This window comes from Phaenicophaeus curvirostris, chromosome 15 (genome assembly GCF_032191515.1).
Source record: "Phaenicophaeus curvirostris isolate KB17595 chromosome 15, BPBGC_Pcur_1.0, whole genome shotgun sequence".
Classification (NCBI taxonomy): Eukaryota; Metazoa; Chordata; class Aves; order Cuculiformes; family Cuculidae; genus Phaenicophaeus; species Phaenicophaeus curvirostris.
The window spans coordinates 3,730,464-3,802,260 of NC_091406.1; the positions used below are offsets into that span (position 1 = coordinate 3,730,464).

Consider the following 71,797-nt stretch of genomic DNA (forward strand, 5'->3'; position numbering starts at 1 on the left):
GAATGTTAACTGAACACAGTGAATGTCTGAGATAACTTACAATAAATGCTGGGGGAGTTGAAATTGCTGCACTGAAGGAAAAACATTACAAGATACTCCATTTTTTTGTGCATTGCTGAGCTCTTGAAGGTTAAGCTCAAGCATTATTCTAGGCTTTAGGAAGGTGGAGATCCTCTTATTCATTTCAATGACTTGTGGCCAAGTGACACGAGCTCTTCATGCCACTGTTTTCACAGCAAGATGTTGCATAGTTTTGATACTCGCAATTTCAGCACACTTGCAACGATTTTGTCTTATAGAGTAGAATGAAGCAGCCATGTCTGTGGCCTCTTATAAAAGGATCTACAAGCAGCAAGGTGGTTTGCAGCGGGCTTCCCAAAACACACACTTTTTAATGAATATCTGAGAGTCTACAGCCAGAAAGTCTGGGACCATAGAGTGAGGACACGGAGGTCTATGTGACCCCTGTTTGGTTTTTCTCATGATTTATGAGGTTGAATACTGTTGTATTCAACAGACTTCTCAGGGATTTCCTAACTGTTTCCTTGGTAGTCCTTACCCCAGCTTAATCTCTAAATTTTCAGGGTGTGCTTTTCTTCTTCCTGTTGCTCATTCCCTGGGAGCTTGGCTATGTAGAACAAGCCCACTCTGTGCTCTGCACCCCCAAACAAAAGAGGTCTCACGCAAGCTGGGGGCACCCCAGGGCACCCAAAGTCTTGTCAGCCACGAGCGCCCTTGCTCAGCAGCCGGCTGAGCCCCAGCTCCGCGGCCGTGCATTCCTGCTTGTAATCCAGGGTGAGACCAACCACCAGATGTCTGACCTTCTCACCCTCCTGGCAACACTAAATGTCCTTTCCTGTAAACTTCTGTGCCGTTTTATTTTCCTTTCTTTCCCCAGTCTCCAACTGCTGGAGCATAAATGGCCCCTTTCACACTCTGCAAGGCGAGTGCTCCTATGAATAAAGCCTAAATACTGTGAAAGGGTTTGCATGACGATACAGTGATTCAGAGAGCATCTTGCAACTAAATTAATAAGAGAAAGGAACATTATGAACTCATCTCACTTTGGAGGCAAAGGGATATTTCCATATGCACTTGGATCAAGAATGCAACCTGTATTTTACTTCTGCAAAGAAAAAAAGACCAGAACAAAGATTTTTTTTTTTTTTTTCCTTGGGGTAAGGAAACTATCAGGAGCAAAGATCGGAAGATTATTTTAAAAACTGAGTGGTAGGAAAGTATTAAGACAGCAGTTCAACTCATTGTCGAAATGAGTAGTTCTTTTCCAGTGGTGAGTGCAATTGCCTAAAAAGAAACCTGGCAAAGGGCACCACCTGATGAGGAAAAAAAAAAAAAAAATATTTGACATGGAACAGATAGGCATTGCCCTTATACTGTACTTTTAATTTATCACCCAGCACATCTATGCACTAAGGGCAATCTGAATGCAAATGATCCTGCTATTTGCATGGAGGGCTGAAAATAGCTGAATGCAGGTTACAGTTACGGGCATGTAGATATCAAAAAGCCTCTAACCGCATCCTGTTACAATTAATGGTCTGTGTTCATGCCACTTCATGCTGCGATGCCCTCAAATATCACACACTAAGCAGAGTCGAGCAGGATCGTAACGAGGAAAGGAGAGCTCGGAAGAATCCTCTTGTGTTGGCAGCACAGGTTTCCCTGAGCTGGCACTGGCGGTGTCCCAGCACAGCTGTGGGACAGGCTGCTGTACAGGGACACTCTAGAAAATACACGACCTGAGACTGAAATAGAGCAATCTGAGGTGTATTTATATTTATTTTATTTTATTTCTTATAGATGGGAAGGAATTTCTGTCTGTTGCCTTAATGATGGTTTGATGCACGGTTCCTGCATCCTGGTATTTCCCCAAAAAAGGTCAGGCTGATACAGTATTGCACCAAAATCCTGAGTTCCTCCCTGCTGTGGAACTCCCACCTTGCTCCTCTCTAGAGGGAGCTCCTTCTCAACCATCTCTTCCTCCTTCTGTTGAGGTGGGAGCTGGGACACCCACAGGTGAAGGGCAAGGAGCATGTAGTACAGCATGAGGAAGAAAGCAATGATGTGCAACCGTTTTTCCAAGAGGAATTGTGACTTTAAGTCCTGTTTTGGAAAATGCATCGCACAGAAATGTCAAATACAGCGTGTAATAATCAGGAGGAGGTTTAATACAGCATCAGAGATCTTTAACACACACAAAATTCATACCTAGAAAGGCAAGGGTGACCATGCCCCCAGCTCGAGCGGTGTATGTGTTACTGAGTACGTGCAATTTACTGTGGTTGCTAAAAGTCCTGGTTTCTGCATGTGTTATTCCCGTGCTTCAAAGCAGTTTTGCAGAGGTATCAGCGTATCTCAAATACTTAAAAAAACCCATGAATATGGTGGCCATTTAGAAAGATTCCCCGCTTCCTTGTGTCAGAGCAGAATGAGGCTGGATGGACTCTTGTTTACAGTCTCTTACAGGGGGCTCTTTTACTGCAAACGCCGCAAGTGATGTCATTTGTTTAGCAGGAGACTATTAGAAATGCCAAATGTAATTAGGATCTTTACTTTCAATTGCCTTTCACAAACACTGGTGGCGAGAAATGGTTCCCACCTTCTGAACTTTCAGACCAGCCTTCTCCTCAAAGAGCTGTTGTGGTAAAGGTTTCAACCCAGGGCGAGAAGAGGTTTCGCACAGTATTTGCAATTCTCCTCTGAATTTGGGAAGTTCATAAGCTTTCAACCAGGAGAGCGGTGACGTCACTGAAAATAACTCCTCTTCTGGGTGAAAGAAAACATCATTAACCCCTGGAGACTATGGAGTGGAGGCTCTGCCTGTTTCAGGTCCTCCAAGGCTGGGAGAAACGGGGCTGAGCCTGGCTAGAGGCTGCCAGCTGGTTTGGAGCCAGCGTACTGGGATCCTACTCCACCCATGACACTTAGAGAGAAACAAAGGGTGTAAAGGGTGTGTTAGGGACAGGAAGAGGCGTGATACTTGTGACTGTACTCAGGCTATTCTCCACTGTCAGAAGCCCCCTGAGGGAGGAGGTGGGAGGAGGCGAGGGGAGGAAGGCCAGTAGCAGATGGCATTAATTTAGCACTGCCCAAGGCTGCTGCACAATATGCCGAAGCTTGGTCCTTGCTTAGAACCAGCCTTAAAACCTACAGTCCTGTGCTTGCAGGCTGCCCTTTTACCTATCCTGGAAGGAGAGGAAACTTGGGCTTCCAAGCTAGTCCTGAAATTCACCCAGCGAAGCTCCAGCTGACAACAGTCAAGATGATGTTAGCATGCAGCGAAGCTCTGGGGGCCCATCCCAGTGCTTGCTGACGTCAATGGAAACCTTTCTGTTGACTTCAATAGACTCTGGATCAGGCCCCTGTTTCTAATTGCAAGCATACATGGTTGTTGTTCTTCCTTCTGACCAGAGATGGTAAAAATGTGTATGAGATATCTGCCCTTCAACAGTTCTGGGTGTTCAAGCACCTTTCTTACCCCAATGAAGGGTCACAGTCAGAGTGAAGTGTACACAGACACTATTAGACTTATGGTATCTGTTTTACTTTGATTTAGATTGAGTATATTTGGCATTAAGAATGCAAGTGTTCCCAGCAGCTGGCATGCTGGTTATGCTTCTGGCAAGGCACAAGCCACTCAACTCTACGATCTCTGTATTTCATGACCCTGCTTTTTATGGCTATTGGCTACCGGCGTCCTGGTATTGTGGATGTTGCGTGAAATGAAGGACCTTGCACAGAGTGCTTGAACCTGGCTGGGTCTGGATTTGCCAAGTAGACCCTGGCATGGGCTCCTTGGCCCAGTGCTCCTGATGCTACTACCAGGAGAAGCAAGTGGTCTCAGCAGGGTAGCTCTGAAGGTCAGCAGGAACTGGTGGGGCCGTGTGTGCACTGAACTCCTTTCATTTGCAAGAGGTTAGCCAGAGATGCTGTGGTGTGACCAGCCTTTGTTCAAGGCAGAAAGCTGGTGTAGGACCCAGGTCCTGGAGGCAGGGAGGAAGGAAATCCTAAGGAAGGAAGATTAACAACATTCTGAGTCATGACCTAAGTCTCAGCCTGCCTCTGGGCAGCACACGTGGTGCTCACCATGAGTGGGGTTTAGAGCAAAGTGATGACAGATGCTCCTGATTTAAGTATTGAGAAGAAATTGCTCATAGATTTTCAACCTAACATTCTAGAACTTAGTGTCTAGACTGTATTTTTTTTTTTTAATTTACAAAATGTTAGTGATGAGTACAGGCTGTACTGCTGCTAATGCATTGTCCCAGTTTGATGTACCAGGGGCTTTGGCTAATCCTTGAGACATTCCAAAAACAAACCCAAAAGGGAGTTGGAAGGATACTATCAGGCTGCGATGACTTTGCAGACCTTTTGTGACTTGACTTCATTTTGTGAGTAGACAAAATGCTTCCATTGTTGACGTACTTGTTTTAAAGAGCTGAGGAAGAATCAAGAATACTCAGTAACATCTGGCTTGAACTGCACTGTGAGGAGCTTTGAGAAAAGAAAAATGCCCTTTTCTCTTCTCCCTTTGCTGATGCTCCATGCTTTACCTGTGTCACAGTCCCTTCCAGGCAGGGCTACTTGCTAAGGCTAAATAACCTTCACATATCTGATGTTTCTGGTGTTTCATGAAAATGGACTCATCAGAGATGTCTATTAACCAAAGGCTTGGTGCAGTCTTTTAGCTGAATGTGCTAATGAGATGAGTTCTAGTAACATAGTAAAAATGGCAAATCTGACATTTTCTGTCGGAAACAGGATTTGTTGACAAGAATTTCAAGATTATCAGTAAAAAGGTGCCAATGGGGTTTTGACACTGGTTTGCCCTTTGCTCTGCCCATGTAAATTCGCACACATTCAGTCTTCAAAGAGATCTCAGATAGACAAAAGTTCTCAAACTCTGAGATGAAATCAATACCCAGGTGAAAACAAATGCAAATTTTTGAAAACAAGGGCAGCAAAATATAGAAGAAAAGTAAAAACTCCTTGGTAACATTTGGCTCTCCAGCCTCAGATCTCTGGAAAGAAGTTGATAACTTAATACAGAGATGATGATGTTTGTTGCTTCTCTCCAATCTTTCACAGTCATTTGAAAGTTAAAACAGATCCTCCTCCTCCAGACAGTCTAGTACAGTGAAAGCAGCTTGTTACAATACATGGTTAAGAATGTTTAAATAAAAATATGTAGAATAAAGAAGGAACTATTCATGATGCATCACTCCTCTGACAGGCTGTGAAGTTATTTCACCCTTCAACACAAGCACTAAAACATAATGGAATCCCTACTGTGTGTTTTCATGCCTACCAGAACATAAAAAAAGCCATAACAAAATGCCCAGTGTGCCCCTAACTATTAGCTTGGATGAGTAAGGAGGCCAAGAGAAAACTGTGGCACTGTGGGAAATATTTGTGGCGAGGGAAGGAAACAATAACTGAAAGTGATAAAAATGGATGATTCTCGCGCAATCAAGCATTGGCCAGGGAAGCACATTGTGCCCCTTGCAAGGGGGGACAATCTGCAAGCAGAACGTCCGTATAGACTATGTTTGTTTTTTTTTTTTTCCTTCTCTGCTACCATAAAGAATTTTAAAAGCCGGATTTAAACAAGTTGGGAAAGGAGGCTGTTTCTGGTCCTTTCGGTTACAAAAAGGGCCATTCAGCTTAAGAGCAAGGCTGTGTGAGAGGTACTTGGAGTGCACCATTTTAATCTATTCTTTTTTTGCTTCTAATTTAACTGAGAACATAAAATGGGCACGGATGTAGCATTGCAGTGTGGAAAAGTGGGGCGCTAAATGGTGCATTAACATAGAGCTGAATTCTGCTGTCGTCAATCAGGCCCTATTCAGAAAGGAAGCAGCAAGGGTTTTGCCTGCATAAAAACCTCATAAGACTTGGCCTTTAATACACAATAATTCATTTAGATTTTACTGAATTCACTGAGCTTTATGAACTTAGAGGGATTGCTCAGGTACACGTTAATGGTGAGCTGGCTGTAAATGATAATTTGTTCCAAAGAAGCTATTAACTCTTACTGCTTTATTTTTTTTCCCCCTGAGTTGCGGCACAGATTGAAAGCTCTTCTGAAGCCTTGCATCTTATTTGATGTTTAAAGGCACAGAACCTATGAAGAGCTGTCCTGAATTATTGTCATTTGCAACAAGGAAGTGAACTTTTATGGAGGTCCAAAAGCCCTTCTGCACTCAGAAGCTGGGATGATTTGACTTTGTTCTCCCTTCGCATGGGTGTAGCTTCATAACCACCCGATGGGAAGCGATGGTTATAGTGTTGTAAAACTGGTGGAAATAACAGGATTATCTTAGACTAACCACAGGGTTTTCTGTGTCAGGAATCCGAACAGCCTGAAATCATTCTGCCTCCAGACTTTTTTTTTTCTTTCTCCTTTAGAAGAAAGGACTAAATAATATATTCAGGGCTTACATATGGCATCACACTCTTCTTAGTGCAAAGCCTGCAAAAGCATATGGAAAGGGCAAAAGGTAGGTAGGGGAAGAAATCAGCCACAAAATGACCTCTGCAAAGCAAACCTCATATTTCTTCAAGTTAGAAAAATGTATTTGTCAGTCAGGTGAAGGGTAGGACCTGGGAGAGCCATCCTACTCAGAATTTTTGTTGTCCATACCTTTTGGAGCCACCCGCATTGGTACCAATATGTTGCAATTTGAGACAAAACCTTGAGTGCTCACTGCAAGTTTCTCATAATCTGCTTCACTATCATTCATCTTGGTTACCTCCAGCAAACGGTGTCCTTCAAGAAGGAAAATGTGCTGTTCTGTAAACTCTTAACAGCGTTAGAAAATTCTGAAGATCTTTTCTTTTACATTAATTGAAGTAACTATGACAATGTAACTCAATCTATTCCCTTTAAAATTGAATTGTGGTAAAAATTGTCATTATTTTATATCAGTTCTCAATTTGCATCAGTCTTCTCGCCAGTGTTGTAAGCTGGTTTGTGTTTATTTTTTTTCAGTTATTCTTTTACTTCTTTTCAAAATAGCCACTTCTCTGCTGAATGGATCAAATGTTAATGGAGTTTGAAAGGGTTTTTTTGAGCCACATAAGACTTAATAAAACCATAATTTTGCATTTTACTGCTTCAGTGGGGGAATGCTACTAATTAGGAGTACCATGCTAAAGAAAACTGCTTTTTGGCTCTGCCTACCAACTGGTTTATTCTTTGTATAAACTATTGGTCCCACTCAATGACCAGCCTATACTGTATTTACTAGCTACCGTCAAGCATTCCCAGACCTCATAGTTTTATGTCTGTGAAACACTTGCATATTATGATCTCACCTCATGATACAGAATCTCTCTATTCAAGTTTATACATGACGTGGAAAGTCTCCGAGATGTACTCTGAGGTATAAAATCAGTGTAATTCGCCTGGAATGAGAGAGACGTGCCAATTTATATCAAATAAAGCTATGGCCCCCAATGTCTCAAAGATATTGCTTTTGTCTAGCAAACAAGCAAACAAATGTTGTTCATGTCAGGGGGAAACAACACTTATGTCTGTCCTTGCTCATGTACAGAAGGAGATCAAAGGTGGCCCAATCTCTTCTTGCAAGGCAGCGTTTCACTACCAGACAATTAATATGATAGTATCAGGGAAATGAAAACCTACTCCATGCTTAGGTGTTTCCCCTCATAGACTGGAAAGCTACTTGGTTTATCATTTTCTGTCTTTAGGCAAAAAGGTAACTCTTATTTGCATGTTTGTCAGTTTGTACTTGAGAGTATGAGATTTACTTAAAAACAAGCTCAGCCAGCTAAATGAAATGCCAATGGCCTTAATATGCTGAGAGGGCAGAGCACTTAAGCCCATGATTAAAATGAAGTTAATTGAATTTAAGTATGCGCTTAAAGTAAAGCGTAGCCATAAATGGTGTGCTGAATAGACAAGAGCTTATTCTCATGCTTATATGTATGCAGGTATTTTCCTAAAACTGAGTTTTATAGCCTTCTATCAGCGGTTCCAACTATCCCACTAAGAAAAACTAGCACCAAAATTGGAGGGTTTTTTAAGAAATCTGTTTGACAGAATGAAGATCAAAGTGTTGCTTATATAATAAATTGGCAGAGTAGGTTTGAAACAAGAATACAAATATTAAAATCTGGGTGTGATGAGTTATGCACAAGAAAGGCAGGAAAGAGCTTATTTCAAGTTGAATTGTGTGGCTTTCTCAGAAACACATCCGTGGTAATCTGGCATGAGAACTCCTCCTTATTCCACGAAATCCCCAAACGTCAGGATTCAGGGACCAGTGGGAACTGCAGTGCAAGTACAATTGCTCTGTGTTTTTACACCCATGATCCTCTGTATCAGATTAGACTTTGAAATCCAAAATTGAGGTTGAATTGAAAATTTCAGCTCTGAAATTGCCACTGGTGTAGCAGACTGATTTTGGACATGTGGCACTTTCTAGCTGAGCTTAACTTTTCTTTGTATCTGTAATAGGAATGAAAGTGCCTTTCTCTTAGAAAGTGTAATTAAATATTTACCAAGTATTTTGCCATCTGTTTAAGCTGGACTAAAGAAACTCTGGCCTAAATCAGTCCCACTCACTCATAAATTTGTGAAAACACCTTGTGAAACACAGTGCATTTTACTCCAAATTTAGGGAAGGAGGATAATAGACAAACGGAAAAGTTCTCTGCAATCCCATCTTATTGCTGTCAAAACCCCAGGTTTTGGAAATAGCTTTTCCATTAGACATTCCCCATTTGCATTACTGTTTTGAAAGGCAATTTTTTCTATCAAAACACAAGTTTTCAAAGGCCAACTGAACCTCCTCACTGCTACCCTTTTCCCTGCACAGAAAATGTAAAAAAGGCAGTTTTTTTCCTGTTCAGCATGAATGTAAGTTTCCCATTATTGCATGGCCCTGGCATTACTGGAAGAGACCAGATGCACCTTTCAAAACATATAATTCTTTGTTGTACAAAATGATAGAAAAATATGGATGAAAAGATATTATATGTTCAGTTCAGCTAGTGCCTGCACCAGGCTCTGTAGAGCTGTGCTCCACCACACTGAACTTTCACTAAGTTGAAGCTTCTATTTAAATTGCCTTTAATGTGGAGTTCTTAGTAATGGTTTCTTAATGTAGATTAGAGGAATTAATGCATTTTTGAGTTATATAGTGTAAACTCATTACTGTCTTTTTGGAAGCTTTTCTCCTGAACATATTGAGAAAGCCAAGGTGCTAGAGCAAAAAAAGATTCCACAGTTTTTGAGCAGAAGAGTTTTATTCTTCTTAATAGAAGCACTTATATGTGTAATTTATAAATATGTAGTGGTATTTGTGTAATGATGGAGAGGTAGAACTGGAGTTATCACACAATTTATGATAAAAATTTGTGAAAAAACAGAATTTGTGATATTTTAGACAAGAAAAATACGACTGCAGTGAGAGATGAGCTTCAGGATGAAAAGCCGTTCTCCTAACAGCGCGTGAAGAAGATGAGTGTGACCCTGCTGGGTGGGATCACAAGTCTGTCTAGCTCAGTGTCCTGTCCAACAACCCGCAACAGAGGATGCCTGGAGGAAGAATGTTAAGTGCGAGGCAAACAGTCATGGCACCGAGTACTCGCCCAGCAATTTGCAACCAAGGGACTTCCGGAGACAGGTCAGTGTTTTATATTTAGTGCCCTTTAATGAGTTTTTTCTTTTGTGAATTTGCTCTGTCACCAGTTTTGATTTTTGAACTCCTGTAAACTTTCAGTACCCTCAGTGTTCAGTAGCAGAGGTTTGAATCCCTTATTACATTTCATGTCGAGAACCAACTTTTTCTTCTCAAAAGCCTGCACCTAAGGTTCCTTTCACCTCTGCCACTACTGGAAGACAGATCTTCTTAAACCATCCCTGTTTCACTTGGGCTTTTTGCCTGTAATATCCCCTCTCAGCTGTTTCTTTCCCTCATGGAAGAGACTGTTTAGACATTCCTTGCATGGGACCTGTTTGATGCTTCACATCACTCTTTGCGGCCTTGTTTGCATCTCAGCCACATGTAGCATTTATTTTTGAGTTGGAGAACCAGCCTTCTGCATGGAACCTGGAGAGGCAGGTGCACCAAGAATTCACAGTGTCAGAACCGTCTACTTTGCTTTGTTTGCCATCCCTTTTGTAGCAATTACTGACATTCAGTGCACTCCTTGGTGATAAAAAAAAAATGAATTCAACACCTGCATTGAACAACTATAAAATCTTGCTTCTGAGTAATAATGTGTTAGAGTACATTATCTTGGATATGATTTCACTCTTACATGTGCAAGTTTACATTTATATTTATGACAAATTTTATCTACCTTTTATTTCCCACACAGTATGGAAAATTTCTTCAGTGTTTCACATTTAAGCCTCATCTTCACTTTCCTAGATGGCTTTGTTGTCCACAGATTGTCTTACTGCCTTCTCCAGCTCACTCAGCAATATGTTGAGCAGCACCAATGTGCACACGCTTGCCTGTGAAATTCCACTTCCCTCTGCTGTGAAAAGTAATCGGATATTGACACTGTTTGCTCCCTTTCTTCCGAGTAGTTATATCTCTTAGGAGACCATTACCTCTTTCACCTGAGAGATTATCTTCCTGGAGAAAGGTGGGAGACATTGCCAAGAGTCTTTTAAAAATCTAGGTAGAATACATCAAGAAGAATATTATCTTTCTTACTGCTGACTGAATCCCTCAAAGAAACCCAGTAGTGATCTGCAGTCTGACTTTTCTTTGACAAGCTGTGCTCACCCTTCCTCACTGTACACATCACAAGGGAGGTGCCTGAACCTTCCTTTCTACGGCTGGCTCAAATCTTGCCAGATAATTGGAGCTCTAGAAGAGAACTCAGCTTGCAGTGTGAGGAGACACAAGGTTTCTCACAAACGAGGGTTTGAGAGGGTTGAGCTGATCATTGAGACACAACCCCAGTCATCTTTTAGGCTGGACATTAGGAAAAAATTTTTCACAGAAAGGGTGATTGGGCACTGGAACAGGCTGCCCAGGGAGGGGGTTGAGTCACCTTCCCTGGAGGTGTTTAAGGCACAGGTGGACGAGGTGCTGAGGGACATGGTTTAGTGTTTGATAGGAATGGTTGGACTCGATGATCCAGTGGGTCTCTTCCAACCTGGTTATTCTATGATTCTATGATTCATGAAGACCAGTGGCTAATGATTAGACATAATCATAATAATCTCATTATTTTAGTAAGAGATACTTTGATTCTGCAAATACCCAATTGCATGAATTTCAGTTTCTGTTTGAAGTGGCTCTAGAGTGTGCAGCTCTCAGACTGTTCCTATTAAGTGGGCTTTGAAACCTCTATGAGCTCTGCTGTCAACAAGACTAATTAGCTTTCATTGTGTTTAGATCAGTAGATTCAGAGAATGATCCGTCTTTTGAAGACTTACACACTCATTTATAACTGTTACTCTCTACTTTTGCTATCTTTGTATATACACACAGAGTGGTAAAATGTAAATGTAGAAGGGCTGGTATAAAGGTCATTCATCCTTTATAATTGTATTTTTTCATGAAAAGTGCCTTTATCCAAATTAAACTGACCTATTTTAAGGTGTGTGCATACATGTGTGCATAGACGTATCATCTGAATGCTTTAAATGTGCACGTATATATTTATACGTGTATATATATCTATTTATGCATCTTATGTATCTATATATGCACTTATATCTATTAAATGTATTCAGATTGAGAGTATTCTTTCTGTGCTGAGAAACCTAATGCAAAGAGTCAATACACTGATTGTAATTGCTCCCATTTGGAAAACTAGATAAATTATTCACCCAAAGGGATCAGCCAGTTCTGGCAAAGCCAGGATTTATATCGGCAAAGGGCTTTTGATGTACAGATTGTACAAAACACACGGCACAAAAGATGGCTGCGTTGCATCGGAGCAAAGAGCATTATTACGGGATGAAGGAAGGAAGCAAAAATAGACTTGACACACAAGTATTGCAGAAAGTTTCTAAAGTGGGAATTTGGATTCTCTGCAGTCAGGCTGGGTGTGCTGCCGGGTGTGTTACCTGATCCCATCCCTGCTCCCAGCTGGCTGGGGACCCTCCACTGGGCTCCTCCCCAGCCGCCCCGCCGCCAGCATGAACGAGAGGGTGAGAGAAATAGAAATCACTTGGAAGGCAGCTAGTGAAAAAATAAAGGGTCAGAACATGGAGCTGCAGTAATTTGCTGGAAGGTAAAGCTGTATTCATTGTTATTGCTCTCTCTTTTTGTGTAACAGCCTGCCTGACACTGAGTTTGTTAAACTTTCAAGTACGTTTTGCAGCAGGGGAAGGAGATTCGCGGCGATGGCGTCACTTCATAAAAGTTTCCAGATTTTACTGAGCTGCTTGTTTGTTTTCTTTTTATTTTTAAGGGGGGGTGGTGGTGGGGGTTTGTACTATTCGTAATGCAAGTGGGCGAATGTGGCTGAGATCTAAATATATGCCTGTGAAAACAGAACCCCTGAGATAGCGACACCGATAGCAGAGGCTATTGTTAACTTTTGGGATTCCAATTAAATCCTGCAATGTTAAATATTTATTTAATTACTGGACAGAGAGAGGAGTTCTCTCTGACTAGAGTAATGGAGTCAGAACAACGCAGTAAAGGGAAGGTTTTTTTTTCCTACCCCTGCTTCTAAATCTAAATAGCTATAGGCAAGCACAGGCTGGAATATGAACATTAAAGGACAAAAAGTTTCAGCTTTGTGTTAGGAGTTATATTTCAGCTGGGTAAGCAAACTACATTGCATGTATTTTTCCGTATCTTCAGCTCAATCCAAACATAACATTCCAAAGGATAAAATCTGTTACAAAATAAAACCTCCTTCGTGACAGCTGGGCTTCTACGCAGAGTCTAAAAATTATCTGAAAGTGCCTCAAGAATCCTAAATGTCATTCCCAAGATGTGGTAAATTGTAATTAGGGTTGTGAACTAATTTAGTGACAGTGCCTTACAAGGGGCCCATCTAAGCAGCTGGTGCAAAAAAGTTTATGAACCTTCTATATTTCCTTTACTGTGTGAAATATGAAGGTGTTGAGACAATAGCAGTAATCCTAATTTATTTCAGATCAGCCAAAACACGTTGTTTGCCTTTTGATTTTCCTTCCTATATTTCCTTTTGAAATATATGTCATAGGGCAATGCTTAAAGAGTGAAGAAACCTCATCAATGATAAAATAGTGAATGAAAAATAACATTATTTTCTTATTATCATAAGAAAAACTATTTTGCGAAACTCATCCCAGTGGCTTCTCCAAATAGTTTTAAATTTTACTTTAGAAAATAATCCATTTCCCTGTTTTTCTAACAAAAGATAAAAAGGAAAATAAAATTTCTCTGGCAATTTTGTGAAGAGAAGGAGATAGCTTGCAACATGTTGTCCAAAACCTGCACTACAGTATACCCAAATGCACTTTAATCCTATAATAACCATTATTATGCCTGCACATGCAGATCTTGATTCTGTAGAGGAAATTATTAAACCCAACTGTTTGGTCATGAGGGTGGGGAAAAAAGTTTGTGTCCCCAAGCGTGCCACAAAATTTAAATACAAGTTGTAAAGGCCCAATGTCCTGTAACTTTGGGACTCTAGCAGAAATACACCCAGAAGGAGAAAGTCAGGTCATGTTGGTTCCTACCTGAGAAAGCATTAGCAGTGCCATCACTAATGGTTTTGTGTTGTGAAATCCCGAAGTGATAAAATTGCTGTTAGGAAGTTGGCTTGTGTGTAATTAAGTGTAGGTCTAGCTATTAAACCCTGATTTGTTACTCACAGGCTACACTCATCTGCCACGTCTTCTCTCAAGATAGAGATAAACTCAGCGTCCTTTTCACTGGTCTAAGCCAAAAGAATCTGCATAATGAATGGAGAGAGATTTTAGTTACAGGTATTGTTCACACACATATAGGGGAGTGAATTACCTTTATCGTAATAGGTTCCATTATCGTAACAAACTGCTTCTATTTCTAGCTGTTCTTTTTTCCTTTTATTTATTTCCAGAAGAAATGCTGGAGGATTTCTTCATTTTAAGTTTAAAATACTGGTTTTATTCCTAAGCAAAAGTTTCCTTGTTTTTTTTTTTTTTGTTAGTTGGTTGGTGTTTGTTGGTTTGGGTTTTTTTTTTTTAATATCTGTTTCAGAGTGTTTCTGTTTATTACTCTCAAGCTCCTCCATAGAGTGGGTGTAACCAGGAGAAGAATTTGGCCCATGATGCGAGCTAAATTTTCAGTGCTTCCACTATTTCGAGCTCTGTTGTGCTAAAAATAGTTTTCCTGTGGTTTTGGCTATGAAGCCACAAATACAAGTTTTCAGTGCACAGTTATTGTGGATGCTAGTCCCAGCTATTGCTACAAGAAATGGAATTCTAGCTCATGACTGCCAGCAGATGATTATGTTGAGTGTGAGGCTGCAGGTTAGATCTCACTGTCCCACAGCAAGAATGCAGCCCACCCAAACATCAGTCTCTTCCTAAGGGGACCATGCTCAGAAGGCAGCGCTCGGGCTGGGGAGTGAACAGCCCTAGGAAAAAATTGGGTCTATGCAGACAATAACATTGAAGAATGCACCCAGGAGGCTTCATGCTTGGCTAAGTGTGCAGGGCATAAAGACAAGTAGGAAGGAAGGCAGTAAATCTTTAAGAAAATACAACACAATCTTTTTCATGGCTAATTTTAAGCAGAGTTTTCATACAAGAAAAAAAGCTCATAGTGACCACGTGGTTATAGAAGGTGGAAAGAAGTCAATGGTGATGTTAGATTCATTCCCTTTCTGTACTACCTTTTCTGTCCCAGTGCTGTGGTCCAGCTTTTCTGCCATCCACGGGTATTTAATCTGGTTCTTGAAGACAGTTTTTAGGAGGCAGGGGCTATCTCTCTTCTGAGCTTAGCAGTGGGTCTCCGACTACGGAAAGTGCTCTTATAATATGAGTTTATGTTCTGCAAATAGTTGAAAATCACTGATTTAGAAGAATGAGAGTACTACATGTTTCTGTACTGGTGATACACTTGTGAGGGCAAGCTGCGCGATGGTCTAGGGAAACAGCAGCACTGGAGGAACACTCAAAGCAACCGTGCCATTTCAAATTCTTTTCTTTATCATTTTCTCCATAAGAGCAGTGTATTGTGTTAATCAGCTGGGACATTTTTTTCCATTCCTCTGGGAAGGTTTCTACTCCCTGGTCCAAGAAGCAGATCTGATTCAGCAGTACACTGCCCTGACCAGACTCTATCCACAGGTGTCAGTGGAAGAGGATGCACGCTCACGTGGCTTTGTGATGGTTCTCAGGCAAAGGGTTATCTTATTCATTATTTCTGATACATCTTAACTCTTGCTGCAGTGTTCTGGTTTTTTTTTTCCTTCGTAGGATTTTGCCTTTTTTGTATGTATTTTAGACATCTATTTCTTGAACTGTGTGTTCAGTTTTGCATACTTAGTTGACCCTTAATCTGTCAAACTGGATGTCCCATCCCCAATACATTCACGTTCTTAGAGTGAGAAAAGACATAGTTGAACTGAACTTACACAAACTTTACCAAATACCTTTGTTTCAAACTTCTTCATAGATGTACCAGTATTCAGTTATGTGTTTGATCTCATTTATCATTCCAGCCTAGGAAGGAAAGTTTGCAGCTTTAAACTTGCAGCTTGCTCAGAATTAAACCTTTGGCTTGCCTTTCCCTCCCCTGCTCTACAACTTCATGTTCATGTGTTATATCTGTACCTTCAGGAAACAAGACTAATTCTCTCCCTTTCTTTGTACTGCTGTGAGAGTTGAGTCATGCAAGGTACCCAGAAGTGTGGCTCTAACAATAACAGGGTTCATAAGTTATTCTCCTAGGATTCAAAGGCTGTAAGCCAGGGAGTGCAACTTCACAGAAGTGCACACCACCACGGGCCTTGCAGATAAAACACTTTTAATGTATTTCCTCCAGACACTAAACAATTTTCTTTTTCATTTTCTTACATACATACATGATGTGATGCACACACGTTTGTATTGCCTTCTTGTTGTGAGGGAGCCACTTTCCACCCACTGTGCTTGTTCTCAGCGTGCTCTAAACTGCAGGGTTATTTAAGAGGACCAAATGCCCAGAGCGAATGCCACCTCCCTTTCCACTTGCTGAACTCTGCTCAAACATAACACTGTTTTTCTGCCTCAAAAATATACATAAAGGTATGTATAGTATGTTAGCCCCTCCTTAGCCTTTCCCACCCTGAAACTTTTCAAACAGGGATGGCATGTTCCTCTCTTCACTGCCAAAAAAAAAAATAAATAAAAAAATTCCTTTCTCAGCATTTCCCCCTTCCCCCATTTCTTCTCAGCTGACAGCTGTGAGAGTGGAACTTTCTTAGGCTATTCTATCCATTGCCCTCAATACTGTTTTTAAGCTAGATTTGGTTTCAATATCCAAGCCATCTTCTAAACTACAAGAACTTTTTAATACGGTTAAAAATAGTGCCTTTGCAAATGTTTAATAGGGGTAGAGACACGGAAACTGCTTTTTTATTGTTTTATTTTCTTTTAGATTTCCCCCAGCAATTTAAAAAGTTGATAGGGAATTAAGTTGAACAATGCTGTCATTTTAGAAGTCACAGGAAGGACAAAATTTCATAATAAAGCAACTCTTTTTTCCAAACTATTTCCTTATAATTCAAACAATCTATTTGATTTTCAAACTATTCATTTCTAAACAAACAAAAATCTTGTGGAGAAATATAGGGATCATATTCAAAATCTAGAGAGAAAAATCAAAATAATCTAATTATGATACTTGTTGAACTTCATGGTTGCTCCTGATGGAAACTAGTGGTAGTTTTTCTGTTGATTGCTTTGTACTTTGATCAGACTGTAAGGTTATTGCTCGCTCCAACACAAACACATACAATAATGTAGGTTTATGAGAAAGCAGTTCTCAGTCTTCATGGCCATTAGACTGTGCACAAAGGAATGTGAGACAGGTACTTGTACTTTAGTTGACTTTACAAGGCAGGACCAAATGTATAAACACGTGCAGTTGTCTCTGCAGAATCTGAACATAATTAATGATTAAAACATTCAGGTAAGTAGAACGTTAGCTAGTCATTTTTCCTTGGATTATCACAGCTGCATGTCTTTGTGTTGGAAAATTGAGGTTTGCCAATGCTAAAAGAAGATTGAAGGTTCCATGAATTGTGAAATTAGTGAATTAATGAAATCACGTGTTTGCTGGGAACTGTGTTCAGGATGCCTGGAGTCTCCTTGTTGCAAGCCTTTTGTTGAACTCGATACGTTATTAGAATGGATGCGCTGAAGCATTCACTAGAGATTTATGTGATAGCAACCACATATGAAGTAGACAGTGCTGAAAGTGGTGTTGATTTTATTGTGACCTCGAGGGTAAACAGACTTGAACCACGAGATAGTGAATGTCATTCACTTTGTCCTTTACTCTCTCATTGACTTTAAACATTTGGGGGTTGTCCATTCAACATTAGTCTGGGACAAAATGGCAAAAATGAGGAAAACTATTTTTCAGCTAGTCAATCATATTCATTATTACCATCCTCCAAAACAGTCTGTATATTGTGCTTAAGATTCGTTAACTTTCTGAGGGGTGATGTGCTGCAAGCAAGCATGCTAATCTTGCCTGCGGTTTTTAATTGAGAACATTTTTGAATACTTACTTTTGGAAAACTTAGTTTTCCTTGTCTTCTCCAATATACTTGCCTGCACACCTTCAGCTTTCCTCATCACTGGAACTCTCAAACCTCTGCAGCAGAAAGCCCATTGGAACTCCGCACCATAGCTTCATCTGACAACATACAACTGTTTTGTAACTTCTCAATAACAGAACATTTTGTTTTGCAGACACAAGATGGCTGGCACATGAACAACACCTCAAATGCCTGCTGCCAATTTGTTGTTTTTTACTTGGTTTATTAATTAAGTTACACAAAAGATTTGGAAAAAGACCAACAGGTTTTTTTTTTGTCCCATATTTTGGACTGCCTGGCCAAAGCAGAACAATTGCTGGTGCAGAGATACAGAGGAGTCCCCAAAGACTAGCCCTGTTCTGTGACTAAATTACACCAAAGCCTTATTCCCTCACTGCTGAACTTTAGTAGAGATATCCTGTTGGGATATTAATTGACCTCTGAATAAATCTGATCAGAGCACATGTGCTAAAAAACTTCTGTTTACATAATAAAAGTCAAACGCCATGTAGTTTTGTATCAGAAAAAATGTCTTCAAAGGTCAAATATACTTGAAATAGAAACCAGTTTGGATATTTTCCTGTTTCTACAAACTTTACATTGCTTTTTTTTTTGCTTTTTTGGTTTTTGTAGATGATTTACCCTTAATTTACATAAGCAAAACATGGGGCTTCATGTGGTTTCTTTTTAGCTCAATTACATATGTATTCGTGTGTGTGTATATATATATACACACACGTATATATAAAATCACTTCTTACTACATTTGCTCATTTCTAATATTTTTTTCCAAAAGGAATTTGTTTGATAGCAAGGTTCAGTTGGTATCCCAGCTGCAACTGAAATGCTGGATTTTTAAATGCTGTAAGATGGTGTAGTTACATAGTGTCCTGAAATCAGGATAAATTTAAATACAAATGATGGTATTCCCTTGTATGTCTGTTCTGATATAACTTTTTCTTTTCCAGAGGAAGAAACTCTTCTGTAGGTACTTCTGTCATGGACCAAACTAGAATTCAGTTTATTACAGCAGTGAGTCTGAAACAGGCTCTGATCAGACTCCCCCAGTGAAGGCAGCATTTGGATTATGAAGTTTTTTTTTAAGTTTTCCTCTTAAAATCACTTTGTGGGCTGAAGCACGAAATACTTTTCCCTAGTTGTGGATGTTCCCACTGCCCATATAAAGCTAAATTTCTCAATGGCATCACAGTTTGGGCCTCAACAGTACTTTGTGGTGAGCAATTCCACCTGCAAGTTAAGCAAGTGAAGGTGAGCAGAGCTGGATATGGTGCCACCTTCCATGCGTTGCTCTAAGATATCTCATCTCTTGTAAGGGAAACAGGACATTGCCAGTCTGCTCCTACAATGAGAGGCCTTTGAATGGACAAGTCATTTTTATTATTGATTTTGATGGAAGTGTGTTCTTCAGATCTAGTGGAAAATTAGGTGTTTGGAGTTCCAAAAGTCAGTTGTGTATTGAAGGCAGTTTAAAAACAATGAAAACATTCAGACATGAAATCATGGTGTGGAATCTAATTCTTCTTTAACTTACCTTTCTAGCAATCAATTTGCTTAGTTGCTTAGTTAAATTTGTCAAGAAATAATTAATGCCTGCAGTATGCTTAATCGAGGTGGAGCGTTGTTGTGGCACATTGGAGGTTGTTTTGGGCTGGCACCTCTCTGAAACTTTCTTCTGCGCTGTCCACAAAACAGCATTGAGGAACACGGAGGTCATTTTCATGTCACGCGATAAGGAGATCTGTGAGAAAAGGAGTTTGTCCCACACAGGCATTATATACAGTATGAAACACCTCACCTATACAGTCCTTTTGACTCATCCATAACACAACTGACACATTTCTTGAAGCTTTACCATGTGGTTTTACTAAGTTACTGTGAGATGTAGCCAACGTAAGGACCTCAGCATTGCAGATAAAACCCAACCACCCTCAAGTGCAAGGGCTGTGGGCTCGTGTCAGCTGCTGGGAAGGTGACCCATGGCACTGAGCAGGAGGGATCTCAGCCCCAGCAGTGTAACCTTGCTCATCAGGGCCTCGGAAGGCCACAAAGTACTCCAGTTCCTTATGAGGTGGGTCTTGTAGGACCTCACTGAGTTTGAGGGATCATTTTTATTCTTCTGTCAAGGTGGGGTTGTTCAGCCTGGAGAAAAGAATGCTCTGCGGAGACATTGTAGCAGCCTTCCAGAACTGAAAGGGAAGCTGCGGAGAATGGTTATTCATCAGGGAGTGCAGGGATAGGATGAGGGGGGATGGTTTTTAGCTGAAAAAAGTGAGATTTAGATGAGATCTTAGGAAGAAGTCTTCCTGTGAGGGTGGGGAGGCCCTGGCCCAGGTTCCCCAGAGAAGTCGTGGCTGCTCCATCCCTGGAGGTGCTCAGGGCCAGGTTGGATGGGGCTTTGAGCAATCAGATCATACAATCATGGAATCATTAAGCTTGGAAAACACCTCTAAGATCATGCAGTCAGCACAACAAACACCACCGTGCCTACTAAACCATGTCCAGTGGGAGGTGGCCCTGCCCATGGCAGAGGTTTGGAACTGGATGGGCTTTATGTTCCCTTCCAACCTGAACCATTCGATGATTCATCATGAATTCAGTTTCTCCACTGTGAGAGCGGTGAAACCGTGGCCCAGGTTGCCCAGGGAAGCAGTGGCTGCCCCATCCCTGGAGGGGCTCAAGGCCAGGTTGGATGGGGCTTGGAGCCCCTGATCCAGTGCGACTGGAGGAGGTGGAACTGGATGATCTTTAAGGCACCTTCCAACCCGAACTATTCTATGATTCCATTTGAGGGCAGCCTTCCAGTGCCTAAAGAGAGTGTAGAGGAAAGCTGGGGAGATCACAAGGGTATGGAGTGATAGGATGAGGGGGAATATCTTTCAATTGGAAGGGGGAAGACTTTAGATTAAACATCAGGAAGAAATTCTTCACACTGAGAGTGGTGAGGCCCTGGCACACATTGTGCAGGGAAGTTGTGGCTGCCCCATCCCTGGAGGTGTTCAGGGCCAGGCTGGATGGGGCTTGGAGCAGCCAACGTGGAGCCCCCACGGCGAGGGGGTTGGAACTGGCTGGGCTTTTCAGTGAAACCCCATTGCCTGATTCCACACGATCCACTTTTGCCTCCCCCCCCACCACTCCCCGGGCCCTTCCTGCCGGGCTCCCCCGCGCACGCGCGCTCCCTGCCCGCTCCCCCGCCCCTCCCCGCGCACATCCGGGTCCCGCGCTGGCCCCGCCGGCGCCGCCGTCCCCTCCGCGGGCTCCGACAACTTGTGAGGCGGGCGGGCGGGCGCGGCCCCGAGCGGCCCCGGGGAGGCCGCCTCGCTCCGTGCCCGGTGGGTGCGGGGGGTGGCGGGGCGGGTTCTGCGGGGGGAGTTGGAGGGGAGACCGGGCCCTTTCGGGAACTCGGAGGGGAGCAGGCCGCGCGGGCCCGGCCGGGACGGGGTGGGGGGCGGCCCCGTTGGGCTGATAACGTGAAAGAGAAGCCTGTGGCTGCGGGGGCGAGCGAGCCTCGGCGGGCTTGTTTCTACTTTATTATTATTTTTGGTCCGTTTCTTTTTTGTTTTTGTTTGTTTTGGGGTTGTCTTTTTTTTGGTTTTTTTAATTCCTTTTTTTTAATTTCTGTTTTGTGTTTCCTTTGTTTTGTTTCTTTTTGTCTGTTTTTTTTGTTTGTTTGTTTCTTTTGGGGGATTTGTGTTCGGTGTTTTCGTTTCGTGTTTTCTCGGTCTCTTCGTTTCGTGTTTTCTCCGTCTCTTCGTTTCTTGTTGTTTCTTTGGGTTTTTTCTCCCGCTAAGACGAGGATCTCTGCTTTTCAATGGAGTGAGGCCTGACCGAATGAACGACAGGGCAGAGTAAGACTGGAATGGGTCTAGGGGAGGCCATGGAGATGATCCGAGGCTGGGGCACCTCTGCAACGAGGACAGGCTGGGGAGACTTGAAGTTGTTAAGCCAGGGGAAGAGAAGGATCTGAAGAGACCTCAGAGCAGTTTCCAGTACTGAAAAGGGCTTCAGGAAAGCTGGGAGAGGGTTTTTAGAAGGATATGGGGTGATAGGACGAGGGGAATGGCTTTAAATTGGAAGGGGGAAGATTTAAATTAGAAGTTAGGAAGAAATTCTTTACGCTGAGGGTGGTGAGGCCCTGGCCCAGGTTTCCCAGAGAAGTTGTGGATGCCCCTCCCTGGAGGTGTTCCAAGACCAGGTTGGATGGAGCCTTGAGCAGCCTGGTCTGGTAGGAGGTGTCCCTGCCCATGGCAGGGGGGTTGGAACTAGATCTTAAGGTCTTTTCTAACCCAAACCGTTTGATGAACCGTATGTTTCAGATCGATGTGTACAGAGGTGCTTTCTGGCAGAGGTGACCTTAAGGCACCTACAGGCTTGTCCAGCTTGGCCTCTCCTGGCTGCACCCTTTACAGGCAGCTGCCTGGTAACAAATGGACCATGGAAGGAGGTTCAGAACGACAATTTTTGTTTTGAGAGTTGTGAGCTTAATAGAGGAACTATGGTCTTGCGGTTAAAAGCACAAGACTAGAAATGAAGTGATCTTGTGCTCTGTTCCAGTTGTGTAGTTTCTGATGTGACTCTTAATTAAATAAAGGTGTTTCTCAGTAAAATGAGGTAGTGAAGAACTGATTCAGCAGTAGTTATTGAATATGTTATGGAATAGTTTAGTAGTAATTGTTGAGTCTTTTGGTGGGATCTTTAGGGATTTAGTGATTTTACTTAGTGAACGACTTGGGTACTTTGTTTAAACAAAACCTTTAAAGAATAACTGTAAAGTTTGCATCAGTGTCCTAAGTTTTGTCTTGTTACAGGCAGTTAGATTGACTGTAGGTGATGATGTTAGATGAAATCTCTTGCTAGTTTTCATGCCTTTGTTAATTTTGGGTAATTTACCTTCCATGGGTGGCTTTAAAATACTGAAAACTGAGCATTGTTTGTTGTATATCTGAGTTATGGAAGGTGTACACAGAATAACCTGATATTCTGAGGAATCACAGGATTTGACTGAAGACAAGGAAAGAAAAAAAATGTAAAAACACTGTTGCAGTCATGTGCTCATGCTCATCAAAACTTGGCAGCTGGTGGTAGTGGAAGTTAATAGAAGCAGCAAATAACTTAATTGAAGATGTTTCATAATTAGCGTGTTGTAACTTTTGAGAGTGCCCTGTCTGTGTAATATACTGTTGGATTTAATGTCTTAATCCCTACCGTTTGATAGTGGTTTACTCTTAGCTCTGCTGTTGGAAATCTGTTCAATTGGCCTTGAAATTGCTGCTTGGTGGCACTTACTTTTGCAAAACAAAACCAAAGCCCAACAAAACCTGTGCTTATTGGGGTATGTGCCTTAGTCAAACCTTTCTTTTCCTTTCAAATGTGGAGAAACTACACTTGAGGAAGGAATTCTTTTTCTGAAGAAAAGTTTTGTAGTGAAAGCCCAAGATGTTGGGGATGAGAAATGGGAAAGGAGGAAGAGAGGCTTCCTCTGCATTTTTTTCTCTTGATGACAAAAAGATCACAGCAAAAGGGCATGCTGCTATGATGCTGCTTACAGCTGGGGGGGGCGTTTGTTGTTTGAGGGTAGGAGTTTTAACCTCTGATGAAACCTAGATGGACTATAACCGTGGACCCTGTACTACTTGGTTCTTATTATGAAGTCAGATTTTTAGTCTCTCCCCTTGAGAAGGTGTTCGGTGCAGAGTTTTCATGGTGGCAGAATATTACCTGAGCTGAAAGAAATTCTATCTCTCAAGATGGAGTGCTCATGCTCTATTAAATATAGCTTGTTTCTGGGTTTATGCAAATCGTCTTTGCAAGTTATGTTGTGATAGTTAATATTCCATTAATATTCTTTTATTTTCAGAAAAATGTCGTCCGCGTTTTCTTTACAGTTCTCTGAAGAAAGCTCTAAAAAAACTCTTGTTGCTCCTCGCTGAATTAAATACCTGCAGAAACAGTGCCATGGCAATTCTATGCAAGTCTTTATCTTTTCCTTCCCTGACAGTTAAATTTTTCATCTTGATTAAAACAAAAGTTTCTTCTAATGTCTATGATAGATTTGCTGGAATTAGTTTTAATGTGTTAATGTTTCTTCTGTAAAGATCTTTGGATGATTTTTTTTTTTCATAGCAACAGGTAAGGCAAACAGCTTGCGCTCAGAGTTAAAAGGTTTGTTCTCACATGAGCTAAGAACACTTTAGATTTTTTATGGCTAAAGCTGATAACTCATTAAAAGCAAGCTGAAGACTAATGCTTTTACAGTTATCATTAGTTGCAGTACAAGTTCCTGCACTGTTTTCTTGAAGCCTTTTTTGCTGTGTTCCTGTGACCACGTAGAAAAGTTTGGCTGGCGCTTCAATGTGCTTGACCAGTGTGGGTTGGCAAGGTGCAGAACGCTGCCTGCCAAGTCCGTATCCCTACTGACCTACCACCAAGGTTGAGCCTGCCAGGGCTGTCATCCTTGACAGAGGATCTTTGTCAGAATCGCTGCTACTGATCCACCAACTATGAGGTAGTGTCTCTGAATTCTGGGTCAGTGGATGTCACAAACTGACAAATTTAGAATACTTTGCCATTCATTCATTCTGTGGAAGGGGAAAGAGCTTGCTGAATTACTATTGTCAGTCTTCTCTCCAAATCCTGTAGCTTTTGTGAACTTGTCACAGTCTTAATGCAGTTAAGTTGGAGTGGAAGTGTATACACGCACATGTACATCTTTATTTTTCTTCCCCTCTTCGTAAAGCTCTATGAAAGTCTGTAGAGTCCCTGCTTTTCAGTTACTCCTTTTGTTGCCAGTTCACATTATTAGTGCCAGTATTTAGAATCTTAATCTTTAATGCAGTTCTTGCATACAAGCATCTAAATTTTTTGAATGCCTTGTCCAGCTTATTTTTTACATACTCTAACATTTGTGAAGTTTAAGATCTCCTTTATTTCCCTTTTTTTGTTTTCCTCCAGGTGTAGTACCAAGGTCATTCGTAACCACCTACTTGCCTGTCTATTTAGTCTGCCAGCCTGTCAGTGGAGCCATAGGCTTTTGTTTCGTGTTTAGGGAAGTTTAGTGATGCTCTTGTATGTAATTTTAATTAAGAAATGGATGCTAACTTGTAGTTATCTGCCGTGGTTAGAGTAGATTTTAACCTTAAAAACAGGAGGCAGTTTCAGAACTAACTTTTAGATGTACTGACTAGTGTTGATGGCGTTTTTCAGCATATGCTTCTGTTGGAAGGTGCCAATTAGCTAAAGTAGAAGTGTGAGAAAATGCACAGTTCTGACAAAACACTTAAGGGAGAGAGATATTTTGGTTCCAAGACAGAATTTGTAGCTCCTACAAAAGCTAATTGCTCAGTAATTACAGTAGTTGCAGAGACCAAGGTCACGTGAGCATATGATTTTTGTGTTCTAAGTGGATGCCTTTAGAAATGGATAATAACTTTTTTTAGGCTTAGGAAGTTTGGGGGTTTTCCCCCTTCTCTCCTCCCCTGTATCACAGTTAAATTCAAGTTTTGCCATGATGCAGAACAAATCAAAACTTTATCGTTTGGTTACACTTTTTCTTAGGTTTTCTTGGCATCAGTTGGAAGTGATGGTGATTTTGAAATGCAGTGGAGATCTATTTAGTGAACTTCTCCTGACAGGACCTTGTTTGTCATATATTATCACTTGTATTTTTTCCTGTACAGTCATTTTTGTGAAGACTTCAAGTAAAAATAAAAAAAAATAGAAGCATCACTTTTGCAATTTGAGCTACGTGGCTTTTATGATACCGACTCTCCCATGCACAATGCGCTGCTTGTGCTTGGGCTCAGATTCTCGTTATGTTTAAGAGAATACTATTTAAATACTTCTCAGCTGACAGTTACATGCTTCAGCTTTTTTTTTTTAAAGCTGTAGTAGATGATGTACAGATGTGGAAATGAACAAACACTGTGAAAGAAAGTCATGTGTGAGGTTGTCAATGCATTTTTTTGTTTCAGGAGAAGTCATGGTTAGTAAAACTTCTGAAGGTACTAGACAATTCTTTCCTGTTTACATGTATTATTAGAATATAATGCTCTACAAGGCATGTTTGAAGGAAAGAAATCTAGTTCTAGTCTAAAAGCATGTGCCATAGGTCTTGGTCAGCTGGATGTGCATTTGGTTATGCAAGCCCAGTTCTAATGAAAATACCACAAGTTCCTTTTTTGTATCATTCATATAAACTACTTTCATATTTACCCTTAAGGGGAAGTGGACGGGCCGGGGGGAAGATGGCTTAAATCACTGGTGATGTTCTTTGAGTAAGATATTGCACAGGATAATGGAAAGGATGCTTTTGTTGTTGTTGAAAAGCTATGGCAATGGCAGGGAGTACGTAGGCCCTTCAAGTTTATTACCCAAGTTCTCTTAAGCACTGTGTAACTTTATGATTTACTTTATCCTTGATGTATGTGGTAAAACTATGGAGCCAATATTTCTTCTACATTTGTCTTCCAGAAAATGCTCTAATGAGTGCTGTTGCTTGGGACCCTGTGCTAGGCTACGATGTAAGATGTAGGCTTGGAAAAATGGTAATAAAAGTCAGGCACAATACTGCACAATTCCTGTTAGGAAACTTATAAGGAAAGGAGAACCTTAATATGAAGACGGTTGAAATTGATGTGTGAAGTTATAGCTTTAGGCAGTTTTAAAGAAAATATTAGTAAATGAATGTAGTGTAATGTGCTGTAATATACTGTAATAGAGTTTCTGAGCTTTCTCTAGGAATGTGTGATGTGTTAATGTGTGTATAGAGTAAAAATATTTTAAGTGTTTCTAGGTCTGAAGGGGCAATAAAGTTGGGCACAAGAGCTGACTGCGAAACAGTTTTAACTGCAAGTCTGCAGCAGCTCTAATGAACTACTAATTGTGTAGCTAGTTATAAGTGGTGGCTTGTTTGTATTAAGAAATTGTGTCTCAAAGCAGCTTCTAATCATGAGCAGTGAAGTTCCTTATTTCAGATTGGGTATGATGCTACAGGAAGCTTTCTTAATTTGCAAAGAAATAAATTAAGCAGGAAAAGAATAGTGCTTGTACATTTGCAATACAGGCTTTGTATTAGCAGGAGGAAGGGATAAGGACTGTGTAGTTGTTACTCGTTTTCATTTTATGGTTGTGAAAACCATGGATTGCTTGGTTAATGGTACTTTAAATTTCAATTTACCAGGTGGGAAATTAGCAGAAAGTATTACACAAAAAGTGCATCTCATTATAATAAATGCATTGTACGTAATTTTGTATTGATTTGTTTTGCTGTGAGTCTCGCTCAAGCCCTCAGCCAAAGATTCCTTGATAGCAAATGAAATTACTCTGCTAGACATGCCAGTTTAATGTAGTAGGCCAAGAAAAGCTCAGAAGAGGAATCAAAGGGTAGTGGAGTTGTGTAGTGTTTGTGATGGTAGGTGACAGGTAGTCTTTCTCCCATTTTCACAAATGAAATGTAATTTGTAAGTCTGTTAAGCAACTTTGTTTATATCTAGCTGGCTAATGAGGTATTAAGAAGGGGTTCAAACAATGGTCCTGTTCACACAACTAGTTTCCTCCCATTTTCTGTAGTCGTTTACAAGAACTGTAAACATATAATGTAAGCCCCAAAGTCTAATTTTGATACAGCAATTACTTCCTTTTATATAAACCCATTTAAAGCCCCCTCATGCTGCCCCATGCAATGTGTTGCACTCGCTTTTTAGAGACAGTTTGTAAACTGTTTTCTTAAATGTAAGATGTTTTTCAGCTGACGTTCTCTTGTAGCTCAGTTGAAAAGTTATTTAATAAAAGAAGGTAATGCAAAGTAGGTTCTCCGCCTCTTTAGAAAAATCTAAGAAAGTGTTTTACCCCATGTAAGTTGTTACCACCTGCGTTTGGAGGTGCAATGAAAATGAATAATTTGTACAACACTATGAATGAAAATAAGACTCTGAATCATTTGTGTCTGTCCTCAAATATTATGGTGATGCACTGTTGTACTGCAGTCACAGCTCACAACACACTTCTAAAGCCTTGGAAAAAACTAATGGTAGATATAGGTGATCTGGTGAAGCTGTTCTTAACAGATGTCGCAGTCACTTAGAAACCTTCCAAAACATAGATGCTGAAATTACATTGAGTGCAGGTAAATGTTCTAAATGTGGTTTATGACATTCATTCAGAAATTTCAAACCTTATAAGAGTGACAGTTTCTGCATGAAAATGTTTGGTCTCTTTATAAATGCCTGAATCTGCTGCTTTGTGACCTTAAATAGCTTCAAAGAAGGAAACATTTTTAGTCTACAAATAATTCATGAAGCTTTTTAATACTACTTTGTTTCTTAAGAAAAACAAAGGCCATAAACTTTCAGTGTTTTAGCCTTTCAGAATGCAAATTCCAAAAGGCCCGTAACGAGATAAATTCAGTGTTACTGGTACTTCTCAAGACCTCAGATTTTTGCAGGGTTTCTTTTTTGCCCTTGCTGTTCTTGAACAGGTAAAACTGCACTTCAGCGGAAGAGGCTTGAAAGGCTCGTGGGTGGCCAGAATGAATTCACAGTAAATACTATTAAAGTTTTCAACTTCAACGGTCTCATTTTTCAGTGGTTTTAGGACAAGTATGTATGTGGAAAAAAATTTTTTCGAAGGAGTTGAAACACTTTTGATCAAATCTGTTACGATGCTTCTGGAATACTTGTTCTGCTAGATTTTGCTTTTGTTGATAAGTATTCAGACTAATGCAAAGTTTTTAGAGGTTATTTACTCCAAGAAGACTGTTTCTAAAGTCATAGTTCATAGACAGAGTCTTTGTTGAAATTCTCTTGACGCTTGCCCTACAAATACTGTTTACTGCAAAGCATCGTTGTAGTCAGACTGTTCCAAGTTTCTTTGCTTTTAGTTAGATTGTTTATTCCATGAGCATACTTGCGGGTTAATGATGTTGAAATGATATACAACCAGTAAAATTTCATTCCTAGTTGATACATGTTACTGCTGTGTTCAAATGCTAACAAATACTCCAAAATAATAGTAATAAAAAAAATATACAGGGTCATAGAATAGAATCAGAGATTGGTAAACTTGCTTCATATAGATGAGGTAGCTGTAATAGAATAGATCAGGGTTGCAGTGGTCGAGGTTTTTCATAATGTCATTTGAGCTCAACAACTATAGAAATTCCTAATGTGTCTTCTGCCTTGATGCTTAAGGTTCTTTGAAAGCATAGCTGAGAAACAAAAATAGAACTTTTTAATTGTCTTCTTGCTGGTCTGACATTCTAGGTGGGTTCATTTCCTTTTTTAGGGGTGTGAGCAACTGCTGATATCTTTACAGCTGTTGAATGTACGCAAGGCTTGAAAGTAAGTTAATTGTGACTGAGCAGCTTTTACTTTTTAGAACAGTACACTTGTCCTCAGTAAAAGAATAAATTTAGTCTGTGTTCTTGGCCAAGTTTATCTCCCTTTATGTATTTCCTGTTACTTTGAAGGGCGCAAAGGTTCTCGTGTAATAGTTCTAGGGAACTAAATTATACTTAAAGTGCAAACGTTTCTTTATATCTGAAGAAATAGGTGGTGAATAATTGAGATGTTTTTCCTTTTTATGCACTGTCTTCTTCTAAGGACTTACTGAAGCAGTGGGAGACACCTGTTCTCTGAATATCTTTCTTCCCATTTTGCTTCTTTATAGAAGCTTAGGAAGAAAGATCTTCAACCAGTTTTTGTTTTGCTTTTTCCCTTTTTTCCCCATATTATTGGAACAAGGCTGAGTAAACAAGTAGCACCAGTGGGATTAAGCTACTGTGTGAAATAAATGGATTTTTTTACCTGTAAAGGGTCTTTATAAATTTTTAGACTTGCACTTTTCATTGTAGCCAGGTGTTCTTGGGTTTGTTCTCTGCTTTCCTCCCCAGCAGAAAAATCTAGGACAATGAGATGTGGGACATTATAAGCATGTTGTCTAGGGATGTTTGCCATGTCTTTGGCAGCTGATGTTTAATACACGGTTCTGCTACAGGAAAGTACCTGTCCATGTGTCTGAGTGAGCTTTTAACTATATCCCTAGACACTTAGAAAAGCCTTATCAGATAACTTCTAGCTAATAAAAGATGAGAGGAAGGAAGATCACCTTGATTAAAGGTAGCAGTCTAGGAGAACCAGCACAGAGGTACTTGCATCTTGCTCCCCCACCTTTTTCTCTTATGTGCAGATTTAGTGTCTCCGCATAAGTTAGGTGTTCTAATTCAAAAGTTGAGAGACAATGTTGTTTGGCAGTCTCTGTAGCAAGAAAGGAAGCATCTTTTGTTATTGACATCCTTTCTCTTAGCTCTGCTCTTGCTTTTTGCCAGCTGCTCATTGTCTATACTTGCTTATTTAGTATTCACAAGGGATTTTACAAGTTCTTATCAGTTGGTTGCCACAGCACATCATTTCCTCTTGTCATCCTTACTCCTTAAATTGGAGGGGGGAGGATTTGTATTAGAACTGGTGAGTGGTTGAAAACATCTCCATCCAGGAGCACTGTTGGAGTTGCAGTGTTGTTCTGCCCATCTCCTTTCTGAGGCTGTTTGTAGTAAAGGTCACATTTCTGGTACTTACTCTGCCATCCCTTCCCCTTGCTCATTTTCTGGGGAAAAGAAAATAATATTTTTTTTTTCCAAAGGCTAAAAATATCCAGTGCTTCAAATATTCTTCTTAAAAGATACAAGGAAGTGCAGCATAAAAATAGCCACAGCTGAAAAGGCTGACTGCCTTTCTGAATGGCTGGGGAAGGGTTTGCTTGAAGGCTTTATTGAAACTCTAGTATTTCTGTGCTGTACCTACTACTGGATCCACTGTGACTTTTCCCTGTTTCTTCATAGCAACTTTTAAGTCTTCCAGTAAAGAACCGTGAAGTGGTATAATACCATTTTTAAAGTGTATTCTTCAAGCCTGTCTTCTAAAGCAAACTCGGGGGTTTAAGGAATGTTGTTAATGGAACCATGCTGTGTGTTTGGTCCCTTGACTGTCCTTTTACCCACTGATCAATAATGGAAGAATGACAATGTTTTACTTTATTTAGCTTTGAGGTGAGGTCCAAGTACTTCTGGGATTCTCTTTTGAAACACAATTGGGTGCAATGCCTAAGGGTTTGAAACAGGCATTCTTCTAATGTCTTTTTGTTTTACCGCATTCCTTACTTATTACTAATTACTAATTACTTGTTAACTTATCTTTTTGATAGAACCAAATTGGATGAATCAATCACTATTTTTGATGTGAAGATTTCGTCATTGACATCTATATGTTCATTTGTAAGCCTCCTAGAAATAATACAGTTCATTGGTGTCAATAACTGCCTTTGGTATACACGGACATTTATTTGAAAGCAGATAAGCAAAAAAACCCAACAGACAAAACCCAACAGACCTTTTGAAGACTTGTGTCAAATGACGTCAATGGCCAGTTTGTTCTCCTTTACTAGCCCAGCTGTAAAGCGTCTGTTGGGCTGGAAACAAGGAGATGAAGAGGAAAAATGGGCAGAAAAAGCTGTTGATGCTTTGGTCAAAAAGCTGAAAAAGAAAAAGGGTGCTATGGAAGAACTGGAGAAAGCCTTGAGCAGTCCTGGACAGCCCAGCAAGTGTGTAACGATCCCCCGCTCTTTAGATGGACGACTTCAAGTTTCTCACAGAAAAGGCCTTCCCCATGTAATTTACTGTCGTGTTTGGCGTTGGCCTGATCTTCAAAGCCATCATGAGCTGAAGCCATTGGATATTTGTGAATTTCCTTTTGGATCTAAACAGAAGGAAGTCTGCATCAATCCATACCACTATAAGAGGGTGGAGAGCCCAGGTATGTTTGAACACAACTGTCTATAACCTGAACAAAATGTCCAGGAACCTCGTCTTTTTCACTCCCTCTTCCTCCTCCAGTTCTGTATAACAAATTGCATTTGCTGTACAGAGGAGTTTGGGAGAGAAATTGAAGTTCAGAGTGTACCTTCCTGGTGGGGTTTTGGGGATCTGTCTTGTCCATTCTTTGCTAGCTGATTTTCTCTGTGGTGAATGAAACTTTTCCCACAGATCTCTTAAGCCTGCTAGTCTTAAAAGTTAGTGGCCAAGTCCTCACTTATAAGAAAACACAGAAGTTGTAATCCAAAGGCTTCAGTTCTTTAGCAAAACTTGTTTAAAGACCTCAGACCTTGCAAGGAGATTGCTTGCCTTCTTTCAGGGGCTCAATATTTCATCAGCGAATGACAAGAATTGAGGACATAAAAAAATGATCGTGTTAGGGTGCTAGGGTGCAGTGTTCCTGTTTGATTTCCCATTAGCAGGGAACAGAGCCAAACAGAACGAAAACTAATGCTCAGAGCAAGGTACGCACCAAACTTGTGTCAGGTAGCATGCCTGTTGTTAAGGCATGTTGGCATGGGAGAAGGTGAGGAGGATTGTCGTTACCGAGTGGGAGAGTTGAATTATGTTGCTCTGGAAAGCACAGGAAGGAGTTGCTTCTGTTGCTCTTCTGAATGGTTGTAACTGCTGCAACTGTGCCTGAGGTGCTCAGATGCTGCTTTACAATTCCAGACTCCAGCACTCTGGAATTTAAAAGTTGCATCTCCAGCTTAACAATAATTGTATGTTGCAGTATAGATTTTGTTTGTCTTCAGTGAAAAGGGTTATGTGTATCTGTATCGTTTGACTATAGTCGTATAGACTGCATTTCCATTTTTTTAATTTGATATTGTACACCTACCATGAGTTTTATGCATCTAAATGAACATGTGCCACATCCGCACTATCTTTTTGCTCTTTTAAAAAGAACAAAGATACCCTTTAAAAAAAGGATATGCTTCCGGTTGTGTGAAGAGTGTGTTTCTGCTCTGATTTTTGTGACAGTAAAGTCTGAGTAACATGAAGGGTAATATGAAAAAATAAAGGAGAGAGGATGGATTAAAGGCATGACAGATGAACTCCCTATCCCTCTTTCCACTCCAGCTAGTGTTGAGGTTTTCATAACTACGTTATTTGTGTTTCTTTCCTTCTATTTCAATTTTTAATCTAAATTTCCCTGTTTCTTGTTTGGTTTTCTTTGCAGTTCTACCTCCAGTGTTAGTGCCTAGACATAGCGAATTCAATCCACAGCACAGTCTGCTAGTCCAGTTCAGGAACCTAAGCCACAATGAACCACATATGCCACACAATGCCACATTTCCAGATTCTTTCCAGCAACCCAACAGCACTCCATTTTCCATTTCGCCAAACAGTCCCTACCCACCTTCTCCAGCCAGCAGCACTTACCCAAGTTCCCCAGCTAGCTCTGGACCATCCAGCCCATTTCAGCTACCGGGTAAGTACAGCCTAAATGTCATCCTAATAAAATTGAAATGTCATATGCTGTTGTGACTTAGTAATTTGGGAATTTGTGATACGTGCAGTAAATTGCTTTTCTATTTGCATTTTAGGGGCTTTTCTTCTTACTTTTGTCACTGGTCAGAGTTAATTGTTAAGGTTTTATTTTTCCAAAAGTGTTTTATCACAGATGCTAAAGTGGTGGGTTATTTTGCACACCTTCAATCTGGAATGTGACATGTACTTAGAAGAATTATCTTGCAATGAAAGGAAAGCAGATACTAGAGCTCAGCAAGAAGTTTATTGATGTCTTTGGATAGACACATTTATGTGTGTAATTTAACTGGAGCAAAAAAAGAGCAAATTCTTAGTAGAAACTTAACCAATTTGGGTGAAAATAGGGAAAAAACAGTTGATAGGAGCAAAAGAAAGAAACCTTATTGAGGCTGTATGGTTATTGGTGTGGTTTATAAAGCCAAGAAGTTAATAGATTAAAACGTCTATTTTTCCAGTAGCTCAGCAGCTTCATCTTTATTCTTTCTGGCTGCCCAGAGCTGCAAAAAGTGTCCATTGGGTGGAGTATCCCCCTTGGATAAGGGCTGCAATTGCTGGGATGGATGCAGTAATGTTATCTGGAGGGAATTTCTGAACTGGGGGACAGTGGTGTGTTGGTTCCACTGCTGGATGAGAGAGTGCAGAGATCCATGCTTTTATGATGAACTCAGCCGACAGAAGCAGCACAAAAACTGGTTTAGGTCTTCATTATGCTACAGCAAATAAAGTTGTTTCTTCTACTACTTCTTAAATCTGAAGAAGAGGGCAGGCAAGAAAGTTAATGTTTGTGTGGAGAAAAAAAATGGGGACTAGTCATCTTGTCCAGCTGCAGGAGTGCAGTTGTTAAAAAAAAAAAAAAAAAAGGCCAAAAAAATGCACATCTTTGTTTTCCTCAAGTGTCGAATCTTGTTAATAGTCCCATAGGTAAAAATATAACTGTTCAAGGAGGTTGCTGTGAAGACAGGTGGCTGGGTTGTCTTCAGATTACTTTGAAAATGGGTCCAAATGGTTTAATATCTCTTGTTCAAGAGTAATTTTGTGTGTTTACAACTGTGGAACTAAATATTCTAAATTGTGGAGGTTTATTCTGTTTTGTTCTTATTTTTTCATGCTTGTAGCTGATACTCCACCTCCTGCGTACATGCCCCCTGATGATCAAATGGGGCAGGATAATTCTCAGTCTATGGACACAAGCAATACAATGATCCCTCAAATCATGCCGAGTATATCTACCAGGGGTAAGTTGTATAGTGTGGTGTCAAATTAACATGGTTTGGCTTCTAACAGCTTATGTCCAAGTGAAATGAATAACTTCAAATGGTGCAGTACACCTTGTTTATCAGTGGAAGCAACCAAGGCAAACCAGGGCTGCAACAGAAATAAAACCTGCTTCGCTTATTTGCATCTCTTGCTTTTAAAGCCTCAGGTGTGTGTTGTGGCTTAAAAGCTGAACTTTATTCATAATTTCTCACAATTAGTCTTTTCTGCTACCTTTGCCTACTGTTGGAATTGTGTATGCGCAAAGACTCTGAAAATGGAGTCCCAAAATAGGAATTAAAGCAAAATTTTTAAAACTGGACAGAAGAATCGTTTTGCCTGATATCACATGGCCATCTGTTTTTTTGTGTAGGGTTTTTTAGTTTGACATTAGGCCTAAAGTAGGATAATTATAAAATCCATGGACTAGCTAAAATGCATGGAAGTGGAAACAAAGATCTTTAATCAGAACCGTTCTTGCCCATCATAACTGTTGACTAAGCTTTTAGTTATCTTGATATTTTGGAAGACTTGCTTTACAGTTTAATATTTTAAAATTTCTGTAAACTGATATTTCCGTTTTGCTTATTTTCAGATGTTCAGCCTGTTGCCTATGAAGAACCCAAACACTGGTGTTCGATTGTGTATTATGAATTAAATAATCGTGTTGGGGAGGCTTTTCATGCATCTTCTACAAGTGTCTTAGTAGATGGGTTTACAGATCCCTCCAATAATAAAAACAGATTCTGCTTAGGTTTGCTCTCAAACGTTAATCGCAACTCAACAATTGAGAACACTAGACGACACATTGGAAAAGGTAAAACTTAGTTGTGTTTTACACAATTAAGCTATGTCTATGTTTTTATATCAGTTTCTGTATATGGCCACAGTTCTATAGTAGAAGTAATATAGTAGAAGTAATCTATGATGCATATTATTTCCCTCTGCAGTATCTGCAGAAAATTTACTTAAGCGTGATTTGATTGTCATTAGTCTAGGGATTGAATACGTTTTCCTTTGGCACTTATCACCTGTTCCTTATCAATCTCTTCAATATTCAAACTATATTGTCATAGGGACTTCTTTGTTCTGGTTAATGACAGGCTGTCTGGTGAATTTTGTGTTTCAGCACCAGGCAGCATAGTGCAGGACTTCTGATATTCTGTGTTATATCTGCTTCTTATATCAAATTATTCAGACTACTTTACAGTATATCAAAGATTTTTATTTTGTTCTTGCAAGGTATTATGCTGCTGTCTACGGTGCGTTCAAATATCTTGCATGAGTTGGCAGCAGGACTTTGAAGTGCTAATGCAGCACTGCAAGGACTCATTTGCCTGAGTGAATCCATGGGGTGTGTATGTGTGTGGGAGGGGTTCCTGGAGACAGCAGGTTTTGCAAGATCTTCTAGTTTTCCTATACTGTTTGGCTGATAGCACGTACAGATGCTCAGTTTTCCTCTTTGATGGAATGTGCTTGGATTGTCTTAAAATGTCATGTTCTTTTTCTGACTGTTTCCCTTTTTTTTAACTAAGTCCTGAGAAGGGAGACCCTTTTCTGTAGTGCATATCTGGAGACCTTTTTAACTCCTAAAATAATTTGGTACAGTTGGTCTCGAGGTTTTCTTTTCTGAAAGTTGCTGTTGCTTATAGTATCTCTTAAAGACCCATCCTGTCCCTTACCAGTCTTTTAATTAGAAACTACTATAAATGTGTCAAACTTCTGCAGATAATCTAGAGTCCACGAGATATATTGATCTCTGTTGGAAACCTGGCTCTGCAATTCTGTTGTCCCAGGGCAGCCTGCAGTGGATTCTCAGGGTATTCCAAGGGAGACTTTAACCGAACTGTGTCCCAACCACCTAACAGTGGTGGGTGGGGGAAAGGGAGAAGATCTGGGATAAGGAAGATGAGAATCTCAGCTGAAGTAGCAGTGAGAATCCCTGTTTGGATCCTGAATGGATCAGCAGATTTTCTATATTAATTTTCAGGTAGGCATAGCGTTATATTGGCTTCAGGACATAAAGTGAGGGAATAGCAAATGTGCATACCTGAATCCAGGCAGATATGATAAATCTAGGGGCTCTGTTGATTTTAAGGTCTGTAAAGCCTGGTAGTATTTAAGCTGTGTAACTAATTGCTCTTTTTTCTTCTTTTGCCTGATAAAATGTGTTGCAAATCCGAGCATGGTATGGATATACTTTCTTATTCATGTCTATCACTACCCCTCCTTTTAAGCATTTTGAATTTTGTCGGCAATGCCATAGGCAGAAGCTACCAGTTTTATAAAACTGGAGTTTTTAAAATCCACATAAGTTCTCTAGGAAAATAGCTTGAAGTAACTAACTGTTGGCATATGGAAGTAGTTTTTCATTCTGTTCCATAATTGATGAGAGAAGGACATCTAGTGGCTGGTGGATGATGAAGTCTACTGTGTTTTGAAATGAGGAAAATGTTATAGTGTGGGTAATAGGGCTTTTCTGAAAAGCTCCTCAAACAGCAAACTTTGTCTCTGATTTAGAGGGAGTTGTATTAAGTACTCTGTTTTGGGGAAAGAAAAAGTAATTTGAAATGTTTTTATCTTTGATTTCAAGGAGTTCATCTCTATTATGTTGGTGGGGAAGTCTATGCCGAGTGTTTAAGCGACAGCAGCATATTTGTACAGAGCAGGAACTGCAACTACCACCATGGCTTTCATCCAACAACTGTCTGCAAGATTCCTAGTGGATGCAGTCTGAAAATTTTTAACAATCAGGAGTTTGCTCAGCTTTTAGCTCAGTCTGTCAACCATGGATTTGAAGCAGTGTATGAGCTCACCAAAATGTGCACCATTCGGATGAGTTTCGTAAAGGTAAACAAATTATTGTGAGGGCATTTAAAATTTATTGTGGATTTGGGTAGTAAGCAGTAGTTACATTAGCACTGTAAAAATGTAGCAAAGCTTTTCAATGACTATGTTGGAAGTGGTTAGTTTAGGTAATGGGAAATCGATGCAAAAAAAGAAAAAGCACAGATAACTCTATTGAATGTTGGCTGTGTATTTCTTTACTTAAGTATTCTGAACAGGGCTTTAATCATTGTGGTTGCTTTAATTCTATTAAAGGAGATTTGAGTTCATGCTCTAAATTTGAAGTTACAAAGTAAACTACGAGACCACTAAGGGAGAGAGATTAGAGAGGAGCATATGCCATTGCAGAAAATAATTCAGCTCCTTCAGAGAGATTAGTAATAGAAAAAAGACATGATTTGAATTTATGAAGTTAAACTTTGCTGTTACTCTGACAGTAATAATCTTAACACTGTTTAATCAAGATGCTCCAGTTCAGATTTAGTGTGGAGTCTAGACTTAGGTCTTCCAGGTTTTTTTTTGCATCTTGTCCAAAACGTGTCTTTTTTTGTTTTATCAGTTAGGATAAATACTGTGCAGTTTGAGGGAGTGAAGGATAGGGAGTAGGAGGTAGAAATATGACGGAGATGTGGCCATAGCTAGGAGTCATGCTTGCGTTAGCACTGTACTCCTCAGAGGAACTCCTGCAATGGCTCCAAGTCTGTAGATTCAGGTTGATTCAGGTTTCCAGATGCAGCCTCCCTGTGCCTCCTTCCCAGCCTCAGTTTTCTTCTTTCAGATAAGAACTGTTGATAGGTTGTGAGTTACCTTGAGAAAAGTGTCTTACAACATGATTCCCTGTTTCTTGTTAGTGCAGTTACTTAGAAAGGCAGGCATATTCCCCACTTGATAGATAACCTTTTGTTCATTTTTATAGGGCTGGGGAGCTGAATATCACCGACAAGATGTCACGAGCACCCCGTGCTGGATAGAAATTCATCTTCATGGTCCCCTCCAGTGGCTGGATAAAGTACTTACGCAAATGGGTTCTCCTCTTAATCCCATCTCATCTGTTTCATAGTGCTGAAATTATATCTTCAGCCTTATTTTTAGCGAACTTATTCTAATTCTAGAGAAACTTCCAGTGTGGATACTGTGAGCTATATGGAGGATGGATCTTATGGTTTAACGGCTTTTTTTAAAAATCCCTTTGTGACCAATTCCATTGTGTATAGCCAATCAGTTTTACATTTCAATTTGTTCTTGTGATGCTTAAGTGACAGTCAAGCCCTAAGGGAAAAAAAGTCTATTGAAAAATTCAGAACGCTTTTCCCTTCCTTCCCCTAAAACTTAAACAGGTGTATGTCTTAACTGGAAAATTTCTTTCTGTTTGTCCTGTAGGGACAGAAATTACGAAGACTGACTTCAGAAAATAAATACATATCATAGTTTGAGATATTTTTTAACATTTATGAAACTGTTTGAACATGTGCAGCTCCAGCTTGCAAGCTGTATTTTTAGTATAGTTGTTTAACATCTTAAGGTTGACATCTGTCATAAGCAAAATTTAGACTTTATTATGGCTAATTTGCCTCAGATTGAACAATGTGATTTTTTTTTTAAGTGTACACATGAAATATACTTTTTACAAATATTGGAGTGGTGTAAAAACACTTGTATTGTCTGTTGGAAAATGCTGTCATAAATACACCGTATATTAATGCAGATTAGCAGTTCTTAGCCTTTTCCCACTTCAGTTTTGTGATATCTCTTTTTAACCACAATTTTGAGTAGTAATTGATACAAAGTAAACTTCCTGCACGTTTCTGGAGTAGTAATTCTTGTTTTGCTTTGATTTACACTCTTGCCGTTTGGATTTGGATGTCAAGGCTATTTCTTTTTAGGTACCCTTCTCTATTTTAACATAAACACTACTATTTGTAAATGGCAGTGCTTACTACTTTTTGGAAGGAATAAGTTTTGGTTTGTTTTTTTTTTTTCTTTTTGGTGTTCTAGCTGTTTATTTTGCCTGTCTGGAATTGATCTGTTAGGCCTTTTTAATCTCTCAGTAGACATGGCGCAGTATTAATGATTACACTGTATTTAATTCACTTTCAGTATGAGTTTGAGTCTCTCTGAAGACTGTGAGTGGCTTAGCAAATTAGTAACTGAATGCAGAAGCTTTTACTTCCAAATCATTTAATTTAATACAGATCTGTTGGTAATGACCAAAAGTAATCACTTCTTTGTAGCCTAGACAGTGGTCTTGATCCTGTCCCTGATGGCAGGTGTTCAATCAGAAGACTTGTACTGTAGTTGGCAGCTTTATGGGTTTGAAGGACTGCAATAAGATGATGACGGAATTTCTCTCTCACGTGTAAGGAATCCTGTTGCCTGTGCTGTTGTATTACTCGGTAGAGAATTTAAACACTGTACTAAACACTAAAAGAAATCAGTTTGATAATGTATGCATATTTCCCCCTTTAAATAATAAAATAAGGAGGCTGGAAGATATATTCTAGGAGAATTAGAAGTGAATTTTATTCAGAATTTCTTTGCATGCAGAAAAAGGCCTATTGTATTTTTTAACTTCTCGCCCTCCTTTTTCTCTCCTGAACACCTCTTCAGAAAAGGGGTCAGTGTTTGGGGGAGAGGCTGAAGACTCTAAAATGCAAATACTTTATTAAAAGATATGTTGCAGTTAATTGCTGCAATCCTAAGACATTGATTGCTTACACAAGTTCTTGTGTCTTCTATTGAATGAAAATTTCTACTCAAATGTGGAAATCATGCATCATATGGTACCTAAGTAACAAATGATCTTAGAGGAATAAAATTGTTTACGTGTCATTAAAATGTTTCTTATGAAATGCCTTAAAGGAATAAACTGTAACACTTCTGCAGAACCCTAATGTTCTCTTGTACAGGAATTTCTATTTTATGTGGTGGCTTGTGTTTTGGGGTTTTTGTTTCTTTTATTTGTTTGTTTTTTTTTTTTAAGCAGTTTCTGAGGTGTGTTGAAAAACAAATGTGTTTGAGAAAACATAATTTGCCACTCACCTTTGGATCTTCTCTTTCGTTCTTTGGAACTGCAACCCTGAGATGGTTCTTTTGATCGAATAAGGAGCAAAGTCAGTTGGCCACAGGATCAGGCTTCTGTTTTCTTCTCTCTGGGCCTGACTTCCATCAAGTTGCTCAGTATTTGACACTACGAGATGATTTTTTTTTTTTTTTTCTTGGCTAGCTTTTATTATAAATGTCATGGCACATTGGATTACAGAAAGATCTCAGTTTTAGGTACAAGATTTAGCTTTATCCAAAATGTTTTTCACCTGGTTTAGTCTCTGTTCACTTGTATGTTTAGATGTGGCCAACTAAATGACTCAAGAATGGGTGCTGAAGTGGGTGATCATGAGCCAGAGCTGGTGCTTAGTGCTAATATTGTGGTTAAATTGGCTACCCATGCACTGAACCATAATTTCTGCAATAATATCCAGTTAACCCACTTCAGATACTGTCATGAAGTACTAAAGTACTCTGGCATTTTTCTGCTTCTGTACATATTCTTGATTGGTAACAGATGCAGTGCTGGGGATCTCCTTGTGACTGCTGATTTTGCCAGGGTGGGCTTGCAGGAGCTGACCCAGTAACGTTTGTCTACGTTCTGCTTTTCTGTTCCTTTTAAGTAGGACTTTTTGAGAGCTTTCTAGTTAGCAAGTTCTGTGTGCTACTGGTTCCTGGTATTTGTAATCATGTTTAGTTCATCTGTGCTGCTGATACGAAATTCAGATGGATTGGATGCATGGATGGATTGGATGGAGAACTCTCTGACCCTAATTAAGTAAAGCAATAGTGGAGAGTGCTGCTTCTCTTGCAGTGTACTTGTACTTCTCGATCTAGATGGTGGGATGGAGAAATCGAATCAGTCACTAGTGTGGTAGTGGAAGATGGAGCCTTTCCAGTGTAGCCCAGCATAGACTGAATGTTACTTTTCAGTGAAAACTGTTTTGGCTTTTGTAGTATATTTTCTTCTTTTTGGGCATCTTTATACTTTGCACCAACCACAGCATTAAATTAACAGTTTTGGCAATGCCAGCAAAGAGCCTAGAATAGGCCTATACTGAAGTTCTTTCTGGGTTTGCTTTTATAGTCACTAAGATAAGAGAGCAACTTGGATATTCCTCCTTAGAGGACTTTAGTTTTGTTGGCAGTCAATCTAGTGCCTTGCCTGAGTATTACGTTCATTTAATTGCATTAGGCATGAAGTAGTGAAGGGATGACATTTTTGGTTATAGTATCTACAGGACCAAAATAAAACTTTCTAGTATGACTGACTGATGGGAGAAAAATCTAACAAAGCAAGCCATTAGTCAAAGGGATGATGATATGATTTGGCATAGAATTGTTTAAAATGGTTTGAAATTATCATTTCTTTTCAGAATATTGTCTTAGCTGCCCAAAGTGTGTTGCTAGTGATGGTTTTAAGAAAACAAAACCAAAACACACTGAAAAAACCCCAAACCCTTAAACATTTTCTAGACGTTTTGCTTCAAAAGACAACCATATGTCTAACCTTTTTTTATTTTATAGTTGTGGAGATTCTGTCTAGGGAGGTAACCCATTCTGAATTCAAATCAATAGACCAAGCCATTGGATTACAACATAATGTTGCTTTATCGTGCTGCTCCATAAACCTGCTTCTGTGTTTGTTGCAAGCATAACCTTTATGCTTTTGTTTACATTGTAGGAAACACAGTTCTAGCAATGAGTTTGTTTTTTTCATTTAACTCTAAACATCTTTTTATTTTGTTAATTTTAAAATTATTAGGTTTTGCTATGTTATGTTTTTAAAGATATTTTTTGCATACTGCTGCTCATATTTCAATAAACAAAACAAAAAAAGCCCGACAGATTTTTCTCATTTCCTTTATCTGTAACTCTGTGTGTCTCAAATATTTGTTTACAGGGGTTGATTTATGGGTTCTTGTAACTCTGCTGATGCCTTACCGTACTCGTCTTCGTACAAATGTGATATTGTAATTTTAAAAATACTTTTCTTACAGCTTTTTTGGTAATGTAAAAGCTGCAGTGCTCTTGGAAGCAGAGGTTAAATCAAGTCATTAATTTATTTGAGCCCTTTTTTTTTGTGGGGCTTTCAGCCAGCAAAAAAACTCTAATTGCAGTAATGGTACCAATCTGTTGTTATTTAGAAAATATTTAAAGGGGAATGTATACTTAAATATTTACTTATCTGTAAGAATATAGCAACTCTGATTGTGTGTTTTGGGTGTGATTGGAGGGTTTTTTTAGCGTTGTGGCTGACAGTAACATCTTTAGACAACTGTCATCATGTTTGAGCGTGTAGAGCTTTAAACTGATGACCAATAACCTTTTCATTGGAATGAAGGCTGTTTGAATATCTCTTGAAACTCAAGTACTGTTCTGGTAAAATGGAAATCTAGGAGCGTTTTAGTTAGCTTTTCTTTTGCTGTTAGCCTTATCTTTTAAGACAGAGGGGAAGAAAATTTTCTTTTGTTTACCAAGAACATGAAATAACAATTGGTGTGCACTAATTAAAAGAAATCCCTTTTTTTGACAGGTTGAGTAGAAAAATACTGAATCCCACTTCCACAGAGACCTGTTGAAGCACTACACATAAGAAAATTTATTTGATAAGTACCAAACTGAAACTGAAGTGTTAATGCTGCTTGATTTTTGTCTGTGCTTCCTGCTTTGGGATTTAATTTGGCTAAGGGACTGCCACCTTGCAGTAATCCCCAGCAAGTTCTCTCATCTTCTTAATAATAGGTTTTCTTTCTTCTGAATGTACAACTATGCAGTGCTAAGGAGGATCCAATCACTCAGGTGGTATTATTTTTAATGTCCTGAAAACTGGTTTTTTTTTCTTGCCATATTAAGTCCCCAGAAGATTTATTATGATAGTATTAGCAATATGATGGTCTAATCAGCAACTGACTAACATCTCAAGTGTTGAAATGGCTTGTTGGCTTTCAGTGAGCTTGATAAGGGTATATGTTATTGATAAAAGTTAGAAAAAATTGGGCTTTTCCAAATAGCATTCCTAAAGTAAGCACTTGGTATCGGGGAAATGCTGATTCCATCTAACCCCCCAGATTCAGTATTTTGACCTATGTGATTTAGGGTATGTGTTTTCTGGACACTGCTAGCATTAAAAAAAAAATAAAAATCATTGGAGCACACTCCCTGATGATTTTTGCTCTGGTTTCCCTTGAAATCTGAAGCACTGTTAATCTTCTGACTTGGGATGCAGAGCAAGCTGCTTTCTTCCCTGTGCTCTGAGGCATTTGTAAAATGTCCCAAAGCACCTGTGCATTGTCAGCCACTCAGGTAAATCTAAATGTTTTTAGATACTGCATCATCTTAGTGCTCAATTAGTATTGACAGGGGAACTGGCTTATGCTGATGAGCATTTTGCAGCCACAGTTAGTGCTTTGGGTTGGTAACGCTGAACAGAAATAATCATTCCCCTTAGTCTTAGACATCTGTGTATCAACTTGAAAGTAAAGAAAGGTCATCTTGTGTATTTTTATCGAACAGGTGCAGCAAAGATGGTTGTTGGTAGCTCGATAGTGTGAATTCTCACTCCAACCACTCACAAATATAATAGCAAAGCAGGAGAAAGCTGCAGGCTGGAAAACATCTTTCTTAGACTGAAAATGAAGCTCTCACTAGCTATAGATAGTGAAGCTGTGACACTTGTGTAAGCTGTCTAGCATCTGCCCTTGGGCTTCCTGTTGTGCTGTGGGAACAGCAAAAAAGTCAAAGTAGAAATTGAATTGGTTTTGGGGGAAAAAAACAAAACACCAACCAACCTTGTGAGTCCCCATAGCATAAAACCATCATCCAAGCCACTGAAAGGTCAATACTCGTAGTCCTAATGTCTTGCTGCTTCTCCCAGGTGTTCAGTTGATCTTTTCGATGAATTCCCAACTCCTGCAAGTTGGAACAAGTGTCCTTCAGCCTCATGAGAAACATCATTTTGATGTCTACTTTTTACCTGTTATCTTGTGTGTTGTCCTGTGCCCACGTGAAGGGGACTGTGTATCCAGGTTTTCAGACACATTGGGGAAAATGGCACGTCATGCCTTGAGTATCTGCTAGCCATTTGTTGCGTTTTGATTAAAACATTGAATCTGGCCTTTTCTCTGCCCTGTGTTTCTATACTTATCAGTATTTTCCTCTAAAATCATCATGAGAGGCTTCCAAAGTCCAGCACAGTCAAAGGACTAGACATCAAGATTCAGTATAAGAATTCTTTGGCTGATTGCATTCTCAAGGCACTTTCACACTAAAAAGAGAGAGGAAGACCACTTAGCCTGAGCACAAATACATCTAATACCTGTGTGATGGGTGCTTCAGTGTTCCAGAATTTCTGGGCAGCTGGCATCTTATTCTTTTAAAATACATTGTTATTAATTGCCTCTCTGGGCCAGGTGCTCAAGTGTGCTGTGCAAATATTTCTTTTAAGCAACATTTTTTAGCTGTAGTTTAGTGCAAACCCAAGGGAAGACCTGGCTTGGGATTCTCTTAATCCTCCTATTTTCTGCTTCTAAAGGTAAGTCTGAGGCTGCAGTTTTATTGGCTGGTAAATATGGTTGTAGGGAATGTGGGGGTCTGGTTGAAAGCAGCTGCTGACAACATATAACACTGAAATGACAAAAAAAAAAAAAAATCAATCTAAAAGTTCATTGCCTGCCTCCTGATTTTTCAATCTATTCCAGCAGAGATACCTTGCCAGGCATGACTTTTTTTTTTTTTTTCCCACTACTGCCTTAAGTTTGTGCTGGATTGGTAATAATTTGCTCTTCTAATGATGTCAGCAGCCAGTGTCACAACAGAGTCACGTTTTCTGAGTGTGATGGACACACCTGATCTAGAACAAGTGGTTGCTGTTGGGCAGTTCTGTGTGAACATCTCCATTGAAGGAGCTCTGCTCTAGAAGAACACTAGAAGGATTCACTTTGGTGCAAGAAATGAAGACATGAAGCTATAGAAAAGCATGTGAGAGGTGTTCAAGGCTGGGTTGGATGGGGCTTTGAACAGACTGGTCTGATGGGAGGTGGTGGAACTGGATGGGCTTTAAGGTCCCTTCCAACCCAGCACATCCATGGATCAGGACTGGCCACACACTCCTGCGTAGGAACTGAGGACACTAAGGAATTGAGGCTCAGATCTTACTTAGCCTCTTCAGCTATGCTTGAAATTAATCTTGTAAGTTAGGAAGGAGAGAAAAAACTAAGGAGTGGTGTAACTAAATCCTCACTCTTACTACTGTTACTGTTCACTAACGGCTTTACCTAAGTCCTCAGCCTTTTCTGTTTCTTTCCTTAATGGAGGATGAGCTGCAGAGAGCAGCTTTCATCTTGGTGATTCCTGTTTTGAAGTGGTGTCCTGGGATAAGGGCTTTTCATTTCTTTTGAAGATGCTACCATAAGAAAACTCATTAGAGCAAGCGCGGTTACAAATTGCTGTGGCTCTTGTGGTTTGGCACCAGCTGGGAGAGTGTGATCATGCATCGTAGCTTTGCTTTCTGCTTTGTCATGTGGCACCAGGGCATTTATTAGTCTGAGGAATCCTGAGCAGATGTGAAATATTTAGCTTTTTGGTATTTATTCTTTGCCTTTTGCATTTTTGTGTAGATTGGCAGACTTGTGAGTCCCTACAGGTGAGTTCTTTCTGGCATCAGTTGTACAGGGTGTAAGAAAACTCTCAGATCCCATTTGCTCGGTGCAAAGGGAAATGCAGGAGGGTGAATGGCCATAGAGAAGCACATCACAGGCCGCCTACAGGTAAGAAATGTGAGAAGAAAGATGAATCCTGAAATGTTAACACGCAGGTCCTGACTCAGCAGAGCACATAGCTGTGAAAGTAAAGTGTATGAATGCTCTCCAAAGCATCATGGGAGCCACTCATCCTTCAAAATCAAAGCATATAATTAAGGGCTTCTCTGAACTGCAGCCACCCCACTTCCCCCAGCATCAGTCCCAGATTTCTGAAGTTTGACTCGTCCTTTGTGTTTCAGCCTATTGACCTCCCATCTGCCTTGAAGAGAAGCCACCAGGTAGGAGGCTGCTGCAGGGCTGTGAGTGTCAAGAAGCTTCCTTGAAAGGCACATTGAGAGAGTGGAATTTGCTATAAAGACACAGTGAATGGTGTATTTGTGTCAGGGGCAGGAACATGAGCAGTAGAAGGGATAGAGTATATGTTTGGGACCCTGCATGTGTCATGCACCTAATAAACCAGTTACAAGTGAATAAACACCCGTCGGTCCCTCTCCTGCCATACCTGTGGTTGGGAAGTGGATTTTAGGGTCAGCTTGAATGCTGGGCCTGGTTAAAGAGAACATATAAGATGTTTTCTACATGCATGTTTCATACATTGGTTAAAATGGCATTAATAGAAATTTATTCTGCAATAGGAGTGATTCTGGGTATTGATGAAAGCAGCACAGGACATGCATAAAAGCTTTCCCAGTAAATCAGCTGGTGCTCTAAGCAGGACAGGTTCTTTTCAGGTATTATTCCTACTATTAGGCTGTGGAGAAAAGTAGGATTATTCCAGGGTTCTTCTTGAACGTTAAAAGAAAGTACAGCAGGGTGCAAAGCAACGTGTGCTCTGTCAGGTTCTGAGGCTTTTGCCAGCAGGAAATTCTTAGACCAAGCTCAGCATGGCTGATGGCCAAAACCAAGCTGTCATTCCTTAAAAATAAATAAGAAATGCCTGATTTGATAAAACTTGATTTATTCAAAAAGGGCTGAAATAAACACACTTGAATTTATGCTTGCTTTCTACATTAGAGTAATTACTTGGAATTATACCAGTTAGATTTGGTTTGGAGAAGATAAAAATTGGCCACCTGTTGAGGAATCAAATATTTAAGCCTGGCACACAGTAGTTTAACTTAGTTGAGCATAATAAAACATGGTAACCAAGACAATGACATGGAAGTGTTATTAACATTGGAACTTCTGTGTAAAAAAAAAAAATAGCTTGCAAACAAACTCCCATGTATACACGCTGTATCTGTGTGTTTGAGTGTGAGCTCATTTGTGAGTATTTGCATTGTAACATCTCATTTTGATGGAATAAGTTATGTATGTATGTATACACAGCAGTTCAGTACTATGTGTGTTCAAAATGGATTTAGGGGCACAGAGGCTGACACTACTTGAACCTCATTCTTCTGAAAGATGATCCGCTAGCGAAAGATGGAGTAAAAATAGGGTTTAGAACTCAAGATTCTGGGGGGCTGCAATTCAGTTGCATGTTGAGCTACTGGGATTAAAACAATGAAAGTCCTTTGGCCCCTGTTTGTGGGATACAGAAATACAGTTTGGGGTTTGTATGGTTTGATCTGGAATTGTGCTGTAACGGTAAGTTTATTAAAAATCAGCATCTGTAAAATAGCACATCAACTGACAAGGTTAAGCAGAAGCCTTTTGAATGAAATTGGATAGCTAATAATTTAGAATGTTGGGGTTTGCCAGTGATCAATATTGAATCAAGCTATTGCCATATTGATAATACATGCTTCTGATTGTGCTAGATTTATGTAGGGAGCCAAGGAGTGGGGATATTGTGCATTAAAGCAGCTATTCCTATTAACCTGTGGTTTATGGCTTTCAGAAGTTATCTACTTTGTGTTCTGAACTTGGATCACTCTGCTCCCCCCTTTCATTAGTTTACATACTATTAATGATATTTATTTTCTCTCCTTCCTTCTCCCCGTCCTGATTATTTTGGTTTCATGCTGTGGCACATTATTTCCTTTGTAGCTTAAGAAAGTTGAATACAAATTCCTTGGGTATTTAGTGTTTCACATAACGACTTAAAACCTGCTCGACGACGCCGTAGTCAAAGACACCCTTAAGAAAATCACAATCAGAAGTCTGACTAAACAGTTTTGTTCTCCCCCCACCCCGCCTTGCAGGACTCTCACTGCATTGCCAGCAGTTTCAGAAGCAGCTGAGAGAAATGGGTCTGGGAAGTAAACTCATCTCCTCCGCGTGGAGCCGTTAGGTAAATGCACTGTGGTTTGGTTTTTTTTTTTTACCTTTGATGCTATGGTTTCATAAACATGGATAACAAGCTCCACCAGATGCCCAAATCAGAGGCTGTTAATGCAAATATCCTTGTAGGGACACTGAATGGGTGGATGATGACATTTGCATACATATAGAGCTTCATCTAGAATCACGGGGCAATTTTTTTTTTGCACAAAACTGTATAAATTTGCTGAAGCGTTCTCTCTTTAGTTCATAACAGCTTTTTATTTACAGCTATTCTGATTTGCATACAGCGTGTTTTTCAGCACTCGTCCCTGCGATGCAGCCCCGTTACTCTGAAAAGGGGCACGTCCATGCAGTGACACATGGTGATAAAGCCTTATTGCACAGGGTTGCTCATCCCTGCTGCTGTTTAACACATCGCTGCTCTCTAGGGTCACACAGCCTGTGTCCTCCACGGGCTCCTCGCTTCTCTGAGCGATCTGTCGTAGGGGAGAGTGGCAAAGAAAGAATTCTTCAGCTGGCAGTTTATGAAGAGCACAATGAGTGTCACAGTCAAGAGCAGAAAGAAAAACAGAATGATGTAAGTCACCAGGTCTGGCTTATTTATTTCCCCTTCTTTTAGCACCCTGGCTGTCGACATGTAAAAAGCAGAGGAGCTCACGGGTCTCGGGGTGCCGCTCAGGTAGGGCGTGTTGGTCTGAATGATTAAGTGAGCTTCAGTGGCACTGGTTGTATTTAGCAATTCACTATACATGTTCTTGCTTAAATTTGCTCCACGGCAGAAGTAAAGCAGGAAGGCAAATGCAGTCAGTCTTTGGCATAGGAAAGAAATAATGTTCCTGCTTGTAAAAAGCTGAAAACCAGCCACATTTTGTCTAAAAGCAAATTAATTCCCTTGCATGGCTCAGTGACTTTCTTTTAAATCTTCTTGGCTCATCGTTACAGCATTCACCCACAAATATTAATCAAAAACGATACAGGTACCTGGTGTCCTGGCCCTTGTTCCCACGACACTCCTCTGTTGGGCAAATGCACTGGATCATCTGCTGCTCAGCTGGGATGGGCTGGGAGCTCCAGGACCCTGCTGGGACCCCCTCTCCACCTGCATGGAAAAGGTTCTCCCTCACCCAGCTCCGGTGCCGGGCAGAGAGGAGCCAAGGCAGCACTCACTGTCCGTGAGGGGAAGGCACGATGGGTTTCCAGTTGATTTTCAGAAGTGGGGTGCACACAAATCCAGGGTTAAATGCCATCTGCGGGGAGAGACAGTGGCTGCCTTGAGATCTTGCTGGATTTGCCGTCGTGGTTCTCCGCCTCGGGAGGCTCCGTGCTGTGGAAATCCTGGTGCTGTGAAGCATCAGTTGACTTTCTTAATTCCAGTTAACAGCACACTGTGGAGCTGATGTTAAGAGGCTGATCTTTCTGCTTGAGCTTTCCAGGCACTCCTTTTGATTGCTTTGAGAAAAATAAATTAAAAAAAAAAAGAAATAAAAAAAGGACCAATATCCTTTTGTTTAAAAAAAAAAAAGACACCAAAAAAGCCTCTCTGGGAGTGGGAGGGGGGTCAGTTCTTTGGAAACCTCTTCTCCACCCTCAGCTCATCCAAACTGCGAGGTGGGACTGTGCTGGATTCTGTCAAACATGACTTTTTCCCCCTGACAGAAGCTCCACTGCAGCGTCACTTGCTACCGTGGGAAGGGGAGAACTGCGTGGCGGTGCAGCTCTGCAGCTCGTGGTGCATCTGGCAGTGACACGATGCTAAAAAGGAAGAGATCTCCCGATAAATCCCTGTGAGTGCCTGTGGCTCCAGCTAGAAGGTTTGAGCTGGGGGAGGGTAGCAGGGAATGGGACAAAAAAGAAAATTGCATCAAACCCTTTTTTTCTTCCTCAGACCTTTATTGTTAAAATCTAGAGTAGTCGGAAAATGTCTTTTATTCTTTTTTTTTTTTCTTCTCCCACTCTCTAGGGACCCCAGCACCCTCTCCTGCCTGACAATTAGCATGTTACATTCTTTTTTTCATCAAATTGCTTTTATGCTGCTATTAGCTACTGGCTGCTTGCCAGCTTGCTCTCACAATCTCTTGCTCCCATGCAGCAGCCAAGCGCTGTTAATACTTTTATTTTAATGCATTGCAACTAGGAAAAGGGCAAGGGACAGGGCACGGGGAGGAGAGGAGGTAGGAAGGGAGCAGCACATGGTAAATGGGCAGAAGAAAGGGTGAAATACGTTCTCTGGTCCCAGGGCGCTGATCGAAGTGAACATTAAAGCTGCTTATGATGAGATATCGCAGCCAACAGTCCCAGGTGGTTAAATGTTTCAATTAGCATAATAAACGCTTCTACTGGGAGAGGGGGAATGAAGAGAGGAGAAATTTTCTGGTCAGTTAAATTTAAATGAAATAAAGCCTCTGATAGAGGGCAAGTCCCTCTGAGGCCCTGGGTAGTGCTCCTCATCTGCCAAGCTCCAAGTGCTCCAGTTAAACCCCTTGTGCCTCCAGCAGCTCTGCTGGGGCGGTTGAAGGCTGTCACATCCCTGTTTGCATCCTCCCTCACTTGTCCTCAGAAAAGCCACTCATGTGTTTACCTCCAAGTCTTGGTAATCTTTTGAATTCGCAAGGAGATCTTCCTCTAAGGCTTTCCTGATTTTTGTTTCCTCTTTATTTTACACTGTACCCCTGCACAATCCTTTCTCAGTCTAAGTAAGCTCCCTCTTTCAGGTGCTGCTCTCCAGGACTGGGGGTTCTTTCCCTGCCCGTACCTGATGCTCCTCCTGGGGACACGTCTCCTGCCTGCAGAGTCACAGTAGTTACCCTTATTTACTCTGTGCAGGTTCAAAGAACAGGACATGAAGGCCAGCAGCCAGCATGGGGGTTGGAAAAATCAACAGACTCATAAAAAAAGCTAATATAGTTTGCAACTGTTTACCTCCAATGTCTCCTTGAAATCGGAGAGTTTGTGAGCAGCAGCGAGACATGGATGTCTGGTAGGCTGGATGCCTTCCCAGGGCCATCCTGTCTTCAGTTGTCTCCTCCTGGAACTGTTTTTGAGTTTAAGCAAACTTTGCATCCTCTTTTATTTATTTATTGTTTTTATTAGTCCGTAGGAAAAGCAGGAAGGCATCTAGGAGCAGACTCCTATAAATAGGGCTTATGTTTCACATACTTTAGCAAAAAAATTATTACAAACAGCTTCTCTGCAAAAGTTACCAACTCTGCAAGGGAGAAAGACACTCTAGAGGATGCACATGCCTATTGTAGCTGTAGGTGTGTTTTGTCCCCGCACAGTAGTGTGGGTTTTGGCAGCTCTGTGGTGCTCTGCTTGGTCTCTAAGAGTCAAACCAGCAGGGATGGAGAAGGAAAGGCTCTGCCAGGGTGGCTCCTTGGTGGTGGTGTGTTGGTCTTCCACCTCTTTCCTTCCCTTGTGCCTGCAGGGATCATTCTCCTGAGCCACTGACGGTGTCCCTGGAGGTGGTTAAGATGGTCAAGTCGATGGGACAGTCCCCGCACTGCTGGGAGGGGACGGAAGGGCTGTTTGCTCTGCCAGGTCAGTGCCTCCATATGACCTCGTGTGGCTGCCTGTCTCTTCCCTGCAAACACGAGGTGTCTCCTCTGAACCTCCTCTTCCCACCCTGTTCACATGCAGTTTGCATGCAGACACAGAGCTGGAATCTTTATTTTTTCCCCTTTCACTCCTGTAAAATGTTCTCCCTCATTCTTGGAAGATTTCTTTTCTGCCCTGAAGATACGATGAGGACCATTGCTAATTGTCACGGTCCAACCAGTCAGTGCTGGGATAAGTCCTTTGGGGGTTTTACAAGAACCCTGTGTGCACGCAGGCTCGGGTGTGCGCAAAACCCCTCCTGCTTTTTGGCTGACTGGCTGAAGCTGATATAGAAACTGATGAAAAGCCCTGGGAATAAATCAAATGTGTTTTCTGCAGCACTATATCCAGGCTTAATCTTAAAAAAGCCGAGTTTCCATAAATAATACCTTAATTGCAAAATTAAAATCTGATCCTTTCCCCTTGCTCTCCTTGATTTGGAAAAGCATTTTAAATCTTGAACTCCATGTAATTTTTTTCTCATTATCTTATTTAGTGCTTTGTTGTGGTTGCTGCTTTTTTTTCTATTTATTTTAAGGTTTCCAGCATTTAATGATGTGTTTTGTAAGTTTTTTTTTGCCGTGCACTAGCAATGGTGTTGCAAGGACAAGCACAGAGCCTTTTGTGGTAGGAATGGTTGGACTCGATGATCCGGTGGGTCTCTTCCAACCTGGTGATTCTGTGATTCTGACACTGGCTGGAGTTTGACAATAATAAACTTTTCAATGTTGCAACTTCCTGGCTTCTTTGGAAACTGGGTCAGCACCACTGGCCCTGGTGGCATCATGGGGACAGTTTTGGGGCCAGGAGGCTTTCCACCTACTCTTATCTCACCCTCCCCTATGCACGTGTTTTCCCATAGCTACGTTCAAGAGCAAGATATTCCATCGCAGACGTTGGAGCCTCCTGGAGCCCTGGTGAACCCCAAGAAGTTTGTCACTGGTTGTGGTGACTGGGTGGCAATTCTGGCCTGATCTCCAGTCTTGCCATTGCGTGAAATAGTGATATAAATTGTCCAGAGCCCAAAGAAGGGAAAGCAGAGCCTGTGACCCTCAGCACCACCCAGCTGCTGCTCTGTGGGCTGGCAGGGTGATCGTTATTTGCTTTGGCCAAGCCACCACCAAACACAATGCAGATCTTAGTGGGTTGGAACCACTCAGCGTTCAGCCACACTGAAGCTTTTCCCCCTATCCAGACTGGTAAATAATGCATGATCTCTCTCTTATATGCTTGCACAACCCCTACCACGATAAATATCAGCCAAGGGAAATGAAAGTGGAAAGAAACATTATCTTTCTCAGTAATGCGAGCATTTACAATCTGTGTTGCGATCCTTCTGCTCTCAGGAGCGAGCGGTAGTTGGGAGGGTGTTTCTATTAGCAGACCAGAGTGTAAAAAATCATGAGCTGTGACTTCCCAGTGCTGCATAAAAGCAGTCTTAAAATCATATAAAGAGAAGAAAAAAATATACATAGAGATTCCTTCCTACTTTTTAATCACTCCAAAGGAAAATACTTATTTCCAGGTACCTGAGAATCAGATATTGAGGACTGTGTTTTCAAAAGAAGGGTATAAAATTAAGCACTCTAGATCTAATGCAGGGGTCTTGCCTTCAGTGCTCAAGTGTGGGACTAGAAGTCTGAAGAAACTGGCCCAAGTGCAAAGATGTGCTGGAAATGTTTTGTTTCAAAAGAGCTTCTGTGTGCTGTTTAAAACTAACTTGTGACATAGGTTCCTCTGTTTGTATCAGCTGAAGCATTTAGAAAATTTCCAGAGAAGTCTGTGGAAAAGGGAGCTTGTGTGCATTTTATCAGGACTGCATCTGAATCCTTCCTTTTCCTCTGGGCTGCGAGGTAGCATCATGATTCACCAAGGATTCTCCCTCGGAAGACAGGGAATAAGGATCCTGCACCTCCTGCTGTCCAGGTAAGCTTTGCCACTGCTGAAGTGGGTGCAGGGAAATAAGCCTGGTGAACAGTGGCAGGATCCCAGCCTCCCATCACTGTCCTGCAGGAGCTCAACAGAGCTTCCAAGGGGGTTTGTGGTACAGGAGCCTCACCTGCACCAAAAGATTTTGTATCTTTGTGTGGTAGACATGTGAATTCCCCATGTCCTGAAAATAAAATTTTATTTTCTTTTTGCAAGAGCTTGCTTGGTGTATATAGAAGGGGAAGCACAATTAAGTGGTGCAGCCAGGGTTGTGTGGCTGGGTGTCCAGTAATGCTCCAGGGCATGTAGTCCACAAGCAGGTGGGTGTTGTGGAAGTAAAAGCAAAAGCTGTAATTGTAGAGAAAGGTTGTTTTTTGTACTGTATTTAAGCTTAGAGGACTGATGTCTAGATTTGAGACATTGTTTTGCGAGCAGAGCTTGGGTGTGGAAGGGGACGCAGATGCTGTGCTGGGTCTCTGCAACAGCCCAGCTCTGGGGAGGAGAAAAGCTTCTCCCAGGTCATCAGGTGTGCGTCAGCTCAGTCCTCAGACAGACACGGGCTGCTGCTTTGTGGGCTGCCCAGGTGTGTCAGCTTGTGACTACCTGAGTCCTCTGTGCAGCATGATGGTTCTCCCTGGGGCCGGCTCCTGCTCCAGCCTGTTGTTACCCAGGGAGATAGAGCCAAGAACAGATTGTGTCTTAACAGGGCTACGTGCTGTATTCCCAGCATTTAACTCTGATTATTTGGGGCTGAATTTCAGTTAAGAAAGGATGAAGTGTTACAACTCACCATGAGGTTTTAGTTTTGAATATATTTTGCTTTTGGTGCAGGCAATCCCTTACCAATCTGTGAGATGAATAAAAGGCCGTGTCTGTCTCATCCTGAATTCACTCTCTAGGGGTCAGAAGCAGATCTGGGGAGGCTGTGGGGAATATTACTTTTCCTCTCTCTCCTATTCATGCCCCTTCTAAAAGGGAATAGAATGATACTTTCTCCAGGCTGCTGCACACAACACATCCCACCTGTATAGATAACCCTCCTCTTCCAGTGATACTCTGTTTAATCAAAATATTAACTTCATCGTAGGAACCTCAGATCAGGAGAGGCTGGGATGGTCCCCATCATCCTTCAAGAGAGATTTGAGCTCTCGGCTAGAAATCCTTTTCCTCTGGCATTGCCCTGCTTCTTCCTACCTTAATTTTGCCAGCGTTAGTTGTTTGGGATGAGACAAAGATTGTTTGGGAAGCTTCACAGATTATCACAAGGTACTTTGATGAGGGAAGCTTGTCTTCTACAGCTTCTCACCTGTACAACCCACCTGTCTGGTGTCAGAAATATTTCCTCCTTGCTTGCACGCATGATCTGTCATTGCTGGGAACCTGTAGCCATGTCTATCAGGTTGATGACAGGTTGAGTAGACAGAGTTCCTCTTTCTCCTCAGGTTATTGATCTTTGCTTTGTTTCTTTTAAGGTCCATATTGATGGTAAATTTTGAGAGGGGTCAACACAAAGTAATGGGGGGAGTCGTTAAACTTAGCTGATCCCCTAGACACACACATGGAAGCTTCTTTTACAGACAAGGGGGGTCCTGTGTGCATGCCGAGCCTGGATATCACTCATCAGGCTCTGTGCAACAGGGTGTCTATTTTACAACCCCCTTCCTAGTTTGGAAAACAGACTTGATAATCTTCCCTGCAAGGGTCTGGGGGATTAACTACTGAAGGTAGCAAGGTGCTCTGATGCAGTAAAACAGACTGAGAAACCATCTAAACCAGGCTAGGAGAGGGAGCTGAACCTGGACTGAAATCTTAATAGGTGTTGACACTCTCTGGGAAGTTAAACCTCTGTCCGATTGCTCTAACACAGCCCCCCTGCCCCAGGTGGGGGATCCTCACCCCCACGCAGCAGTCGGGTTTGATGCACATCTCCTCTGCCTCCCTGCTTCCATGAGTTAATAAAGCAAATGTGTTGCTCACGGTTGGTTATTTACTATCGGTCTCAGCATGAGCTCAGCCTCCTTGCAGTGTTAGCTCAGAAAAACAATGATCATATAAACGGGGATGACTTGGAGGTCTGTGGCTGCCTCTCGGTGACGGGAACAGCAGATCAGAGAGAACCACATCACCTTTCTCAGACTGAACATAAACTACAGAGTTTTATATAAACTTTATTTTGGGAAGTATCAGACTCTCAGTGTGACTGCCTATCACTTTAAGGCGTATTTCCATCTACGGCTGCGAGAAAATTAAAGGAAAATTTGAACACAGTGTTCCTCAGCAGGCCAGGGAATTGGGAAGTTTAATTGTTTCTGTGCTGCTTGGTAAAAAATATACACCCAGTTTTGTAATTTCTGATTTGTCATTCATAAGAGCCTGACTCAACAAATCATGTTGCTCATTGTTTTTAACTCACAAGTCTTTTCAATATCAAAATAGAAACCTTCTGTAAAACACTTGGATCTGGAAGTGGGTGGTCTGCTGATGGCAGGGGATGGTCAGCCCTCAGCAGAGCCAAGGCTTCTGTCACCTCAATTCTTGTCTCTCAAACTCAAGCTAGTTGTCTGTAGGACAGCAGAACAAAAGGATTTGTTTCAATTTGGTTTTGATTAAATCTTTCATTAAGGAAAACAATCTTTTCCCTATTTTCTGCTCTTCAAAACCACCTGGGGGTGTGCAAGAAAATGGTAATGTTGTAGTTTCAATTCCTACAGCAGAGTTCATCTGAAAGATTTGCACTGTCCACCAGATATATTCACACAAAAAGCAGGCAAAAAAGCTCATAGACCCTTATGTCAGTTCTCTGTGTCTGTTTTTCCTTCTGTGATAGAAGCTGGATCTTGAAGGACTTGATATGTATTATCAGCAGTCTATATTTAGGCTCCATTTAATTATATAAGTGACTGCTCAGTGTCCCTGCCTGGTGCAGACCCAGCCTTGAATCAGATGAAATCAATCCGTTTTTCTGGTGTTCCAGCTTTCTTAGGCTCTTCATAAGCCTACCAGCACTGTCCTCTTGTTTCTTTGGGAGGTTGCTTATCAGGCCTTTATGGAAAGCAAGATTTGCTTGAGTTTATTTGTGGGAAGAGGAAAGCCCAGCCGCCAGGCAGAGATGGGAAGACAGATCTGTGAGTTGCAAGCCTGGTGGGCAACATCTGCTGGAGAAGAAACCACCCTTACTCATCTCCTTGGTCCTCCTGCTAGCTTGGCTTAACCTCGAAAGGCTTCATCCTCCCTATTAACTCTGATGTCTCCGTGTCTTTGGTTCTCTTTGCCTAAGACTTTAATGGTTATTAGTCAAGGCCAGGTAGATGCCCAATGGGATGGGACTGCACCATGCTGGAAAGCCCGTTGTTTGAGGTCCCTTGGAGAGATGCTTATCCGTGGTGGCTCATCCGTGAGCATACAGCACCTTGGTGCTCGCTGGCCACAACTCGGGGAAGCTTTGAAATACCCTCAGCAAAGACAACTAGGAACTTATGCTTCTTGAATACACTTAGAAAGAAAATCTATCAGCATTGTGACAAGGGTTATTTTTAATAATCTAAAATCATATTGCTTCTGGAACATCTGCTCTTTCACAGAGCAAACAAATTGGTTTTAATTTCATTGCCCTGAGTTCAGGGAAATAAATTTGAAAAGCTTGAAAACGAGTATCAGTTAAGATAACGATATTATCTTTTTTTACATCTATAACAGCTCATAAGGAAAACTGCATGAAGCATAAAACAGATAGATATGTCTCGAATCTCAGCATGCTGAAATATTTGCAGCTGATGCCTCCTCCCCACCCAGTAAAATAAAACTTCACCTGGCTTTTAACTTTGCCGAGGAAAGCAGTGTTATCAAGTGCCATTTCTTCTTGAGGTGGTGCAAGATGAAGTTACTCAGTGATGTTCCTTGCCTAGATAGAGGCAAATACATTCCTATTGTATTTTAATTAGTTCTGAACCTATGCTGGGGAGAAACAGAGAACGGTATTGTTATTAAAATTCATGCTTTATAATCAGTAGAGGTTGTACAGTATTTGAGAACAGCAAGTTAAAGGATCTTTATCTTTGGTTATTAGTGGGGTTATCTAACTCTTGATATCTTTTAACCCATTCCTAAGTATTTAAGTGGAGAGAAAAATTGTGATCATGATGAGAAACCCTTATGTTGAGATCTTAAAGAGGCTGTGATCCTTCTCAAAGGCTACATGAGTTCAGCCATTAATTATGAATGCTCATTGCTTATAACAGATTGTCTGCTATAAAATCTTTTTAATTGAACTTCAGCAGGGCAGTTTTAAAGAAGTAATTGACCCTTTTAAAATGCTGCATTTTTTTAATCTCGTATGGTATCTGTATTTAAAACTAAGCAAAATGACTAATGAATTTAAGAAACTCATTCTTTAGAAGATCAAAGTAATGAAGTTTTGTTAATTTCCTTCGAGACAAAGCTATGCAATAGAGTGAAGAGATTCTTCCCTGTAAGTTTTTTGTTGCATTTTAAAACTCTATTTTTTCCCCAGGACAGTCTTCCATTGTTTTTTGCCATAAATTAATCTGCTGAAGTGTCAGGAACCTAAAAAAAATCCGTAGGACAAAACCTATTGTATATTCTTCTTAAAATATGTACTTTTTAAGAACCAAAGTAACACCCTATTCCTCCTTAATAAAACCCAGCACAGGCTGTTTAGTTTAATAGAGAACTCTGCTGGCTTTAGAGTGCACAAAAATCTATGTTCATAAAAAGAGGGGGATAAATCTTGGTATTTTTGTTTGGCATTTATATTTCTGGTCTTTTCCCACTCTGAGCTGCCTTGGTCTCCTCTTTTTGCGATTTAAGACTCTTTGCTGGATGTTTATAGGGTAAACATCAGCCAAATTTCTTAAAATCAGCCTTCCCAAGTGCATTTTTGTGCCACCATCCATTTTGAGGGAGTTCTGGAAGGTAGGGAGGGCCAGGGATGTTTGGCTGATGAACCTTGGTAGCGCAGATGCCTCGTGTTCACAGCCAGTGATAACTGCGTGGGTACGCTACAAAGCAATTTGGCTGTAGGTTTTATCTAATTTTAATTGGAGTTTTTAACTCTTCCAGTGCCAGGTTATTCCTAGAGCCACAATCCTTGCTCTATCCTGTCTATTATTGCATTTGGCTACAGCTCTATGAGGATCTTTGTAGCCTAGGGGTGAACATCTTCTCAATTACTGGCAAATTTCTGTAGAATTATTTTTCCCTTTGACATTTTAGAAAGATCTCGGAGGATGAAAATGTTGCATCAATATTTTTAAGGGTTATTTAGGGAGCGATGTGCTTGGACATGTTGGGCACCTATTTGCATGTGTAGGTGCCTAAATATCTGAGAAAAACGACCATCTGGTGTCTCTGGACTTAGATCCTCAGAAAAATCTGTAGACTGCTGAAATGAAGGGAGTTAGGTACATATATATCCCTCAATGATTTGTTCAACTCTTAATGACTCTATCTCTGTGGTGTCTGGGTGTGTTTTACAGATAATGTTATGGAAGAGTAGCAGGAAAATCCTCCATATGTTTTGTACAAGTATCCTGCATACATTTGAAAAAAGAAATAATTGCTTACCTGATGCCTGAACAGTATTGCCAATTATCTCAAAGTCAATTAACTTATGAAATTATTTTGATCTACCTCAAGCTGCTTTTCCTGCTTAAGGATTATTTTTTCTTCCATCCTATGCTAATAGAATTTCAGATTCGGTCTTTTAATTTATATGAAGCTCCTGGTTTGGCTATAAGACAGGGTTCAGCCTCAATGTGCTGGAGTACAAACCATTCTGATGCTAGAAAATTGAAACCAATCCTGCTTTATACATGTATTTAATTGGTGCAAAAGGCAGAAATGTTAGTACCTCAATGTAGAATAATTTCTGGTCTGTGCATGGTGTCACTGTGGCAAAGCAATACAAAATCCTGTAATTCAGAGCAAATTACCATATTTTGTGAGATCTGGGAGGCAGATCTCTGAGGTCTGGGTAACTCCCAGTGGGTAAGTGCTGGCATTTTGGCTATTTGCATGTTTGGTCACTAGATTAAATGGACCCAGAGAAATATTGGCAAAACCCTACTCCTAACCCTAGGAGTTGTTTCAGCTTAGGGGGGAAGCCTGGGAGAGTGAGTTAGTAAAATTATTCTGTAGTGGGTTGTTAAATCTATGACAATGTATTGATTCTGAACCTGTTACATGACCATTTTCCTGCAGTGTTGGCAGTATTTGCTGCCAAAATTAATTAGATACTCATTGACGCTGGGCCAATTCCCTGACTTGCATGTTGTCAATCAGGTAGCAATCCAAATGTTCGCCCACTCCCTAAACCGTTCTCTTTCTGACACCATCAGAAGCACATGACACATCTTGTGGATCATGTGGAAGAAAATCAGATATTCTCTCCTTTGCACTCTGACGGGAAAAAAACGCCTCATGATTCTCAACTGTATAATAGTTTCCTGTAAAATAAATTACTTTATCTGTCTTAATACTGTCATACTTCTCTCCTCCAGTGATCTACTTCTTCCATCTGTGTGCATAACTGTAATCTTTTCTACACCTACTCTATGTACTCTCAAGTGTCAAAATCCAGCCTCAATCATTCCTGTCATTAATCTCTTGTTCCTGATGAGTTAGTGGGCAAAATATCACATCCCTCAGACCTCTCCGGATAGTTTCTGGGCTCACTTTGCAGAGTTTACATGAGCTATCACAAGTATGACATGACTGAGTTTTATTTTGGTATTTGTCACCTGAAATTTTCTACATATTACTCTTGAAAAGACTGGGAATTTTTATTGCCGCGTGTGTCTTTCCATCAAATCTGCTGCTGCAGCTAAGCGGAGCTCCAGGAGATATCCACATTAACCAAATCCTATGAAAGTTGACTTACTCTTTTTATATTGAGTAAGTCTGCATGACTCACACTTTGTTCTCTGACATAATTTTTTACACTCATTTGCAGGATATTGTTCAGACAATTGAGCTTACTTACCCAAATCACTATCTTTTGTAGTAACACAGTGCAATCACTTTCCCCTTTCACAAAGCTGTTGCAAGAACAATGGAGTGACCTATAAATTATGACCATCTTGTTTTCCTTTAAAATAGGAATTAAACTTGGCTAAACAAAATAACCGCAGGAAAAAAAAGACACCCTCTTGGAGGCTGTGCATCTTCATAGTTTAATGTGACAATGTGCCTCTCCTGCTGAGCCGTGACCTACTTTGCTCACAAAATGCTCTCATTATCTTCCCCCAAACACGAGACTGTCAGAGCCTCAGGAATTCCTCAACTCGGGATCTGAAGTGTCAATCACTAATGAACAGTCCAGCAATGGTTTCCTTGTGAATTAGTTTGTCGGGCACTGTGTGCTTACCGTGTCTCGTGTAAATACCTTCTCTTCCCCTTCAGTTGCTGTTCGTATAATTTCTTGTGGCTGCTTCAGATCCCAGACAGCCCTCAGCATCCACCTCTCAAATTCAGAACTGGATAAATTTTGCCATCTCGTGAGAGACTTTTATACTCTTTTTTTGGACTGATTTTTTTATCAGCTTAATTAAAATATTTTGCTCTGCTAGTTCAAAACATATTTCTCTCTCTCTCTCTCTTTTTTCCCTTTCCTTTTTCATTATTGAAAAGGAATCCTTTTCCTCTGCCCAATAGATTATGTGCATCAAAACTTGGTAGGATGCCCGCTCATGGAGAACAGCAGAGAGGAGATTAAGCGTGAAGAGCCATGGGAATGACCTACAACATATGGGACATTTGGTAATTATCCAGTCTATACAAAACAAAGACAAAAATATGCAGCTCTGCTAAAATATGTAAGTAGACAGAAAGAAAACGATGGCTGATGACTGGTCCCAAAGATACGCATCTTTTACTATATTTTTATACTTTTTGGCTCTTCAACAAATCTAAAACCCGCTTGTTGAGTTCAAGCTTGTTACATAGAAAAGGCTTGGCTTTAAAAGGTGTTTTGATGAAAGGAGAGATGCTTGCAGTGCAAATACCCACAGCTAGGAATTATTTACCAACGCGTGGCTGCAGGGACTGGCTGTAAAAGGAAGCCTGCACTGGTCTAACTCTGCTCCCATTGCAGTCAGGGGAAAACTTGTGACGCATGTCAGAAGACAGAAGGGTAAGCTGTGGACTTTCAAAAATCCTCCCACTCTCAATGTGAGCTATTTTATGTCCAAATGAGGCAGCCACTTTTACTTCCAGAGAGTGAAGTCATCAGAGTAGAGCAAACTTACAGCTAGGAGATCAAGTTACATGCAGAGTAGATTGTTTGGTAATGAAATAATAGGACATTTCTGTCCTACCATCAATGGATGTTGAGGTAGACTACACCAATGCAGTAAATGGAATGGGACACATCTGCAAAAAAACCCAGCATGTAACTGTTTCCATTGTCAAAATTTTGGTTGAACTTTCATTTTTAATTATCTGTATCTTGGGGGTGAGTAGAAACATTGCATAATAATATATATAATTATTTTAAAAAATATGTTTCTCCATAATCAAAGAAGATTTTTGCAGGAGTGGCAGAGTGAAGGTCAAGGTATTTACAGACCATGTGTTTAACAATGCAATTAAAAATTAGTCTTTAATTAGTACTTACAACTTCATTTTGCATTATGCTTTGCCTGCTTCTGCTATTGCTTTACTTGGATTTACAGAATTCATCCTTGCATATAGAAAGCATCTGTCTGCACTGTATCTTCTAGGAATAAAAGGCTGTAATCAACTGTTCTTGGGTTAATAAATATTTTATTACTCACAGTTTCAAACATTCTCCTGGGGAATCTCAGCAGCTGTACTTTCTGAAAATAATGTCTGATTCAAGGATGAAAATTGTCTTCTGAGTTACAAGGGAGAAGCACAACCCAGCACTGCCCTACCTCAAGAAACCCCCAAGCAACTGCTGAAGTGTCAGGTGTTGCTGCATGTTTTCTTCTCACTGTGGTAGGTGAACTTCTACCCATTGCCACACATTTTATTGGGACAACTTCATTTGTAAGAAATAAGTTACATTTAATAAGCAATTACTCTCTGAGCTTGCAGGAGCCTCAGCATCTTCCATGGCAGCAGAGCCAAATGGTAACATCCAGTGCTGTTCTCATCAAGGAATAATACAGAGCTCCTTGACCAGGAGGTAAATCTGCAGCACTGTGATGATAACTGCAGCAGAGATGATAACTAGATCCACCCTGGTCCTGCTGCTCTGGGCTTACCAGGATCAGCTGTAAGGGTTGAGAAAGGGTGCAAGAGGAGAGGGTTGTGGGGTAGATAAAGCACTTATTCCTAGCACCATCTGAGGCCACCTCGACCCTCCAGAAAAATAATTCATCCAGCACCCAGTTGGATGAGTTAAAAAAATGTGGTGTGATATGCCACAAAAATAGGAGGGGAGAGGACTGGGGTATAGCTCAAACTACAATCTACACTGGAATTCACTTATCAATAGTGGGTCGGACGCTGCTTATCTTCCTCATTTCCAGTTGTTCCTTACTCTGTGGTTGAGTTCATTGATTTCATCAGGGCTACTCACATGTTTGAGTGCAAACTGTTGCAGGTAAGGATGAGAGAATCACACCCTAATCCCTAAACTGTTTTTCAGAGCTCTTTGTCCATCCTCTAAAATTTTGATGCCGTCTAATCAGAGGAAAAAAATGAATTGTGTCAAAAATCTTGGGCTTAGCTAAAAGACCTAAATTGGGGAATTATTTTTACCAGAAATTTATGGAACTACCTCTCGAAATGCTGCAGATTCACTTTTTTGACACACAATTTTTTGACATATGATTATGTGAAACATTTAATAGCAAACTTTACCCAGTTACACCTTCCAGAAGGCAGTAACTTCAGGAGTTAAGGTGGGATTATTTTTAGTATGTATTCAAGTTTATTCATGTTGAAAGGTGGTACTTATCTTTTGTAATTTTAGAGTAGTAATTTGAATAAAAACATGAGTATGGTTCCATTTTAACTGCCATGTGACATTTGTGAGCTGGTTAAAACCTCTCCAAAGATGCAAAAATCTTAGCATTTTTCTCTACAACATCTCAGCAGTCACACAGTACCTGTGTATGTGTTTGGACTTATGTCTGTAAATACAAAAATATGAATAATCCTTTATATATTAAGAGAATATTATACCACAAACACTAAAAGTATATATGGGCCAAAAAAAAGCAATATTTTCAGTGTTCTTTGCAGGAAAAGCTTGTTGAAGTTCAATTTCCCTTTTGAGTCCAAATTCTGTATTAAACGGTCACCAGAGAAATCATTAGATAAAAATCTGTGGCTGAGTGTTTTCCCTAGAGCTGGGTAAATATTTCTGTTAGCCAAGTAACTGAGCCCTTTTTCAATCCATAGACTATCTATGCAGAGGTTGCGATTTTCTCATGTTTTAAGGTCACTGTTTAGTTAAGCTTTTTACTGTTGTTTCTGCTCTCTAGTGGAACAGTGAAAAAACAAGGAGGCTGCAAAATCAGTGTGTAATTTTGGTGGAAGGAGTTCAACTGTTTGGTCTAGAGAATACTCAGGGATTTGGCTGCGACAGCCCAACACGAAGGCAGCAGCAAAGGTCAGCAAAACGTATTTTGCAGAATTTTCTTTGTTCTGAGTTTGATTTACAAGAAGGGGAGTATAGACCTTTTATTTAGAGATAACTGTGGGTCTGACACTGGAAAAATCTATGCAGTAAAAATAATGAGTGAGTCATGATGATAATAAGGCTACAGTTACGCAATACAAGTTATCCTGATTTCCTTTGGAGGCAATGCACGTTGTAGATTTTGATATTCAAGATAATTTGGGTTGCTCCTGCTTTGTGGCCTGTATTATACTTCAGTGCGGTACCATCTTTCAGAAGAAAATATACCAATATTGGCAGAATAATGACTTTCACAGTCTTTTTCACAAGCAAACATACCATTCATACTACTGAACATTGACAACAGTGTTCAAAGATGAATTTTACAGTGTATTTCTTCTCCTGATCTGTATTCCTATTCATTTTGAAAGTATTTTCCATCTCACGAGTCCTAAGGAACCAGCCCCGTGTTTACCTGTTTCCTCGACAATAAACTCTCCTAACATGTAGTGTTTGGCAGTTGAAATTGCGTAGCTGCCGTGGATCAGTAGAAAGAAGATTCACAGCAATTCCTTGTGATGTGACCAAATCACAGGAGCCAGAAAGGGTGTCGAGCGACCCGTATTTGTGTTTGACTTTCCCCACTGTTTTCTTAGACCATTAACCATGTGTGGTGTCAGGGTAGCGTGACAGGACTGGCTGCTCTGACAAAGGAGGTTGCACCCCAGGGCTGCCCAGCTCCTTCTCAAGGGCTTTACCTGCCTCTTTGGTGGTATCCCAGCTCCTCCATGTGACTTCAGGGCTTTCCTACAGCTGGTCTGACTCCCAGTAGATGACAGAAGAACGGGTGTCTCCTTCAGCACCAGTAACTCAAGAAAAAAGCCCTTGCTCCAGCTGGGGCAGCCAGGCTGAGCCCACTGCTGGCCACAGCCTTTGGGGTCAGGGTGGAAGGAAAGGAGATCATAAATTCCTTTAGATGTGCTGCTGACTTTAACGACAAGAGTGTGTATCTTTTCAAAATCCTTTGCCTGAATGGAATATTTCTGTGACTTCTTAGTGGAGCTAATTCCATAAGACTGTGAAGAGATTCCAGACAGATCTATCATAATTCACTGAGATGAGATTGAACAACACACGTGGATGTGAAGAAAACTGAAGTAAATCCTCTTTCTCTCAGTTATAGGTATTTTCTTTCGAGTCTGGAATTTTCTTAGTGAGAAGAATCTGAAAGAGATGCTCCCCCCTCTTTGCGTTGCTGCTGAGTAAGTAATAAACTTTGGGAAAACTGTTATTTAAACAAAGGAACTATTTTTTGCCTGCAGCTCCAAGAGATCGTGTGGGAGCTGTTGTGCTTCTCTTACATTAATTTCCATGTTGTTATTTGGATTGTGGTTAACATCCTTTACTCCAGGGAATTGACTGTTTTATATTTACTGTATATTGTTAAATTCCTTATCTTCAACCTCTTAGGAAACTAGAGAGCTTCCTTATTGCAAAAGTCATATCAAAGACATTACTGAGGAGTCAATTCAGGTAATACAATTCTTATGCTTCGGTTTGGTGTTTTTACAGCTAAATAGTTTCCCCAACATGTCTGCTGGCCCAAAAATCCATGTATGCTTCCCCAGGTCAGTGTCAAGTGTGGACCCTCCAGGACCTCCCCTGGCTTCTGCTTCAGGTCAGCTACGTGCACTGTTGAAAAAAGCCTCCAACTAACTCTTGAGACCCATTTGTCATCAGGCTCATGAGATGCTAGTCTGGATGCTGTGAGCTTTGTTACCATCCCTGACACCCTCAGATCTACAGATCGTTTGAAGAGTGGCCGCTTGGGCAGGTTGTACCTGGAGGTGTCAGTACACAGCCCTCCAAGTAGAGCAGAGAAGTAATTTACCAAGGACACTTGGACAAACACAAAAATCACCTCTCTGCGTGGCTTCTTCATCCCTGCTGCAAAGTCAGGACAAGGACTCCCCTGGCTACAGAGAGAAATCAGGTTATGTATCTTCAGCTGCTTTGGAAATACCCACAGGTGTACAGTAGGATCTTTGAGTTGATAATTCTCTGCCTCTCTTGATGTGAAAAACAGTTGGTTGTGCTTGTCTTCCTTGGGAAGGTGTCAGTGCAACCCCTCCTGCCCCTTCACTGTTCAAAGATGCATTTTTATTTTCAGACATAAAGCTTGTTGAGCATAAAGGTCCATATACTGCAATCTCTATCCCTGGTCCACCCTCACCACAATGGTTTGCATACATCAAGAGCCAGAGAAACATCCCAGTTATATGAATAGCTGTATTTTTGATTCCTTCTTGAGGGCTTCTCCCCTATCCAGCCATCTCATCCCACCTCCCTACCTGTTCCCTTGCTCAAAGTCCAGCAGCTCTGCCTGGCTTGCAGCTTGGCTGCTTCAGCAAGTGCTGCAGGGCTAAGCAGCAACCAAAGTTTTATTTATTTACCCCCGGGCCTTCCTCATTTTGCTAAGCTGCTCATTGAATTTGTAATTGATAAATTGAGGCCATCTCCTTTCTTCCCTTTCCACCTCTATCCTTCCTTTCCCTCGAGGGCTGTGGCACTGCTCCTTCATCCCCGTTCACAGCAATTGCTCTGCTCCTACTGCTCATCTCTACATTCAGTTTTTCTGCATTTCTGAAGTGGAGTTTTGAGAGGAATTACCTAAATCCAGAGAAACACCAGCACGAATCACACCCACTAGCTCCCTGAGGTTTTGTTCTTTTGTTCGACTTCTCTTTAAATATATTCAGTCCAAAGTGACGTGGTGAGACGGATTTAAAAAGTCAATATCAAAACTTCCCAGCTAAATCTCTGGTGCAGCATATGAATTACAGACACACAGGCTCCCGTCTGCTCCTTGATGCTGACAATTTTAAGTCTGCCAGGAGTGAAACTAAAGCAGGAACTTGGCCTTGACCCTGTAACAAAAGTCTCAATACAAAAATTCATGTTATTGTCCTTGGTGGGCTCCAAGCACTGGGCAATCAGCAGGAACTGCTGGCAGGAGATGGATGGTGGCTCTCAGGCTTTGGAGAATTACATTAAATGTTGCTTTGTTTTTGAGCTTCAAGAAAGCAAAAGAACAGCCCAACTTCACTTTTTGATACGAAAATTATTCAAAGCTCCTGGCAGCAGCGCCGAGATGTTTCTAAACTCACTCTTCCCCTCTCTGCCTTTTAAGTCTTGTGAGAAATAAATTAGTATAATTTGTTTCTGAATTAACATACGGTGGCTATAAAGATCTGAAGGGTCTTTACAAGGCTTATTCCATGTACAAATTAGGAGAAAATAATTTAAGTAGTGGGAAATATTTATACTAAGTGTGTTCAAAGATTATTAGCTAGGATCCTGTTCCAGGCTTGATAATAGCCCTAGGAAGCCCAGCTTGGGCTGATACGGGATGAAGGGCCACAGTGGACAGTGGGGCAGAACTTTCCTTGGATACTCTGGGTCCTGTTCCTTAATCTGGTGTCTGGTATGTCTGATATAGCTCCAGATTTCAAAGTTCAAGGTGAAAAGTGATTTTTTATTGGTCTTTATAGCAGCATCCTTGCTCCTCGACAGGAATGACTTGCAAGGCTGGCCTGAATGGCCAATTTAGATGTTTTGGTTTGTCCAGGGGTGGTCAGGCTCCGTTATGGGATGGTCCAGGCTGAAAAGGAGGGGGGTCTGTGGTTTGGAGTGGCCTCATTGGCTCCATCCAGCCTCTCTGGTTTCACAGTAACCACTTGCATGTGACTCACTCAGTGCTGTGGGAGCTCGGATCTTGCTGGGGCTACTGAGGGGTGGTGGGCACTTGGTTCCTTGGGACCTCCTCCAACTCACACCCTCACCCATCTCCTCTTGCCTTGAGGCCACGTTTGAAGCTGGACAAAAAGGGGATGTGGTAGCAAGGACCTGAAAGCATCAAAGCTACTTTTCTGTCATCCATTTAATGCAGTGATTTTGCCTTCCCCTCTAAAGAGCCCCAAAGCCTCAGAAGTTATAGAGAGAACAACCGTTTGCAGTATTCATATGCCTCTTTGATAAATGAAGAATAATGGGGGGAAAAAAGCAGCTCTTGTTTTTGTTTTTTCTTTTTAAATCTCTATGTCTGGCTTTATTTATATAATCCATCAAGAGGTATCTCACCAACAACATTATTTAAGCTGAAATAGGAGACTTACTATTAGTCTTGAAAATTCATAAGATAAACAGATTTTGACGTTTAATTTGTTGTAGTCAGTGGAAGAATAAATTACTGAGCAAACATTGTGCAGAAAGTATTTAAGCAAAGGAGAAATCAGTGTTCTTTGCATGAGATCTTATACCAGGACCATATATTTTGCATGTTCTGTTTATTTTTTTATTGGGTAAGATGAAGTGTGCAGTTTGTATTGTTTGCTTAGGGAATAATTTAAACATAGCTAAGGATGGAGCATCTGTCGAACAACTCTTTGGTCAGTAAACAGTACAAGATATATTTTTATTAAACAAACCCCAACCCTCTCCCTTTACATCCCTGCTGCTGAAAACAGTAGGCACATGAATTATCTTCAGCAGAAGGCACTGGGTTTAGCTGTGCAGGAAGAAATGGTTGCTTCGTTTCAGAGCTACGCATGCATCTAAATGATTTGCACTGAGAAAAAAAAGACATCGGGGCAGAGCTAAAGTGGCTTAGCTCCAGGAAAGTAATAATGGATGTCAAATAAGTGAATGCCTGAGGTACCAGCCTCCAAAAGAAAGCAAAAGTGGGATTGGGTTGGTGGATTATAGGTTTTCCTTTCCCTGGACCCACCGTTTCACTGAGCTGATGTTGGCAAACCAGTGACGTTAATACAAAAAGGGCTAGAGTCTCCTAGAGAGGGGTCCCACGCGCAGCTGTCTGCTGAAATCCATGAATGGTGAATGCAAACAGAGCCAATGCAGGACAAGGTATTCCCCAAGGGCGACACATGGAAGAACCTCAGGAAACACAGGTGGTTCTGGTATAAAAGGGCAGTCTTGAGCTGTTGGGGCTTTGTCCTCTGCATCTGACAGTGCTCAGACCTGCCTGGCCCTGCCTTCCCCTGCCCTGGCCTCCATATCTATGATAAATCAAACATGGTGCTTATAATTTTAAAAATCTCATCTTTAAAATCTGCTAACTGTTGAGAAACTCTGTTTAAAAAAATAGCTAAGCCTGGTAGAGGTGAACACTCTGCTTCTGTATATATTTATGTTTTAATCTTAATAGCTTCTGTTAGAAAACTGCATTCACGAGTGTTATTCAAATGAATGTATGGTATAGCCCGTGGAGAAGTTTTGCCTGTCTTTCCATGTTTTACTTCCCTTCCTTCCACTGTAGCTCTCACCTACTTCAGTCCTGCGGTGATGAGATTGTGTGGTGAGCTGGGGTTATCATGCAAATAATAAATGTAATGAGAAGGCATAGTCAAAAGATATTTACACATTCAGCAGAGCTATTTTGATTATTTCTAACAATACATATGGAAATCTCAAGTTTGGATACCGATTAATTAATAACATTCTTTGTTTGGTCTAATGGGAATCATGGTACAAACAAGGAAGATGAGGCTGTGACTGAGCAGTCCTTGTTGGGAACCAAATATGGAACAGCAGATGCTAGAGATTTTGCTGAGAGATCGGATTCAATTAACTCTCCTGCATTGTGAGTGCTGTAAATTTGGGAGCTGGGTGGGCCAGACTGAAAAAGAGAGGTGGCAGATGGGATGAGGGGAAGATTAATAGAAATATAAGCCAGCAGCCTTCTCTTATCTCCTGCTGCTTGTTTTGAAATGTGTGGACTGAAGATGGAAGTAGCAGGAGGTAGAGGTCAAGATGACTGAGTGATGCAAGCTAAACCCTAAGATGACAATCTTGGAACGTGAATGTCCTTGGCTGTCAGGTCTGTGTCAGAGGCATTACAGCAAGGCTGCCCTCCCATTTTGTGTGTTCTGATCTGGAAGGAGAATTGCAAATGGAGCTTGAGAAGATGCTAATCAGAGCTGAGGAAGAGTTGGTAGAGATGTTCTCTGAAAAGCATTTTGTTTCAGTTTCTTAAAAACAGCAGAGGGATCAGAAGGGATGTTGCAAGGAGCATCTCTGGTTTTGGGGCCACTCTGCTTCTCTGAAGTTATATATCATGTGTTGGCCTTTAGAATCATAGAATCACTAGGTTGGAAAGGACCCACTGGATCATCGAGTCCAACCATTCCCATCAATCACTAAACCATGTCCCTGAGCACCTCATCCACTCATCTTTTAAACCCCTCCAGGGAAGGTGACTCAACCACCTCCCTGGGCAGCCTCTGCCAGGGACCAATGACCCTTTCCATGAAATACTCACTGTCCACGTTGCTTATAAATCTGGGAAGTGAGGCAGCAAAAAGAAAAAAAAAATTAAAAAGAAAGAAGAAAAGGAAAAAAAGCAAAGAAACTTAACATTTAAAAAGGAGTAAATGGGAATATAGTCTCCAATTCCCTAGAACAGGCTGAGAAAGAGGGACAGGAAAAGAGGAGCTGCAGCAGAAAAGCATTAAACAGACACCCAGACAGTCATAATGATAGAGACTTTTAAATTAGCAGGAAACTGTGAGGGCAAGCCTGTTCAATAAAAAGCTGATGATAGAGAACCGCAGGGATAGTACGCACTAAATGACACCATTTACCACTCTGCTTGTTATCAGTCATTATACTACATTATGCCGTAGATCCTATTATATGCTGCTTATGCAAATCTGGCCGCTGCTGTGCCAGGCACAACATGCAAAAAGGGGGGAAAAAATAATTCCTTGCCCCAAGGAGTTCATAATGGAGAGTAAGGAGTATCTCGATGAAAAATTACATCATCGTTTCTGTGTTGGAGGCTGCAGATGACAGTGATGGGTGGACAGGGTGTTTCTTGTTGTTCACAGTTTTGTAACAAAAGCACATTATATATGTATATAAAGTAGAAATGTCTGTTGGCTGAGTATATGACAAAGACAACCTTGGGAGGTATAGGTGTTTCTGTTTATTGAGGTGGAATGATTCATTTCATTTGTATAGAGAGGCTGGAGGCTTTATTTGATGTTAGATTTTGGTGGGCTACAAATCTTCACCTGTTCTAACTCAGAGAGAAATCCTGTGCTGTTTAGTGGTGTTTGTGGCTTTCATTAGAAACTTGACAAGCCTCTGTAACCACTTTTGCTTTGACATTGTGGCTTCTTCCAATGAAGAACCCAAAAATTCAGCAGAACAGAGAAGGAATCAGGCAAAGTCTTGTGATTGAACAGCTCCATGAAGTCTGTATAATATATTTGCAACCTGAGACTAAGGGAGAAGCAGAAGTCAGCATGTGGCTATGACCAGGAGGAGGCTGCAGTCAGCCCAGTCCACCTGAGGGTCATCCAGCAGTGAAAAGTTGTAGATTCC

At 40.8% G+C, this 71,797-nt stretch overlaps 1 protein-coding gene across 3 annotated transcripts; it reads left to right on the forward strand.

Annotated features, from left to right (window-relative positions):
- Positions 1-12,092: 12,092 nt before the first annotated feature.
- SMAD5 (SMAD family member 5) lies at positions 12,093-40,119 on the forward strand. Of its 3 annotated transcripts, none has more exons than XM_069869708.1 (7): positions 12,093-12,249; positions 30,967-31,574; positions 32,817-33,068; positions 34,243-34,362; positions 34,977-35,198; positions 36,975-37,231; positions 38,145-40,119. In XM_069869708.1, exons 2-7 carry the CDS (start codon positions 31,172-31,174, stop codon positions 38,286-38,288), a joined length of 1,398 nt encoding a protein of 465 aa, XP_069725809.1. In that variant the 5' UTR covers positions 12,093-12,249; positions 30,967-31,171; the 3' UTR covers positions 38,289-40,119. The 3 variants fall into 3 exon arrangements, with proteins under 3 accessions (XP_069725809.1, XP_069725811.1, XP_069725810.1); XM_069869710.1 differs by lacking the exon at positions 12,093-12,249 and adding an exon at positions 21,004-21,101; XM_069869709.1 differs by lacking the exon at positions 12,093-12,249 and adding an exon at positions 21,546-21,617.
- Positions 40,120-71,797: the final 31,678 nt, after the last annotated feature.

Bases quoted from the DNA above. Each gene is read 5' to 3' on its own strand.
- SMAD5 (XM_069869708.1), top strand. From the start codon at position 31,172: ATGACGTCAATGGCCAGTTTGTTCTCCTTTACTAGCCCAGCTGTAAAG. The intron at 34,363-34,976 runs GTAAGTTGTATA...GCTTATTTTCAG, and splicing joins GCCGAGTATATCTACCAGGG to ATGTTCAGCCTGTTGCCTAT. The intron at 35,199-36,974 runs GTAAAACTTAGT...TTTGATTTCAAG, and splicing joins TAGACGACACATTGGAAAAG to GAGTTCATCTCTATTATGTT.